We start from the raw sequence: 72,089 nt of genomic DNA, 5'->3' as shown, positions 1-72,089 counted from the left end.
TTTTAGATGACTGGCAAATAAAAACAGGGAGTTCTCCAAAACCATTGCATCATTTGAAAGAATTGCGTGAAATGAAATTGATACGACTTAAGTTTTTGGGCTCCTTTCGAGATCAGCATATCATGGCAAAGAAACCTAGAAGAAAACATTGGAGAAAATGAGGCATAAATTGGCAAATTATTAATAGTAAGTGACTGTTGATGTACAAATGTGCATCAGTTCTGAATAAATAAATGGGCATTCTATTATTTCTGCGCTTCAATGTTTTCTTCTCTTGGAGGAGGCTAGCAGTCTTAAAATCCTCACAAAAATGGCCTAGGGGAAAAAAAAGTCATTTACTCCATATGTCACAAAATTTTGTAAATAAAAATAGCACATGAGCCTGGGCTGCAGAAATACGCATCCTCATCCTTTATTTAATGAAAAGAGTACATAAGCTCAGGGTGGATAGGGACTCTTGGATATCAAAAAACCCTTGGAGTGCTTAACAAGGTTATAATTAGGCTGAGACATTTCCTATTACCTGCATCTACTTATCTTACAAGTTACAACTAAATATCTGTTCTACCATAACTGCAGCATCAAACATCAGAATGCACACAAAATGATAATTAATTAAAGAAGTAAGAGGGCCCCTTGTAACTCATCCCTTTTTAATATTAATAATGATATAGTATAAAATATTCTTCAGCAACTGATTTGCGCCTACATCAATTGTTTCCGGTGCTGAGAAAGAAGTCGAACTGTGATGTCCTTCTAGTGGTGGTAGAGGAATCACAGACCGGAGAAGATAATTTGGGAGAAGGGAATGAGCAGAACAGAGGAATAGGGAGAGATGCAGAACAGATAAAGTATGAATTCAGGTAATTCTCATTTAATAGATGAGTTACAGGGATGGCCGTTGGTCCTTTTTCTCTTACAAGTCGGATCCTCGAGACCATATACCCAGTGCACTAAATGATCTTCTTACAGCTTACTTGTCCATCGTGTCTATATGGCTGACGGGCCTTCATGGTCCGTATCCCAGTCCTCCTTGACTTGCGCCCTCCGCCGAATTGGGATCTGGTTGACCTGTGTGCCCATGGTTGAGGGCACAGGCGTGACACAAACATTGCTCCAGGGCCTCCTCAAAGCCGCCGTTTTCGACGATGTCATGCCTACAAGAAGTGGTTAGATCTTTGGCAACCTGTTGCTTCAAACACGGATTCCAGAATCATGTGCCTAGAGGTGTACTCATTGTATGGTGGGTGTTTTTCCAAGAGCTACAAAGGTCACTTCGGCTCCTAGTCCGAGTACCATCGGCATACCATGTAGAGTGGTAATCCTATTTCAAGTGGACTGAGCAAGGTACCGCAATGCAACTGGTTTTTAGCTCTTTTTCTATTCATCTCCTTAACTCTCACATTTTTGTTTTCCTCCAATATTTTAGATGTAAATAAGCTAAAGACGCAAGGGAAAATAAGGTTTCATATCACACTAACTTTCACATCCTAAAGCAGGGATATATATACACAAGACTTGTGCACATCTCTAATCTTTGTTAGCTCTGCTTATGAAGCAAATATATTGTAAGCATGGGATATGTGTTGAGAATGCCATTCACAGATCGTTTATCATGACATTTTTATCATGTGAGTAGACTGCGGAAGGATATGACCACTCTACTTGCATGTTCAGTTTCCAATCTCTTTCCACGGAAATCAAGGGAACTCACAATTAAAGATTTCTAAATGAGCCTAGCTGTGAGTGAACATCAAATGCATTTCCAAACAGGCTAATCCTGAATGATCCAAGTAACCAACCTTCAAGGAATGATGTAACAAAACTTTCCGAGAATCCAAAACATAACCCAGATCGGCTTGACATCGGCTTGATTCGGCTGCACAAAGGGGCAATGCAAAAGACAGCTGACAATGTAAATGTAAAGCACCTCTAGATCAACCACTAGCAGATCCAACGGCCATGAAGCGCCCAACGAGCAAGCCCAGCAGCCATAACAGCAAATGCTACCAGTAAGTATGTCTGCTGCAAGAAAAGTTACAGCTTACACTATGTTCACAGGAAACAATCCATTTGGCAATAGAAAATCTCCTGGTGGTTCATCACCATTTCTACTAGATGGAAACTGGTAATAAAGGTATCCAACCTGGTGTAAAGGTATCAAATCAAAGGTGTAAGAACAACATCAGGATGCAACAATCCAACATGCATTTTCATCAGAATTAAAACAACTCAAAGCGAACCCTGTAAACAACTCAAACAGTCCAACCTTATGTCCGACAAAACGTTGTATTCGTAATTGCAATGAAGATGGTACAAAAGAAGATATAGGTAGAGTGGCGCCAAATAGATACAAAAGGAAAAATTGAGCCACTGATCCAGCATTAGGATTTCTCAAAGACAAATGAGGAAGACTGTCTAAGGCAATGATTTAGCGTCTGAAGAACCGAAATCCACTAGAAAGCTAAATATGGTTTGTGAAAAATATTGGATGGATGAATGTTGTGTTGTATGTTGTATTGATCTGACCCTCATACGGGGTATATATAGAACACACGAGGGGGTAGAGGCTTGGAGTACAAGATAAATAATACATGGTTTAAACCTATTCAATCTACTCCTTATCTCTATCTTTAAACCCAAACTATATTCTAACATTCCCCTTCAGTCGTAGCGGGAGTGAAACGGACGATTGCGACTGGATTTGAAGTATCGCGCTCGCGTGTCTTCTCCGCTTCACCATCATCACTAGCATCTCTGATGGGTCAACACCTGGGGCGGTGACTGCGTCCCCTTCAGGTGCCTTCTTTGTCTCTCCACTATTCCCTCCCGCGGTCACAGCGGGACAGGCGTGGACGCTAATGACGACTTGTACGCTGTTGACTGGAGTTGTTGCCGATGAGTTGTAGACGTAACCCTGTATGTCGATGTTGAGGTAGCCGATCATGATGTAGCCGTGGTTGATGTTGTAGTCGTCGTGGATGATGAAGCCGCACAAAGCCGGAGGCGCAAAAAAAGATGCTATGACGGAGCTGCAGACGTGGACGATGCACCTTGCGGATGTCAGAGGGTGCCATCGACGATGAGTCCACCAGTTTTGCCAGGACCGGGGAAAACCCATCGAGCACACATCGGTTTTGCCAGAACCGTGTGGCCGTGTAGGGTGCGTTACTATAGTGACGCCGTGTCGATGTAGTCGTATCGTCATGTATGACATGATCGATGTCGTCATCGTGACGTGGTCATTGCCGTTGTCGAGGTCGCGTCTTGCAGAAAAATCTGTCAGAGGACGCTAGGTGTCCATCTAGTGGACGAGGCGGCGGCGGTGTGTTGTCGATGATGTTGATGAAGACCACGTTGATGAAGACCTTGGCAATGAAGTGTCGGCAATCACGTTGTAGCGGCGTGTCGATGATGATGCCGCTTGAAGACGTCCCTTGCGGCGACGATGTGTCGATGTGGTGTTGTGCCGAAGAAGTATGTTGGCTCGTAGCCAAGAGTAGTCGTACAGCTCAATGTCGGCTCGGTGAAGTAGTGGATCACTGAATCGGTGCAGTGGCACCTGGACGTGGCTGTGGCCCGTGACGAGGTTGTCGATGCAGATCGATGTCGCGCAGGTTGCCGAGTCGCCGTAGAATCCTAGTTGATGATGCTGGCGCTGTAGATGATGATGTGTATCTACGTATGCATGCCCCCAAGTGCAGCCTCGTGTGTATGTTCGTAGCGGTTGGCTTTCGCCATCCACGACCTGAACACACATACATGCATCAGTTGTGATGGAGGCGCGTTGAAGGCGACGAGGAAGCGACTGAGGTCGAGATGTGCAACTGTCGAAGGAGTCGTTCGGTGGAGAGAGGCATGTCGACGCGTGAAGGCGATGTAGATCGGATCATGGTAGTCTCCTGGAGACGCGCACTGGCCCACGGGGAGTCGGGAGGTCGGTAGTGTCCATCGTCTGCGCGGCACTACCAGAATCGCCCCCGTCGGCATAGGCCTGAGTCCCGTCGGGATAGACCTATGCCGACGGCCCCGTCGGCATAGGGCCGTCGGCAACATATGCGTCGGCACAGCCAGGGAGGCCGTCGGCATAGAAAAGCCGTCGGCATATATGATACGCCGACGGGGGCCGTATATCTATGCCGACGGCCCCGACCGTCGGCAACTATCACGCCTAACGGCGGCCGCCGTCAAGTCTGCCCAACGACTGTTCGCCATGTGGCACCCCTATGCTGACGGCCTAGCCGTCGGCATAGTTTGAAACTAAGCCGACGGCCAGGCCGTCGGCATAGTCCTTCATACAAAGCTCCCAGTAGCTGACACGTGGGCGCCTATGCCGACGGTCTAGCCGTCGGCACAGTTTTTAAACTAAGCCGACGGCTAGGCCGTCGGCATAGGTGCCACGTGTCAGCTACTGGGAGCTCACGCTAGCCCTATGCCGACGGCTAGCCGTCGGCATAGTTTGCTTTTGCTTTTTTTTCTGTTTGTTTTCAAATCAATTCAATTCAAATAACAGCACATATCAGCAGATATATATGATGGGATAGACATATAAAACACAACGGGATATCATCCGGCACCATCACAACAATATATGCATAAGCATCATCACACACAAGTCTCTAAATGAACATCATCACAACCAACATAAGCATAAGCATATAGAGAAGCACACAAGTCATCTAAATGATCATCACCACACACAAGTCATCTCAAGCATCATCACCACACACAAGGATCATCGAGCACCGCGGAGGTCGTCACCGCCAAGACGGCCGAAGCCCAGGTCGTCACTGCTAGCGGCAGCGCTACCGCCAAGACCGCCTCCGCCTCCACCTCCGCCTCCACCTCCGTGGATCGGAGTGGTCGGGCTCCGTGTCTCCGGAGTGCTGCGAAGACCACCACCAACGGTAGATCCACCTGTTCCCTGGATGTTGAAAAGACATATGCACGGGATATATGACTGTGTTGAAAGGCATGACATGCTTTGGGTGAATAGATTGGGGATGAACTAACCGGCGAGGGGCCAGCGTTCTGTGCCACAAACTCCTCAAAGCTCATCAGCACTGGTTGTGCTGGAGGGCATTGTGCTGGAGGGAACTGAGGACACCTGCCGGCCACCATATCCTGAAAAGCCTGCTGCATCTGGCTATCCCTCTGCACTTGGTGTTCATAAAGCCTCTGATGCCACGCCATGGTCTCCTGGCGTGTGTACTCCAGGTAGGCCTACGGTATGACATGATGGAACTCACAAAACTACTAAATGCGGAAAATAAAGTGAGCAATGAAGATAAGAGGGAAAATACTTACAGATTGTTGCTCCTGAAAGAGGGACTGTGTACTGGTCACTGGCTGGCTCGTGCGCTGGCTCAGGCTCGGGTCGATCTGACGAAGCTGTGTGTAGGAGATACTAGGAGTGATCACAGCATCGAGAACCGCCTCCCGACCGTGCTCCTTGGGCCCCATGCTCACCACCGCCCTGTCGTCCAGAGGCACCGCAATGGGGTCAGGTGTGTCAGGATGCAACTTCAGATACGCTTCTGAGTAGGCCTGCTTCCTCCCCGCGGTCTTCTTGCCATAGTACTGGGGCTCGCCAGGCTTGGAGTCCTTCCGCGTATGGGCGATCTCCCACGCCTGCATGTCTGAGAGCGGCCGCTTCAGTTTCTCCTCCTGCACCACCAAACATACATTAACTGCCTTGTGGAGATAGTGGTTTCGGTTTCCCTGAGCATGTACTCCCTCCGTCCCTCGGTTAGCCTTATTTTTGGTTCTCATAGCCGCCCAGGCTCCAGCCTCATCACACCAAAGATCCACCAATGCCGCCCAGGACTCGTCTTTTCCATAACACCAATTTGGACACACCTACATAATAAAAGCATAATGGCATGTAGGTGTGTCCAAATTGGTGTTATGGAAGCATACAGCATAAAGCATAATGTACCACAAGGTAATGAAAGCATAATGAAAGCATAATGAAAAATCTTTTATACTTACCGCCAAGAACTCGGGCCTCTCCAAGGTAATGCCCATCCTCCGCGCTTCTTCCTTGGTCATCTTCACACCAAGATAGTCGTGGTAGTATGTGGAGATGGCCACATAGCGCACCTCGTACTGCATCTGGCGGGCCTTCTTCTTGCATTGGCACAGCACGATCTGGTTCGCTCTAGCCCTGTGCTCCGGAAGAACTCGATAGAATTTCTACAATCATGCATGAAACAAGAATGGAAGAAGCCATGAGTTAAATCATTTTCATGAAAGTAGAATGGACTTGTTCTTCTGAAGAGAACTCACCCAGAAAGTAGTGATCACGACCTTGGCATGGGTCTCATGGTCCGCGTGGCGGGCCGCTTCTCAATGGTCCCAGCTCGTGGCCAAAACCCGATGAGTCGGCTGCCTGACTGGATCCGGACAGTACAACCCCGGCCAGTATAACTTCAGCAAGACGGTGATGAGGCCGTTGGGAATATGGACCCCTTTAGAATATATCCAGTTGCTGCAAAAGAATGAACTATTAGCATGTGACAAGCAAAATAAATAACAACCGGAATAAGCATGTGACAAGCAAAATAATGAACCACTTACTCTTTTCCCGTGGGCTCAATGAGCCACTTCTGCTCCTCAGTAGCCGGAACCTGCTTTGGTAGCTTTGCGTTACCACGCAGCCACCCCCGAAAATGTTGGAATCTCGGTTACTTCATGAACAACCCGGCCTTTCGTGAAGTTCTTCTTGTCTTCCCTGTCTGGATGGTCTGGAGGGAGGAACTGTCGATGCAGGTCAAAGGCTACATACTTGCCATCCTTACTCAGCCAAATCATTCGCAGAGCCTGCATGCACACTGGGCATGGCATCTTACCACTTGTACACCATCTGCAGAATAGAGAATAGCCGGGAAAGTCATGCATGCAATAGTGCAACCAAATTTTCATCAAGAAATTTCTCTGCAGATCCCGGTCATATGTCAACCTCGAAAACTACCAAGAATGGTGCAAAGCATCCACAAGCGGCTGCATAAACACACCCAATTGCTTCCCCGGGTAGTCAGGCCCCGGAATGATGAGCGACAAGAACATGGTCTTCCGTTGCATTAGGGAACCGGGAGGAAGATTGAGAGGAATTACAAACACAGGCCAGTAGCTGTATGGATTGGACGACATGCCATATGGATTCAACCCATCACCTGATATGGCTATTCTGACATTCCCAGCCTCGGCTGCTTCCTCGGGGTATTCTTCATCGAATGACTTCCATGCTTCCCCTCCCGATGGATGTACAATTTTTTGGATTGTACCTTATACCTTCCTTGTGCCACTTCATCATTTTGGCAGACTCCTTCGTGATGAAAAGGCGCTGCAGTCTTTTTATAAAATCAAGATACCGAAGAACCTTAACGGGGATGGTTAGCTGCATTTTCTCACCATCCTCACCGACCACCTCAATGTACCGAGATGAACCGCACTTCCTACAGTACTTGTCATCCGCATACTCATGCCTAAACAAAAGGAAATTCTTCGGGTAAACATCTATTTTCCCATAATCCATAGAGAGTGCCTTCATGATTTTCTTTGTATCGTACATGCTTTTCGGCAGTTCATGACCCTCAGGGAGGCTGTTAGCCCATACTCCCAGGAATGCTTCGAAGCATTTCTGGCTACAGCCATACTCAGCCTTGACTGCAATCAGTTGCGAGATGGCATCCAACTGAGATATTTTCACACCCGCATAAAGAGGTTTCTTCGACGAGGCCAAGACCTCCAAGAAGGCCTTTCACTAGTAGAAAAAGGGTCAAACGTGAAGCACATTAGTGCCGGTTTGATTTTGGCCCGGTACTAATGGTACCATTAGTGCCGGTTCGAACGGATTTGCATTAATGCCGGTTCGTGTTGAACCTTTAGTACCGGTTCGTGGCATGAACCGGTACTAAAGGGGTGGTGGCAGGCTGGCGTCAGGCCGGGGCCCCACGATCACCTTTAGTACCGGTTCGTGGCACGAACCAGTACTAAAGGGGTCTGACCTATAGTACCGGTTTGTGACACAAACCGGCACTATAGGGCAATTTTCAAACTCTACCCCCCCGGTGTGTCGCCATTTCAGTTCTGAAAAAATCAAAAGAAAATGATAAAAACTTCAAAAAATAAAATCCTTTGAGAGGTAGTTATATTACTACATCTACTAGTTAGGAAAATTTGAAAACTACAATTTGGACATGTTTTGCAAAAAGTGTTGGGAAAATGTAAAACGGCTATAACTTCTGCATACGATGTTGGAAAAAAACCGTATAATATATCAAAAAATTCAGCAGGAAAATCCGCATCCGATGGAGACAGCCTACGACTTGTTTGGAATTTTTTAGAATCCTCAAATTCCAAAAGGAAAAAAGATATGGTCAAATTTCAGTTTTTTTAAAATTTTTGGTTAGATCTAGTCAAACTACATATTCAAGAAGTATTAATGTTACTACATAATTATTCAAGAATATTAGCGTTACTAAATAATTATTTCAATTTTTCGAATTTTGGTCAAATCTGGTCAAACTATGGTCAAACTGTGGTCAAACTTATTCAAGAAATATTAGCGTTACTAAATAATTACTGTTTTTTTAGAATAATAGTTTCAAACTCAAACGGTGAAATGTGTGACTTCATGCTCAAGCTAAACTCCTAAGGGTTAATAGGATTGACATCTTACTATTGTCAGGAAAACAATAAGTGTAGACTCGGAAACAAAGGAGAATAGAACCCGAAAGTTAAGCGTGCTCGGGCTAGAGTAGTGAGAGGGATGGGTGACCGGTCGGGAAGTTAGATGATTTGGAATGAGTGATCCACACTTGAGCAGTTAAGAGAGGTGATTAGAGACTAAATCATCAAATAATTCAGAAAAATTAAAAATCGAAAAAAAATCAAATTTTTTTTCCAAAATTTTCAAAAAAAAATAAAAAAAAACCTTTAGTACCGGTTGGTAACACCAACCGGTACTAAAGGTCCCCCATACCAGGGCGCGAGCTCACGCCACGTGGTGGCACTTTAGCGCCGGTTCGTGCCGAACCAGTACTAAAGGGGGGCCTTTAGTGCCCACCCTTTAGTGCCGGTTATGGAACCGGCACTAAAGGCCCTTACGAACCGGCGCTAAAGCTCCGTTTTCTACTAGTGTTTGCGGTTGCCTCCGGCTCCTCCGGTTCATTCTCTGAAGGTGTCGCATTTGCATTTCTGCAACAATGACATCATCTAGCATGTCCCTGACCCCGTCGTCCTCATATCCATCGATGCGTTGTCGCATCACCTCCTCTCTACCATGGTCCTGCTCGGCTATGTTTATCGGCGGCATGTCAAAGTTTGGCATATATCCGTGCGTGCGAAGGTGCTCACTCATGTCCGTCTGATTTCTACGGTAATGTCTGGCACATCTCGCACAGGGGCATGGTGGGATAATTCTCATTGGTCGACGGAATATCTCCTTCAAATACACATCGGGTTTCGCGATCCACTCTGATGTTACTCGATTCCGACGGATAAAACCACTGTACATCCACTGATTATCTGCCATCCTCTGCTTTTTTGCAACCCACACAACATAACTAAGGATTCACTTAAATTAATCACATCAAATTTTCAGTTTCTACCGCGTTTAATCCACCTACATCTCTAATAGGTAAAGATGGGTCCTAATCCCACCCGAGGATGTGTATATTGAGTACGTTCTCCATTCTACCCCGTTCCGAGACAAAATTTCGACAGCACCTCCCCGCTGTTCTCCAGATACACGTCTCGGCAAATAGCCGAGAGAATGTGCTCCGGAGAACAACGGGGAGGCACCGCCGAAATCCTATCTCGGAACGGGGTAGAACATGGAGAACATACCCAATCTACACATCCTCGGGCTATCCATGGAAAACGCTGGACAATCCGAAAGAGCTGCGGTGATAAATATGCAATTGAATGCATATTTATCGATGCAACCCTTTCGGACGGGAGACCTAGGTTACGTGACTTGATGCGAAAATTTAATCTAGTGACATGGAAAAAAAGTGGACGAGGTCATGGTGTTGCTCACCCTCCGATGTAGTCGATCAAAGCAGAGGGACGATCGTGCACCAACACCTCCAACGTCGACAATCACTCCACGAAGATGGAACACCACAAATCCTGTTAATTACACCGAGTGGAAAAAATTTAGGTCATCACCTCACATTAAGCATTGACACTTTAAACTATAAAGAAAAATCATATTTTGTCAACTGTCAAATTTGGAAGAACTAATCATATCGCAATTTAGGTCATCACCTCACATTAAGCATTGACACATCAATCTTTTCTAGCAAGATCATCATGATGAAATAACCACTTATCATATCCCAAATTTGAAGCACATCTCACATAGCTACTTAACAACATCACAAACTGAAAATAAAATCTTCGTTAACAATTTTATAAACTAAGTGACTCAAGTTGCTTTTATAACTATGATAATTCATTTTGCCGAGATTCATCCATCTAGCAACCTAACCGTAGCAAAATAATTCGTTTTGCCGAGATTCCTCCATCCATCTAAGACACATACAACATTCATCCATCTAGCAACCTAACAACATCCAACATCCATCCATGCATCCATTCATACATCCAACAGTAGCTAAATAATGCAAAAAATGAAAAAAAAAAGAAGTGTTAGCTCACCGGGCAGAGAGGCGTCGCGGTGGTGGCGTTGGAGGCAGGGGCCGGCGGTGGAGGTGACGGGAGGGACGGGGCAGGGTTGGGCCGGCCGGAGAAGCCCGACCAACACAGCAGGGGCGCGGGCCGGCGAGAGCCGCGGCCAGCTGTGCTCGGGACCGCCGCCGGCGCCGCACAGGGTCGAGGAGGAGGCGGTGTGGTCGGGGCGGCGGGGCGTTGGAGAGGCAGGGCGGTCGGGGCGCGGGGTTGGAGAGGGCAGGCCGGGGCGGGGTCGAGGCGGCGGGCGGTTGGGCGGCGGCGGCGGCGCGGGTTGTGAGGAGGCGCGGGGTTCGGCGGTGCGAGGTTCGGCGGCGCGGCGCGGGGCTGGACCGGGGTGGAGGCGAGGCGGCGCGGGGTTCGGCGGCGGCGGCGGCGCGGGTTGTGAGGAGGTGGCGACGTGGGCGGGTGGAGGCCTAGGCGCGCGGCAGCGGCGATGCGGTTGGGAGGCGTGGGGGGTCGGGGAGAGAGGAGGAGAACAAGTGGACAGGGCGCCCCAGGGAATGGATAAGGTGAGTATACGCCGACGGCTTAGCCGTCGACATATCTCTGTATGCCATGTGTACGCCTATTCCGACGGCCAAGCCGTCGGCATAGGTATATTCTTTTTTTTCATTATTTTAAGGTGCATTTTTCCTAACACATAAATATTAAACATGTTTATTGGTTCTCACAGAAAATTTGACTGCATTCTGCCCGTCGGAGTAGATAGTTTTCGGCCCAACGTGGTTGTTTCCCCCCTCCGTGACACGGCGGCAGCGACGACCGTGAGGGGTGCACACCCCGGAGCCGCGTGTCGGGTGCCTGCGAGTACCATCACACTACCACAAGCGTAGGAGGGCCCACCGCAACACCTGGCGGCATTGCTACCCCCCCTCCGGTACCCCGTCCCGTCTAACCCTCACGGACGGCGCCGCCGCCGGCACCTGGAGGGGGGAAACGGACGCGTCGGGTCTACACGGAGGGGATGTTGCCGTGGGTCTGGCCCGGATGTTGCTCCAAATTGTTCCTATGGGCTGACCTAACACAACCGGGTGGATACGTCCACTGCTCAAAGCCCGTCCGTGCAAAGTCAAAGGGGTAGATCCCATGGTCAAACGCTAGAGGGTTAGGCGGGACGGGGGCCTTAGGGGGGTAGCAATGCCACCGGAGCATCGCACCGGGACCTCATACATGCGGGATGGTGTGGTGGCATGTCCGAAGAGGCGGCACGCTTCTCCGGGGTGTGGCCCCCCCTCACGGACGGCGCCGCCGCCGGCACCTGGAGGTTGGGAAACGGACGCGTCGGGTCTACACGGAGGGGATCTTGCCGTGGGTCTGGCCCGGATGTTGCTCCAAAGTGTTCCTATGGGCTGACCTAACACAACCGGGTGGATACGTCCACTGTTCAAAGCCGTCCGTGCAAAGTCAAAGGGGTAGATCCCGTGGTCAAACGCTACAGGATTAGGCGGGACGGGGGCCCTAGGGGGGTAGCAATGCCACCGGAGCGTCGCATCGGGACCTCATACATGCGGGATGGTGTGTTGGCATGTCCGAAGAGGCGGCACACGTCTCCGGGGTGTGCCCCCCTCACGGACGGGGCCGCCGCCGGCACCTGGAGGGGGGAAACGGACGCGTCGGGTCTACACGGAGGGGATCTTGCCGTGGGTCTGGCCCGGATGTTGCTCCAAAGTGTTCCTATGGGCTGACCTAACACAACCGGGTGGATACGTCCACTGCTCAAAGCCGTCCGTGCAAAGTCAAAGGGGTAGATCCCGTGGTCAAACGCTACAGGGTTAGGCGGGACGGGGGCCCTAGGGGGGTAGCAATGCCACCGGAGCGTCTCACCGAGTCCTCACATGCGGGATGGTGTGGTGGCATGTCCGAAGATGCGGCACGCGTCTCTGGGATGTGGCCCCCCCTCACCGACGGCGCCGCCGCCGGCACCTGGAGGTTGGGAAACGGACGCGTCGGGTCTACACGTAGGGGATCTTGCCGTGGGTCTGGCCCGGATGTTGCTCCAAAGTGTTCCTATGGGCTGACCTAACACAACCGGGTGGATACGTCCACTGCTCAAAGCCGTCCGTGCAAAGTCAAAGGGGTAGATCCCGTGGTCAAACGCTACAGGGTTAGGCGGGACGGGGGCCCTAGGGGGGTAGCAATGCCACCGGAGCGTCGCACCGAGTCCTCACATGCGGGATGGTGTGGTGGCATGTCCGAAGATGCGGCACGCGTCTCTGGGATGTGGCCCCCCCTCACCGACGGCGCCGCCGCCGGCACCTGGAGGTTGGGAAACGGACGCGTCGGGTCTACACGTAGGGGATCTTGCCGTGGGTCTGGCCCGGATGTTGCTCCAAAGTGTTCCTATGGGCTGACCTAACACAACCGGGTGGATACGTCCACTGCTCAAAGCCGTCCGTGCAAAGTCAAAGGGGTAGATCCCGTGGTCAAACGCTACAGGGTTAGGCGGGACGGGGGCCCTAGGGGGGTAGCAATGCCACCGGAGCGTCGCACCGGGACCTCATACATGCGGGATGGTGTGGTGGTATGTCCGGAGAGGCGTCACGCGTCTCCGGGGTGTGGCCCCCCCTCACGGACGGCGCCGCCGCCGGCACCTGGAGGTTGGGAAACGGACGCGTCGGGTCTACACGGAGGGGATCTTGCTGTGGGTCTGGCCCGGATGTTGCTCCAAAGTGTTCCTTTGGGCTGACCTAACACAACCGGGTGGATACGTCCACTGCTAAAAGCCCGTCCGTGCAAAGTCAAAGGGGTAGATCCCGTGGTCAAACGCTAGAAGGTTAGGCGGGACGGGGGCCCTAGGAGGTAGCAATGCCACCGGAGCGTCGCACCGGGACCTCATACATGCGGGATGGTGTGGTGGCATGTCCGAAGAGGCGGCACGCGTCTCCGGGGTGTGGCCCCCCCTCACGGACGGCGATGACACGGTAGTATACGTTCTGCGGTAACGATGCGGCGTGAGTATTTTTAAATACTCGGAGCGCGATACAATCATGAGTTTTTACACGACATGGGTACATGTGTTGTAGGACTGATGGGAATTTTTCATAATTTTTCGTGATGGAGAAGTATCTGAACAATTCCCTCTTACGCGGATTGCTCTTCGCGTATCTACGACTGTGGTCGGCGGCCTCCGGGTGCTAGCATGCCGCCAAATCCTGCATAGGCGGCCTCTCACAAGTCTGGAAGTGTTGTGGCGGGTGCAAACGCCCGGCACGCATCTCCGGGGTGTGCCCCCCCCCTCACGGACGGCGCCGCCGCCGCCGGCACCTGGAGGGGGGGGGGAAACGGACGCGTCGGGTCCACACAGAGGGGATCTTGCCGTGGGTCTGGCCCGGATGTTGCTCCAAAGTGTTCCTATGGGCTGACCTAACACAACCGGGTGGATACGTCCACTGCTCAAAGCCGTCCGTGCAAAGTCAAAGGGGTAGATCCCATGGTCAAACGCTAGAGGGTTAGGCGGGACGGGGGCCTTAGGGGGGTAGCAATGCCACCGGAGCGTCGCACCGGGACCTCATACATGCGGGATGGTGTGGTGGCATGTCCGAAGAGGCGGCACGCGTCTCCGGGGTGTGCCCCCCCCTCACGGACGGCGCCGCCGCCGGCACCTGGAGGTTGGGAAACGGACGGGTCGGGTCTACACGGAGGGGATCTTGCCGTGGGTCTGGCCCGGATGTTGCTCCAAAGTGTTCCTATGGGCTGACCTAACACAACCGGGTGGATACGTCCACTGCTCAAAGCCGTCCGTGCAAAGTCAAAGGGGTAGATCCCGTGGTCAAACGCTACAGGGTTAGGCGGGACGGGGGCCCTAGGGGGGTAGCAATGCCACCGGAGCGTCGCACCGGGACCTCATACATGCGGGATGGTGTGCTGGCATGTCCAAAGAGGCGGCACACGTCTCCGGGGTGTGCACCCCCTCACGGACGGCGCCGCCGCCGGCACCTGGAGGTGGGGAAACGGACGCGTCGGGTCTACACGGAGGGGATCTTGCCGTGGGTCTGGCCCGGATGTTGCTCCAAATTGTTCCTATGGGCTGGCCTAACACAACCGGGTGGATACGTCCACTTCTAAAAGCCCGTCCGTGCAAAGTCAAAGGGGTAGATCCCGTGGTCAAACGCTACAGGGTTAGGCGGGACGGGGGCCCTAGGGGGGTAGCAATGCCACCGGAGCGTCGCACCGGGACCTCAGACATGCGGGATGGTGTGGTGGCATGTCCGAAGAGGCGGCACGTGTCTCCGGGGTGTGCCCCCCCCTCACGGACGGCGCCGCCGCCGGCACCTGGAGGTTGGGAAATGGACGCGTCGGGTCTACACGGAGGGGATCTTGCCGTGGGTCTAGCCCGGATGTTGCTCCAAAGTGTTCCTATGGGCTGACCTGACACAACCAGGTGGATAAGTCCACTGCTCAAAGTCGTCCGTGCAAAGTCAAAGGGGTAGATCCCATGGTCAAACGCTACAGGGTTAGGCGGGACGGGGGCCCTAGGGGGGTAGCAATGCCACCGGAGCATCGCACCGGGACCTCGTACATGCGGGATGGTGTGCTGGCATGTTCGAAGAGGCGGCACACATCTCTGGGATGTGCCCCCCCCACATGGACGGCGCCGCCGGCGGCACCTAGAGGGGGGAAACGGACGCGTCGGGTCTACACGGAGGGGATCTTGCCGTGGGTCTGGCCCGGATGTTGCTCCAAAGTGTTCCTATGGGCTGACCTAACACAACCGGGTGGACACGTCCACTGCTAAAAGCCCGTCCGTGCAAAGTCAAAGGGGTAGATCCCGTGGTCAAACGCTATAGGGTTAGGCGGGACGGGGGCCCTAGGGGGGTAGCAATGCCACCGGAGCGTCGCACCGGGACCTCATACATGTGGGATGGTGTGGTGGCATGTCCGAAGAGGCGGGACGCGTCTCCGGGGTGTGGCCCCCCCTCACGGACGGCAATGACACGGTAGTATACGTTCTGCGGTAACGATGCGGCGTGGATATTATTAAATACTCGGAGGGCGATACAATCATGAGTTTTTTACACGACATGGGTACATGTGCTGTAGGACTGATGGGAATTTTTCATAATTTTTCGTGATGGAGAAGTATCTGAACAATTCCCTCTTACGCGGATTGCTCTTCGCGTATCTACGACTGTGGCCGGCGGCCTCCGGGGGCTAGCATGCCGCCAAATCTTGCGTAGGCGGCCTCTCACAAGTCTGGAAGTGTTGTGGCGGGTGCAAACGCCCGGCACGCATCTCCGGGGTGTGCCCCCCCCTCATGGACGGCGCCGCCGCCGCCGGCACCTGGAGGGGGGGGGGGAAACGGACGCGTCGGGTCCACACAGAGGGGATCTTGCCGTGGGTCTGGCCCGGATGTTGCTCCAAAGTGTTCCTATGGGCTGACCTTAGACAACCGGGTGGATACGTCTACTGCTCAAAGCCCGTCCGTGCAAAGTCAAAGGGGCAGATCCCGTGGTCAAACGCTACAGGGTTAGGCGGGACGGGGGCCCTAGGGGGGTAGCAATGCCACCGGAGCGTCGCACCGGGACCTCATAAAAGTCGCGTGCCGGGTGCCTACGCCTGCCACCATGCTTCTACAACCGTAGGAGGGCCACCGCAACACCTGGCGGCATTGTTACCCCCAGGTACCCCGTCCCGTCTAACCCTGACACAGATGACCGCCGGGTCTACCCCTTTGACTTTCGCTGGACGTAGTTTGATTGGTGGACCTTTTCACCTTGTTGTCATAGCCCAGCAATAGCTACACCCCCAACATAGTCCCGGCACAACCCACCCCAAGATTCCCTCTGCGTCGGCCCGATGTGGCCGTTTCCCCCCTCCGGGGCACGGCGGCATCGACGCCCGTGAGGGGGGAGGGGGCACACCCCGGAGCCGCGTGCCTGCGGTTGCCACCACGTTTCCACAACCGTAGGAGGGCCCACCGCAACACCTGGCGGCATTGCTACCCCCCACAGGTACCCCGTCCCGTCTAACCTCTCTGTGACACGACGGAAGAAGGCCCGTGTGGGGGGAAATCGATATATGTTTTCTGTACATTTAAGTTAATGGAATTAGTATTGGAAAAAAATAAAAATAAAAAGAGAAAATACAAAAAAATATAAAAATATTATTAGAAATCTATGCCTACGACAAAGCCGTCGGCATAGCTACGGCCACGGAACGGTAGAGCCCTGGATCGATGACGTGGCGTAGGGCAGGGATCAATGACGTGGCAAAAACCATGGGCCAGGCCTATGCCGATGGCCTAGCCGTCGGCATAGAAATGCCACCCGATGGGACCGGCGAACGACACGGATCGATGACGTGGCGGCGCGGCGGATCGATGACGTCGGCCGAGCTATGCCGACGGCCACCGTTAGCCCGTCGGCGTAGCCTGACGACATTAAACTGTCGTCGCCGCCCGGGTAGACGGGCCCACGCGATATGCCGACGGCCTTCTCTATACCGACGGCCCCCGTCGGTATATTCGGAGAAACGCCGACGGCTTATCTATGCCGACGGCCCCCGTCGGCATAGATGGTTATACGCCGACGGCCTTTCTACGCCGACGGCTTTAGTTGGGCCGTCGGGGTATGCCCATGTATGCCGACGGGGGCCGTTGGCATAGATATGGCCGTCGGCAAAACAAGTTTTTTCTGGTAGTGCGGGCTGCAGAGGGAGGACCGTGGTCCTGCTGCGTGCTGCGGCGGAAAGAGTGCGTATCGATCGTCCGGGAGATGTCGAGCTGATGCGCTCGTCCCGCCTGAAGTCGTGGGTGGCTTGAAGTGAAGGGGGTCGTCGCTCCTGGCTGGCCCTCTTGGCCTGCGTGTACGCGCCGATATGGCCCGTGCGTGTTAAAGCCGACCGAGTGCGTGGGCCGCCTGCCCGCCACCCGCCGGCGAGACCTTGCTTGCGTTCGTAGATCGGATCTGGCACCGTCCCGGAGTCGATCTGCTTACACTACAAAAAAAAGACACATCCGTGACATTTTGAGCCGAACGAAATTTTTTTGTCATACATATAACACTTCTATGACGATAATTGTGACAAAACCCGGTATCATCATAGATGTGGTGGGCTCCTACTTCTATGACAAAAAATCATGACAGAAAATGGGCTTTTCGCCCTGGGCGGGCCGGAGACGCAGCTGCATAACATTCTTTGGGCCGTCCATGACGGAAAAAACCGTGGTAGAAGCGAGGGGGAGGAAAATTTCGGGGAGTTCCCGGTTATGGTGGGAGGTCGGGGGCCAAGCGATGCGCGTTTTCTCGTACACGTACGCGCGTGTGTGCGAGGCGTTGGCTCTAACTGAACCCGAGCGAGGCATTGGGCTCTAACTGAACCCGAGCGATTGCACTGCAGGCTACGCGCTACTGAACCTGAGGGATCGGCCGATGGCTATTAACTGAACCCGATCGAGCGATTCCTTCGCTACTGCTGCTAACTGAAGTCGATCGATGCTGCCTCTGGATGAACAGTGAGCGTTGTGGGGGGGGTGTTGGGGAACGTAGCAGAAATTCAAAATTTTCTACGCATCACCAAGATCAATCTATGGAGTAATCTAGCAATGAGGGGAAGGAGAGTGCATCTACATACCCTTGTAGATCGCTAAGCGGAAGCGTTCAAGTGAACGGGGTTGATGGAGTCGTACCCGTCGTGATCCAAATCACCGATGATCCTAGTGCCAAATGGACGACACCTCCCTGTTCAACACACGTACAACCCGGTGACGTCTCTGAAGGAAATATGCCCTAGAGGCAATAATAAAGTTATTATTTATTTCCTTATTTCATGATAAATGTTTATTATTCATGCTAGAATTGTATTAACCGGAAACATAATACATGTGTGAATACATAGACAAACAGAGTGTCACTAGTATGCCTCTACTTGACTAGCTCGTTAATCGAAGATGGTTATGTTTCCTAACCATGAACAAAAGAGTTGTTATTTGATTAACGGGATCACATCATTAGAAGAATGATGTGATTGACATGACCCATTCCATTAGCTTAGCACCCGATCGTTTAGTATGTTGCTATTGCTTTCTTCATGACTTATACATGTTCCTATGACTATGAGATTATGCAACTCCCGTTTGCCGGAGGAACACTTTGTGTGCTACCAAACGTCACAACGTAACTGGGTGATTATAAAGGAGCTCTACAGGTGTCTCCAAAGGTACATGTTGGGTTGGCGTATTTCGAGATTAGGATTTGTCACTCAGATTGTCGGAGAGGTATCTCTGGGCCCTCTCGGTAATGCACATCACATAAGCCTTGCAAGCATTGCAACTAATGAGTTAGTTGTGAAATGATGTATTACGGAACGAGTAAAGAGACTTGCCGGTAACGATATTGAACTAGGTATTAAGATACCGACGATCGAATCTCGGGCAAGTAACATACCGATGACAAAGGGAACAACGTATGTTGTTATGCGGTCTGACCGATAAAGATCTTCGTAGAATATGTAGGAGCCAATATGAGCATCCAGGTTCCGCTATTGGTTATTGACCGGAGACATGTCTCAGTCATGTCTACATTGTTCTCGAACCCGTAGGGTCCGCACGCTTAAGGTTACGATGACAGGTTTATTATGAGTTTATGCATTTTGATGTACCGAAGGTTGTTCGGAGTCCCGGATGTGATCACGGACATGATGAGGAGTCTCGAAATGGTCGAGACATAAAGATTGATATATTGGAAGCCTATGTTTGGATATCGGAAGTGTTCCGGATGAAATCAGGATTTTACCGGAGTACCGGGAGGTTACCGGAACCCCCCGGAAGCTATATGGGCCATAGTGGGCCTTAGTGGAAAAGAGAAGAGGCAGCCCAAGATGGGCCGCGCGCCCCTCCCCTCCCTTGGTCCGAATAGGACAAGGAGAGGGGCCCGGCCACCCTCTCCCTTCCCCCCCCCTCCGCGAATCATATTCCAACTAGGATTGGGGGGGGGGGAATCCTACTCCCAGAGGGAGTAGGACTCCTCCTAGCGCGCCTCTCCTAGGCCAGCCGCACCCCCCCCCCTTGATCCTTTATATACGGAGGCAGGGGAACCCCAGAGAAACACAAGTTGATCCACGTGATCTTATTCTTAGCCGTGTGCGGCGCCCCCAGCCACCATAGTCCTCGATAATATTGCAGCGGTGCTTAGGCGAAGCCCTGCGGCAGTAGTACATCAAGATCGTCACCACGCCGTCGTGCTGACGGAACTCTTCCCCGACACTTTGCTGGATCGGAGTCCGGGGATCGTCAGCGAGCTGAACGTGTGCTAAAACTCGGAGGTGCCGTAGTTTCGGTGCTTGATCGGTCGGGCCGTGAAGACGTACGACTACATCAACCAAACGCTTCCGTTGTCGATCTACAAGGGTACGTAGATCACACTCTCCCCTCGTTGCTATGCATCACCATGATCTTGCGTGTGCGTAGGAATTTTTTTGAAATTACTACGTTCCCCAACAGTGGCATCCAAGCCTAGGTTTTACGTGTTGATGTTATATGCACGAGTAGAACACAAGTGAGTTGTGGGCGATATAAGTCATACTGCTTACCAGCATGTCATACTTTGGTTCGGCGGTATTGTTGGATGAAGCGGCCCGGACCGACATTACGCGTACGCTTACGCGAGACCGGTTCTCCCGACGTGCTTTGCACAAAGGTGGCTAGCGGGTGACAGTTTCTCCAACTTTAGTTGAACCGAGTGTGGCTACGCCCGGTCCTTGCGAAGGTTAAAACAGCACCAACTTGACAAACTATCATTGTGGTTTTTTGATGCGTAGGTAAGAACGGTTCTTGCTCAGCCAGTAGCAGCCACGTAAAACTTGCAACAACAAAGTAGAGGATGTCTAACTTGTTTTTGCAGGGCATGTTGTGATGTGATATGGTCAAGACATGATGAGATATAAGTTGTTGTATAAGATGATCATGTTTTGTTGAAGTTATCGGCAACTGGCAAAATCCTTATGGTTGTCTCTCTATTGCATAAGATGCAAGCGTCCAATAATTGCTTTACTTTATCGCTATGCGATAGCAATAGTTGCAAGAGCAATAATTGGCGAGACGACTATGTGATGACACATTGATATAGATCAAGATGATGGAGATCATGGTGTCATGCCGGTGACGATGGAAATCATGACGATGCTTTGGAGATGGAGATCGAAGGCACAAGATGATGATGGCCATATCATGTCACATATTTTGATTGCATGTGATGTTTATCTTTTATGCATCTTATCTTGCTTTGATTGACGGTAGCATTATAAGATGATCTCTCACTAATTATCAAGAAGTGTTCTCCCTGAGTATGCACCGTTGCGAAAGTTCTTCGTGCTGAGACACCACGTGATGATCGGGTGTGATAGGCTCTACGTTCAAATACAATGGGTGCAAAACAGTTGCACACGCAGAATACTCAGGTTATACTTGACGAGCCAAGCATATACAGATATGGCCTTGGAACACGGAGACCGAAAGGTCGAGCGTGAATCATATAGCAGATATGATCAACATAGCGATGTTCACCAATGAAACTACTCCATCTCACGTGATGATCGGACATGGTTTAGTTGATTTGGATCACGTAATCACTTAGAGGATTAGAGGGATGTCTATCTAAGTGGGAGTTCTTAAGTAATATGATTAATTGAACTTTAATTTATCATGAACTTAGTCCTGGTAGTATTAGCATATCTATGTTGTAGATCAATAGCTCGCGTTGTTGTTTTCATATGTTTATTTTGATATGTTCCTAGAGAAAATTGTGTTGAAAGATGTTAGTAGCAATGATGCGGATTGGATCCGTGATCTGAGGTTTGTCCTCATTGCTGCACAGAAGAATTATGTCCTTGATGCACCGCTAGGTGACGGACCTATTGCAGGAGCAGATGCAGACGTTATGAACGTTTGGCTAGCTCAATATGATGACTACTTGATAGTTTAGTGCACCATGCTTAACGTCTTAGAATCGGGACTTCAAAGACGTTTTGAACGTCATGGACCATATGAGATGTTCCACGAGTTGAAGTTAATATTTCAAGCAAATACCCGAGTTGAGAGATATGAAGTCTCCAACAAGTTCTATAGCTAAAAAGATGGTGGAGAATCGCTCAACTAGTGAGCATGTGCTCAGATTGTCTGAGTACTACAATCGCTTGAATCAAGTGGGAGTTAATCTTCCAGATAAGATAGTGATTGACAGAATTCTCTAGTCACCATCACCAAGTTAGTAGAACTTCGTGATGAACTATGGTATGCAAGGGATAACGGAAACGATTCCCAAGCTCTTCGTAATGCGGAAATTGACGAAGGTAGAAATTGAGAAAAACATCAAGTGTTGATGGTAGACAAGACCACTAGTTTCAAGAAAAGGGCAGAGGGAAGAAGGGGAACTTCAAGAAGAACAACAAGCAAGTTGCTGCTCAAGTGAAGAAGCCCAAGTCTGGTCCTAAGCCTAAGACTAAGTGTTTCTACTGCAAAGGGACTGGTCACTGGAAGCGGAACTACCCCAAGTGATTGGTAGATAAGCAGGATGGCAAAGTGAACATAAGTATATTTGATATACATGTTATTGATGTGTACTTTACTAGTGTTTATAGCAACCCCTCAGTATTTGATACTAGTTCAGTTGCTAAGATTAGTAACTCGAAACGGGAGTTGCAGAATAAACAGAGACTAGTTAAGGATGAAGTGACGATGTGTGTTGGAAGTGGTTCCAAGATTGATATGATCATCATCGCACACTCCCTATAATTTTGGGATTAGTGTTGAACCTGAATAAGTGTTATTTGGTATTTGCGTTAAGCATGAATATGATTTGATCATGTTTATTGTAATACGGTTATTCATTTAAGTAAGAGAATAAATTGTTGTTCTGTTTACATGAATAAAACCTTATATGGTTACACACCCAATGAAAATAGTTCGTTGGATCTCGATCGTAGTGATACACATAATCATAATATTGAAACCAAAAGATGCAAAGTTAATAATGATAGTGCAACTTATTTGTGGCACTACCGTTTAGGTCATATTGGTGTAAAGCGCATGAAGAAACTCCATGCTGATGGGCTTTTGGAATCACTTGATTATGAATCAGTTGATGCTTGCGAACCATGCCTCATGGGCAAGATGACTAAGACTCTGTTCTTCGGAACAATGGAGCGAGAAACAGATTTGTTGGAAATCATACATACTGATGTAGTGGTCCGATGAATATTGAGGCTCGCAACAAGTATCATTATTTTCTGATCTTCACAGATGATTTGAGCAGATATGACTATATCTACTTGATGAAACATAAGTCTGAAACATTTGAAAAGTTCAAAGAATTTCAGAGTGAAGTGAAAAATCATCGTAACAAGAAAATAAAGTTTCTACGATCTGATTGTAGAGAAGAGTATTTGAGTTACGAGTTTGGCCTTCAGTTAAAAACAATGTGAAATAGTTTCACTACTCACACCACCTGGAACACCACAATGTAATGGTGTGTCCGAACGTCATAACCGTACTTTATTAGATATGGTGCGATGTATGATGTTTCTTACCGATCTACCACTATCATTTTGGGGTTATGCATTAGAGACAAATGCATTCACGTTAAAAGGGCACCATCTAAATCTGTTGAGACGACACCGTATGAACTATGGTTTGGCAAGAAACCAAAGTTGTCGTTTCTTAAAGTTTGGGGTTGCGATGCTTATATGAAAAAGTTTCATCCTGATAAGCTCAAACTTAAATCGGAGAAGTGCATCTTCATAGGATACCCAAAAGAAAATGTTGGGTACACTTTCTATCATAGATCCGAAGGCAAGATATTCGTTGCTTAGAATGGATCCTTTCCAGAGAAGGAGTTTCTCTCGAAAGAAGTGAGTGGGAGGAAAGTAGAACTTGATAAGGTAATTGTACCTTCTCCCTTATTGGAAAGTAGTTCATCACAGAAATCTGTTCCTGTGGCTACTACACCAATTAGTGAGGAAGCTAATGATGATGATCATGTAACTTCAGATCAAGTTACTACCGAATCTCGTAGGTAAACCAGAGTGAGATCCGCACTAGAGTGGTACGGTAATCCTGTTCTGGAGGTCATGCTACTTGACCATGACGAACCTACAAACTATGAAGAAGCGATGGTGAGCCCAGATTCCGCAAAATGGCTTGAGGCCATGAAATCTGAGATGGGATCCATGTATGAGAACAAAGTATGGACTTTGGTTGACTTTCCCGATGATCGGCAAGCAATTGAGAATAAATGGATCTTCAAGAGGAAGACAAACGCTGATAGTAGTGTTACTATCTACAAAGCTAGAATTGTCGCAAAAGGTTTTCGACAAGTTCAAGGTGTTGACTACGATGAGAGTTTCTCACTTGTATCTATGCTTAAGTCTGTCCGAATCATGTTAGCAATTGCCGCATTTTATGAAATCTGGCAAATGGATAAACAAAACTGCATTCCTTAATAGATTTATTGAAGAAGAGTTGTATATGATACAACCAGAAGGTTTTGTCAATCCTAAAGGTGCTAACAAAATATGCAAGCTCCAGCGATCCATCTATGGACTGGTACAAGCATCTCGGAGTTGGAATATACGCTTTGATAAGTTGATCAAAGCATATAGTTTTATACAGACTTGTGATGAAGCCTGTATTTACAAGAAAGTGAGTGGGAGCACTACAACATTTCTGATAAGTATATGTGAATGACATATTGTTGATCGGAAATAATGTAGAATTATTCTGCAAAGCATAAAGGAGTGTTTGAAAGGAATTTTTCAAAGAAAGACCTCGGTAAAGTTGCTTACATATTGAGCATCAAGATCTATAGAGATAGATCAAGACGCTTGATAAGTTTTTTCAATGAGTACATACCTTGACAAGATTTTGAATTAGTTCAAAAATGGAACAGTCAAAAAAAGAGTTCTTGGCTGTGTTACAAGGTATGAAATTGAGTAAGACTCAAAGCCCGACCACGGCAGAAGATAGAAAGAAGAATGAAAGTCATTCCCTATGCCTCAGACATAGGTTCTATAAAGTATGCCATGCTGTGTACCAGATCTATTGTATACCCTACACTGTGTTAAGCAAGGGAGTACAATAGTGATCTAAGAGTAGATTACTGGACAGTGGTCAAAATTATCCTTAGTGGAATAAGGAAATATTTCTCAATTATGGAGGTGACAAAAAGGTTCGTTGTAAAAAGTTACGTCGATGCAAGTTTTGACACAGATCTGGATGACTCTAAGTCTCGATCTAGATACATATTGAAAGTGGGAGCAATTAGCTAGAGTAGCTCCATGCAGAGCATTGTAGACATAGAATTTGCAAAATACTTACAGGTGATAGACCTGTTGACTAATATTATCTCACAAGCAAAACATGATCACACCTTACTACTCTTTGGGTGTTAATCACATAAACGATGTGAACTAGATTATTGACTCTAGTAAACCCTTTGGGTATAGGTCACATGACGATGTGAACTATGGGTGTTAATCACATGGTGATGTGAACTATTAGTGTTGAATCACATGGTGATGTGAACTAGATTATTGACTCTAGTGCAAGTGGGAGACTGAAGGAAATATGCCCTAGAGGCAATAATAAAGTTATTATCTATTTCCTTATTTCATGATAAATGTTTATTATTCATGCTAGAATTGTATTAACCGGAAACATAATACATGTGTGAATACATAGACAAACAGAGTGTCACTAGTATGCCTCTACTTGACTAGCTCGTTAATCGAAGATGGTTATGTTTCCTAACCATGAACAAAAGAGTTGTTATTTGATTAACGGGATCACATCATTAGAAGAATGATGTGATTGACATGACCCATTCCATTAGCTTAGCACCCGATCGTTTAGTATGTTGCTATTGCTTTCTTCATGACTTATACATGTTCCTATGACTATGAGATTATGCAACTCCCGTTTGCCGGAGGAACACTTTGTGTGCTACCAAACGTCACAACGTAACTGGGTGATTATAAAGGAGCTCTACAGGTGTCTCCAAAGGTACATGTTGGGTTGGCGTATTTCGAGATTAGGATTTGTCACTCAGATTGTCGGAGAGGTATCTCTGGGCCCTCTCGGTAATGCACATCACATAAGCCTTGCAAGCATTGCAACTAATGAGTTAGTTGTGAAATGATGTATTACGGAACGAGTAAAGAGACTTGCCGGTAACGATATTGAACTAGGTATTAAGATACCGACGATCGAATCTCGGGCAAGTAACATACCGATGACAAAGGGAACAACGTATGTTGTTATGCGGTCTGACCGATAAAGATCTTCGTAGAATATGTAGGAGCCAATATGAGCATCCAGGTTCCGCTATTGGTTATTGACCGGAGACATGTCTCAGTCATGTCTACATTGTTCTCGAACCCGTAGGGTCCGCACGCTTAAGGTTACGATGACAGGTTTATTATGAGTTTATGCATTTTGATGTACCGAAGGTTGTTCGGAGTCCCGGATGTGATCACGGACATGACGAGGAGTCTCGAAATGGTCGAGACATAAAGATTGATATATTGGAAGCCTATGTTTGGATATCGGAAGTGTTCCGGATGAAATCGGGATTTTACCGGAGTACCGGGAGGTTACCGGAACCCCCCGGAAGCTATATGGGCCATAGTGGGCCTTAGTGGAAAAGAGAAGAGGCAGCCCAAGATGGGCCGCGCGCCCCTCCCCTCCCTTGGTCCGAATAGGACAAGGAGAGGGGGCCGGCCACCCTCTCTCTTTTCCCCCCTCCGTGAATCCTATTCCAACTAGGATTGGGGGGGGGGGGAATCCTACTCCCAGAGGGAGTAGGACTCCTCCTAGCGCGCCTCTCCTAGGCCGGCCGCACCCCCCCTTGATCCTTTATATACGGAGGCAGGGGAACCCCAGAGAAACACAAGTTGATCCACGTGATCTTATTCTTAGCCGTGTGCGGCGCCCCCAGCCACCATAGTCCTCGATAATATTGTAGCGGTGCTTAGGCGAAGCCCTGTGGCAGTAGTACATCAAGATCGTCACCACGCCGTCGTGCTGACGGAACTCTTCCCCGACACTTTGCTGGATCGGAGTCCGGGGATCGTCATCGAGCTGAATGTGTCCTAAAACTCGGAGGTGCCGTAGTTTCGGTGCTTGATCGGTCGGGCCGTGAAGACGTACGACTACATCAACCAAACGCTTCCGTTGTCGATCTACAAGGGTACGTAGATCACACTCTCCCCTCATTGCTATGCATCACCATGATCTTGCGTGTGCGTAGGAAATTTTTTGAAATTACTACGTTCCCCAATAGTCTCCTACGCCTTGATCCAGCAAGGGGAGAAGGAGAGGTTGGGGAAGACTCCTTCCAGCAGCAGCACAACGGCGTGGTGGTGGTGGAGGAGCACGGGACTCTAGCAGGGCTTCGCCAAGCACTGCAAGAGACGAGGAGGGAGAGGGGTAGGGCTGTGCCAAGAAGGAGATGTTCTCGTGTGTATGGCAGCCCAAAACCTCAAGTATATATAGGGGGAGGGGAGGGGCTGCGACCCCACCTAGGTTTCCACCCCTAGGGGTGGCGGCCAGCCCTAGATCCCATCTAGGGGGGGCGTCCAAGGGGGGAGAGAGGGGGGCGGACCACTAGGTGGGCCTTAGTCCCATCTGAGCCTAGGGTTTGCCCCCTTCCACTCTCCCTTGCGCCTTGGGCCTTGGTGGGGGGGGGGCGCACCAGCCCACCTGCGGCTGGTCCCCTCCCACACTTGGCCCATGCAGCCCTCCGGGGCTGGTGGCCCCACTTGGTGGACCACCGGGACCCTCCCGGTGGTCCCGGTACATTACCGATAAAACCCGAAACTTTTCCGGCGACCAAAACAGGACTTCCCATATTCTTTACCTCCGGACCATTCCGGAACTCCTTGTGATGTCCGGGATCTCATCCGGGACTCTGAACAACATTCGGTAACCACGTATATCTATTCCCTATAACCCTAGCATCATCGAACCTTAAGTGTGTAGACCCTACGGGTTCGGGAACCATGCAGACATGACCGAGATAACTCTCCGGTCAATAACCAACAGCGGGATCTGGATACCCATGTTGGCTCCCACATGTTCCACGATGATCTCATCGGATGAACCACGATGTCAAGGATTCAATCAATCCCGTATGCAATTCCCTTTGTCCATCGGTACGATACTTGCCCGAGATTCGATCGTCGGTATCCCGATACCTTGTTCTATCTCGTTACCGGCAAGTCTCTTTACTCGTTCCGTAACACATCATCCTGTGATCAACTCCTTGGTCACATTGTGCACATTATGATGATGTCCTACCGAGTGGGCCCAGAGATACCTCTCCGTTTACATGGAGTGACAAATCCCAGTCTCGATTCGTGCCAACCCAACAGACACTTTTGGAGATACCTGTAGTGTACCTTTATAGCCACCCAGTTACGTTGTGACATTTGGCACACCCAAAGCACTCCTACGGTATCCGGGAGTTGCACAATCTCATGGTCTAAGGAAATGATACTTGACATTAGAAAAGCTTTAGCATACGAACTACACGATCTTTGTGCTAGGCTTAGGATTGGGTCTTGTCCATCACATCATTCTCCTAATGATGTGATCCCGTTATCAACGACATCCAATGTCCATGGTCAGGAAACCGTAACCATCTATTGATCAACGAGCTAGTCAACTAGAGGCTTACTAGGGACGTGGTGTTGTCTATGTATCCACACATGTATCTGAGTTTCCTATCAATACAATTCTAGCATGGATAATAAACGATTATCATGAACAAGGAAATATAGTAATAACCAATTTATTATTGCCTCTAGGGCATATTTCCAACAGTCTCCCACTTGCACTAGAGTCAATAATCTAGTTCACATCGCCATGTGATTAACACTCACAGGTCACATCGCCATGTGACCAACATCCAAGAGTCTACTAGACTCAATGATCTAGTTCACATCACTATGTGATAAACACTCAAAGAGTTCTGGGTTTGATCATGTTATGCTTGTGAGAGAGGTTGTAGTCAACGGGTCTTGCCATATTCAGATCCCTATGTATTTCGCAAAACTTTATATCGTAGATGCTGCTACCACGTTCCACTTGGAGCTATTCCAAATTATTGCTCCATTTTACGTATCTGGTATCTCTACTCAGAGCTATCCGGATAGGTGTTAAGCTTGCATCGACGTAACTCTTTATGTCGAACTCTTTATCACCTCCATAACCGAGAAACATTTCCTTATTCCTCTAAGGATAATTTTGACCACTATCTGGTGATCTACTCCTAGGTCACCTTTGTACCCTCTTGCCAGACATGTGGCAAGGCACACATCTGGTGCGGTACTCAGCATGGCATACCGTACAGAGCCTATGACAAAAGCATAGGGGACGACCTTCGTCCTTCCTCTTTCTTCTGCCGTGGTCAATTTTCGAGTCTTACTCAACTTCACACCTTACAATTCAGGTAAGAACCCCTTCTTTGACTGATCTATTTTGAACTCCTTCAAAAACATGTCAAGGTGTGCGTTCTTTGAAAGTATCACCAGGCGTCTTGATCTAATTCTATAGATCCTGATGCCCAATATGCAAGCAGCTTTATCCAGGTCTTCCTTTGAAAATCGCTCTTCAAACAACCGTTTATGCATTCCAGAAATCCTACATCATTTTGGATCAACAATATGTCATCCACATATACTTATCAGAAATGTTGTAGCGCTCCCACTCACTTTCTTGTAAATACAAGTTTCTAGCAAACATTGTATAAACCTAAAAGCTTTGATCACTCCATCAAAACATATATTCCGATTCCGAGATGCTTGCTCTAGTCCATAGAAGGATTGCTGGAGCCAGCATACCTTTTAGCATCCTTAGGATCGACAAAACCTTTTATTGTATCACATACAACTTTTCTTACGAAAACTTGGTAAGAAAACTTGTTTTGACATCCATCTGTAAGATTTCATAATCGAAAAATACAGCTAATGCTAACATGATTCTGACGGACTTAAGCATCGCTACGGGTGAGAAATTCTCATCGTAGTCAACTCCTTGAACTTGTGAAAAGACTCTTTCCCACAAGTCGAGCTTCATAGATGGTAACATTACCGCCCACGTCCGTCTTCTTCTTAAAGATCCATTTATCTCAATGGCTTGCCGATCATCGGGCAAGTCCACCAAAGTCCATACTTTGTTCTGATATATGGATCCTATCTCGGATTTCATGGCTTCTAACCATTTGTCGGAATACGGGCCCACCATCGCTTCTCCATAGCTCGTAGGTTCATTGTTGTCTAACAACATGATATCTAAGACAGGATCACCGTACCACTCAGGAGTAGTACATATCCTTGTCGACCTATGAGGTTCGATAGCAACTTGATCCGAAGCTTCATGATCACTGTCATTAACTTCCTCTTCAACAGAAGTAGGTGCCACAGAAAACATCTTTCTGTGTTGCATCACTCTCTGGTTAAAGTAAAGGTTCGACAACCTCATCAAGTTCTATCTTCCTCCCACTCAATTCTTTCGAGAGAAACTCCTTCTCGAGAAAGGACCCGTTCTTAGCGACAAACAATTTGCCCTCGGATCTGAGAAAGAAGGTATACCCAACTGTCACCTTTGGGTATCCTATGAACATGTGTTTGTCTGCTTTGGGTTCGAGCTTCTCCGGCTGAAGCCTTAAGCATCGCAGCCCCAAACATTAAGAAATGACAACTTTGGTTTCTTGCCAAACCAACGTTCATACGACGTCATTTCAACGGACTTAGATGGTGTCCTATCTAAAGTGAATGCAGCTGTCTCTAACGCATAACCTCAAAATGAAAACGGTAGATTGGTACGAGACATCATAGATCGCACCATATCTCATAGGGTTCGATTACGACGTCCGGACACACCATTACCTTGTGGTGTTCCAGGTGGCTTCAACTGTGAAACAATTCCACAATGTCTTAAGTGATTGCCAAACTCATAACTTAAAAATCACCTTTTGATCAGATCGTAGGAACATGATCTTATTGTTATGATGATTCTTAACTTCACTCTGTAATCGCTTGAACTATTCAAACATTTCGGACTTGTGCTTCATTGAGTAAATATACCTATATCTACTCAAATCGTCAGTGAAGATGAGAAAATAGCGATATCCACCGCATGCTTCAATTCTCGTTGGATCACACGCATCAGCATGCATGATTTCCAACAAGTCACTTGCCCGTTTCATTGTACCTGAAAACGGGGTCTTAGTCATCCTGCCCATGAGGCATGGCTCGCATGTGTCAAGCGATTCAAAATCAAGTGACTCCAAACATCCATCGATATGGAGTTTCTTCATGCATCTTATGCCAATATGACCTAAGCGGCAGTGCCACAAGAAAGTGGTACTATCATTATTAACTATACATCTTTTGGCGTGAACATGTGTATTACCACGACTGAGATTCAATGAACCATTCACATAGGGTGCATGACCATGAAAAGTATCATTCATGTAAACAGAATAACCATTATTCTCTAACTTAAATGAATGATCGTATTGCAATGAACATGATCTAATCATATTCATGCTCAACGTAGACACCTGATAACATTTATCTAGGTTCAATACTAATCCCGAAGGCAGATGGAGTGTGCGATGGTGATCTCATCAATTTTGGAAACACTTCCAACACACATCGTCACCTCGCCCTTAGCCAGTCTCCGTTTAGTCCGTAGCTTTAGCTTCAAGTCACCAATAATAGCAACTGAACCGATATCCAATCCCCAGGTGCTACCAGGAATACTAGTAAGGTACACATTAATAACACGTATATACTTTGTTGAAGTTGCCAACCTTCTTATCTACCATGCATTTGGGGTAATCCCGCTACCAGTGACCGTTCCCCTTACAATAGAAGCACTTAGTCTCGGGTTTGGGTTCAACCTTGGGTTCCTTCACTGGAGCGGCAACTGGTTTGCCATCCATGAATTTTCCCTTCTAGCCCTTGCCCTTCTTGAAACCAATGGTGTTGTTAAACCATCAACACTTGATGCTGCTTCTTTGATTTCTACCTTTTGCGGTCTTAAGCACCGCGAACAGCTCCGGGATCAACTCTATCCCTTGCATGTCATAGTTCATCACGAAGATCTAGTAGCTTAGTGATAGTGGCTAGAGAACTCTATCAATCACTATCTTATCTGGAAGTTTAACTCCCACTTGATTTAAGTGATTGTAGCACCCAGACATTCTGAGCACATGCTCACTAGCTGAGCTATTCTCCTCCATCTTGTTGGCAAAAGAACTTGTCAGAGGTCTCACACCTCTCAACACGGGCATGAGCCTGAAATCCCAATTTCAGCTCTTGGAACATCTCATATGTTCTATGGCGTTCAAAATGTCATTGGAATCCCGATTCTAAGCCGTAAAGTATGGTGCACTAAACTATCAAGTAGTCATCAGGATGTGTCTGTCAGGTGTTCACAACATCCACAGACGACGTTGTAGGGGTTTGCACATCGAGCGGTGCATCAAAGACGTAAGCCTTCTATGCAGCAGTGAGGACACTCCTCGGACAACGGACCTAGTCCGCATCATTGCTTACAATATCTTTCAACTTAATCTTTCTCTAGGAACGTATTGAAACAGGGAGCTACAACGTGAGCTATTTATCTACAACATATTTGCAAAGATAATTTAGACTATGTTTATGATAATTGAGTTCAATTAATGAACTCTCACTCAGATAGACATCCCTGTAGTCATCTAAGTGAAACATGATCCGAGTCAACTAGGCCGTGTCCGATCATCACGTGAGACGGACTAGTCAACATCGGTGAACATCTTCATGTTGATCGTATCTTCTATACGACTCATGCTCGACCTTTCGGTCTTCCGTGTTCCGAGGCCATGTCTGTACATGCTAGGCTCGTCAAGTCAACCTATGTGTTTCGCATGTGTCCCGAGGCCATGTCTGTACATGCTAGGCTCGACAACACCCGTTGTATTCGAACGTTAGAATCTATCACACCCGATCATCACGTGGTGCTTCGAAACAACGAACCTTCGCAATGGTGCACAGTTAGGGGAAACACTTTTATTGAAATTATTACGAGGGATTATCTTATTTAAGATACCGTCGTTCTAAGCAAATAAGATGTAAAACATGATAAACATCACATGCAATCAAATAGTGACATGATATGGCCAATATCATTTTGCTCCTTTTGATCTCCATCTTCGGGGGTCCATGATCATCATTGTCACCGGCATGAAACCATGATCTCCATCATCGTGTCTTCTTGAAGTTGTCACGTCATCTATTACTTCTACTACTATGGCTAACGCTTTAGCAATAAAGTAAAGTAATTACACGACGTTTATGTTGACACGCAGGTCATAAATAAATAAAGACAACTCCTATGGCTCCTGCCGGTTGTCATACTCATCGACATGCAAGTCGTGATTCCTATTACAAGAACATGATCAATCTCATACATCACATATATCATTCATCACATCCTTTTGGCCATATCACATCACAAGGCATATGCTGTAAAAACAAGTTAAACGTCCTCTAATTGTTGTTGCAAGTTTTTACGTGGCTGCTATAGGTTTCTAGCAAGAACGTTTCTTACCTACGCGAAAACCACAACATGATATGCCAATTTCTATTTACCCTTCATAAGGACCCTTTTCATCGAATCCGATCCGACTAAAGTGGGAGAGACAGACACCCGCTAGCCACCTTATGCAACTAGTGCATGTCAGTCGGTGGAACCAGTCTCACGTAAGAGTACGTGTAAGGTCGGTCCGGGCCGCTTCATCCCACGATGCCGCCGAATCAAGATAAGACTAGTAACGGCAAGATAATTGACAATATCAACGCCCACAACTACTTTGTGTTCTACTCGTGCATAGTAACTACGCATAGACCTAGCTCATGATGCCACTGTTGGGGAACGTAGCAGAAATTCAAAATTTTCTACACATCACCAAGATCAATCTATGGAGTAATCTAGCAACGAGGGGAAGGAGAGTGCATCTACATACCCTTGTAGATCGCTAAGCGGAAGCGTTCAAGTGAACGGGGTTGATGCAGTCGTACTCGTCGTGATCCAAATCACCGATGATCCTAGTGCCAAACGGACGGCACCTCCGTGTTCAACACACGTACATCCCGGTGACGTCTCCTACGCCTTGATCCAGCAAGGGGAGAAGGAGAGGTTGGGGAAGACTCCATCCAGCAGCAGCACGACGGCGTGGTGGTGGTGGAGGAGCGCGGGACACTGCAAGAGACGAGGAGGGAGAGGGGTAAGGCTGTGCCAAGAAGGAGATGTTCTCGTGTGTATGGCAGCCCAAAACCTCAAGTATATATAGGGGGAGGGGAGGGGCTGCTCCCCCACCTAGGTTTCCACCCCTAGGGGTGGCGGCCAGCCCTAGATCCCATCTAGGGGGGCGGCCAAGGGGGGAGAGAGGGGGGCGCACCACTAGGTGGGCCTTAGGCCCATCTGAGCCTAGGGTTTGCCCCCTTCCACTCTCCCTTGCGCCTTGGGCCTTGGTGGGGGGGCGCACCAGCCCACCTGCGGCTGGTCCCCTCCCACACTTGGCCCATGCAGCCCTCCGGGGCTGGTGGCCCCACTTGGTGGACCGTCGGGACCCTCCCGGTGGTCCCGGTACATTACCGATAAAACCCGAAACTTTTCCGGTGACTAAAACAGGACTTCTCATATATAAATCTTTACCTCCGGACCATTCCGGAACTCCTCGTGACGTCCGGGATCTCATCCGGGACTCTGAACAACATTCGGTAACCACGTATATCTATTCCCTATAACCCTAGCGTCATCGAACCTTAAGTGTGTAGACCCTACGGGTTCGGGAACCATGCAGACATGACCGAGATAACTCTCCGGTCAATAACCAACAGCGGGATCTGGATACCCATGTTGGCTCCCACATGTTCCATGATGATCTCATCGGATGAACCACGATGTCAAGGATTCAATCAATCCCGTATGAAATTCCCTTTGTCCATCGGTACGATACTTGCCCGAGATTCGATCGTCGGTATCCCGATACCTTGTTCTATCTCGTTACCGGCAAGTCTCTTTACTCGTTCCGTAACACATCATCCCGTGATCAACTCCTTGGTCACATTGTGCACATTATGATGATGTCCTACCGAGTGGGCCCAGAGATACCTCTCCGTTTACATGGAGTGACAAATCCCAGTCTCGATTCGTGCCAACCCAACAGACACTTTCGGAGATACCTGTAGTGTACCTTTATAGCCACCCAGTTACGTTGTGACATTTGGCACACCCAAAGCACTCCTACGGTATCCGGGAGTTGCACAATCTCATGGTCTAAGGAAATGATACTTGACATTAGAAAAGCTTTAGCATACGAACTACACGATCTTTGTGCTAGGCTTAGGATTGGGTCTTGTCCATCACATCATTCTCCTAATGATGTGATCCCGTTATCAACAACATCCAATGTCCATGGTCAGGAAACCGTAACCATCTATTGATCAACGAGCTAGTCAACTAGAGGCTTACTAGGGACATGGTGTTGTCTATGTATCCACACATGTATCTGAGTTTCCTATCAATACAATTCTAGCATGGATAATAAACGATTATCATGAACAAGGAAATATAATATAACCAATTTATTATTGCCTCTAGGGCATATTTCCAACAGGGGGGGGGCGGTTGGGTGAACAGTTCCCGGTGGGGTGGATGAACAGGACCCCGTGGTGTTGCCTCTGGATGAACAGGACCCCGATCGATCGAGCCGGTTGGGGCTGGATGAACAGGACCCCGTGAAGGGCTGGATGAACAGGACCACCCCGTGGAGGGCAGGATGAACAGTAGACGGTGGAGGGCAGGATGAACAGTAGCCCGTGGAGGGGTGGTTGAACAGGAGCCCGTGGAGAGGGGTGGTTGAACAGTAGCCGGTGGAGTAGCGCGCGGTAGAGGCTGGATGAAGAGGAGCCCGTGGATGAACAGTCGCAGGTGGAGGCTAGAGGAGGTCGACGGTGGATGAACAGTAGCTTGTGGAGGCTGGAGGGGGTTGACGGTGGAGATGAACAATATCCCGTGGAGTCCCGTTTTGCGGTACGCCACACCCTTCCCGATGAATAGGACCCCCGTTTCGACCGTAGCGCTCCAACACAAGTCCGTTTCCTCCATTTTGCGGTACGCCACACCCCTCCCAATCAACAGGACCCCGTTTCGACCGTACGAGGTCCGTTTCCTCCGTTGTGCGGTACGCCAGGCCTCGTTTCCATCGCCTCTTCCGTCCAAGTCCTCCCGATGAACACGACCACGCATTCCGTTCCGACCCAGCCGCGTTGCCTCCCGATGAACACGACACATTCCGTTGCCTCCCCATGAACACGACGACGACGCTATTTCTCCGTTTCGACCCAGCCATGTCAACGAGCCCTCGCCGTACGTATGCGCGAGTAGGCGTTCGAGACCCCACCCGTATGTACACATACGTGACCGTATTTTCTTTCTTGCACCCTGGTCGTTGTACATACGTGTACATGCTACGTGCGCGCCTCTACTACGACACGTGCGCGCCTCTATATCGACCAGTATGTACGTACACGTTCGCGACCAGAATGACAACGCTACGTACGCTTCGACCAGGTGGGTCCCGACTGCCAGACACTTCCTTGCCTGCGAAGATGTAGCTGGTGGGTCCCAACAGTCAGGGGGCGAATCGTTTTTTTTGCCGGACCCACTTCCTTGCGTGCGAAGATGTAGCTGGTGGGTCCCAGCAGTCGGGGGACTGGTGGGTCCCAGCAGTCAGGGGGGCGAATCGTTTTGGTTTTTTTTGCCCAAACGCACTTCCTTGCGTGCGAAGATGTAGCTGGTGGGTCCCAGTAGTCAGGGGGGCGAATCTTTTTTTTTGCCCGGAAGCACTTCCTTGCGTGCGAAGGTGTAGCTGGTGGGTCCCAGCAGTCAGGGGGAAAACATTTTTTTCGCGAAATACGGTGGCCCGTCCGGTGGGTCCCTGCTGTCAGGTGGAGGAATCATTATTTTCCGCGTAATAAGGAGGCACTTCGTTGCTGCCACCGTGGACCCAGCTGTCAGCCTCTCCACGTACAGTCCAAGTCCGATGGAAGTCGTTCCTTGACCACGTTGACCACGCCGCGCCGAGAGCACCAAGGCGGTGGACGACGGCGAGGCCTAGGAAGGGGACGACATGGAGGCAGGGAAGACTCGGCAGTTGTTTCCCACGCGGAGGGGAGTACGACTGTACAAGGGTTTACTGGTTCGTCTGCCGTCGCCGGAGAATAACAGCAGGTGTGGATGAGTAGAGGGATGGCTAGGCCAGCGATGGGAGTACGGTCGGGAGGAGGGAGCAGGCAGTCCCGCCGGCGCTTGTTTGAGCGGCTAGAGCAAAAGGAGCTGGGATTGAGGAAGCACGACGGCCGTTGGATGGACATCCAACAGTCAGTGCTTGTGCGTCAACCTTTTTTAGAAAAGCCTCAAATCTATGGAAAACAGCATACAACCCATCTGCCATTATTTGTAATAATTTACAGCCCATTTGTTAATTCTTAAGGTTTTTTTTTGGAGCCCATATTCTTTTTGTTAACATTACAGCCCATATTGTGGCAACGGTTAAAAAATTGTACGAAATTTTTGCATATTTCGGTGCGGTCCGAACTGTTTTTAATCCCGAAATTTCGAGTCACATTCAAACTAATTTTAAAAATAAATGTATATCAATATAAAATTCAACAAATTCTCCACGCATAAAAATTAATGTCATTTAAAATCTTGAAATGAAAAAAAAGATATTTGAAAACTAATTGCCGGTTTGATGTGTTTTAAAAATGTACAACCCATTTCTCATTACTGATGTGCCATTTTCTCGACCAGCCGAATGAAAGCTCTCCTCGTCTTGAAAGATTTGAAGCCCAACAGGCCTGACAAAGCGACTTACTTGGCAAATCACAAAAAAAACTGGGCTGTGGCCGTGGACCCAGCTGTCAGCCTCTCCACGTACAGTACTCTTCCGATGGAAATCGTTCCTTGACCACGTTGACCACGCCGTGCGGAGAGCACCACGGCGGTGGACGACGGCGAGGCCTAGGAAGGGGACGACGCGGCAGTGGAAGCCTATGCGGAGAGGACTACGAGGGTTCACTGGTTTGGCTGCGGTGTGAGGCTGCCGTCACCGCAGGGCCTGGCCGGCGGTGGGAATAGTAGGGGGCGGTGAGGCCTCTGCGGCAGCACAGCCGGCCACGGGAGGCAGGAGCATGCGGCACGACCCGCTCTGCTTTGGGCGGCTGGAGCAAGAAGACCAGAGGTTGAAGAAGCACTACAGCCGTTGGATGGACATCGTACGGTCACTGGAGGTAGAATTGTTCATATTGACTAAGTTGACAAAGCCCTTCGTCCCCGTCAACTTAGTAGGCCCAAAAGTCAGCCTCCCAGCAAGGTGGGTCCCAGCTAGCCGGGGGAGTATTCATTTTTTTATGCGTAATAAGGAGGCACTTCCGGTGGGTCCGAGCTGACAGCGGGGGGAACGTTTTTTTCGCGAAATACGGTGGCCCGTCCGGTGGGTCCCAGCAATCAGGGGGAAACGATTTTTTTCGCAAAATAATGGTGGCCCGTCCGGTGGGTCCCCCCTGTCAGGTGGAGGAATAATTATTTTCCGCGTAATAAGGAGGCACTTCCTTGCGGCTGCCGTGGACCCGGCTGTCAGCCTCTCCACATACAGTACTCTTCCGATGGAAGTCGGTCGTTGACCACATTGACCACGCCGCGCCGAAAGCACCACGGCGGTGGACGACGGCGAGGCCTAGGAAGAGGACGACGCGGAGCCGTGTAAGACGCGGCAGTGGATGCCCACGCGGAGAGAAGTACGAGCGTTCACTGATTCAGCTGCGATGAGAGGACATGCCATTGTGTGTCATGACTGTCCATGCTTAGATCAGGAGCAGTACATTGTCAGTTTATGTACAGTAGAGTTGGTAGGATGGGTGGAGTGGGTCTCTGCTATGTAATAAGCTGAACTTTGCATTGGTTGCAAGCAGCACACCGAGCATTCGTTGCTGAAAAAGAGAAAACAGAAGAAGGGCATTTGTTGCCTGGAACCACAACTCATGCGTGCCTCCTCTGTTTTTCCTCCTTGCTCTGCTTCTCCTTTAGTTTCAACAAACACTTCGTGTGCGTGTGTGTAACCATAGAGAGAAGAGAGATCAAGGGGCCTGTGAGCAACACGGCCAAGTCGCAGCTCAGCTTATTTCTGCTAACTGAAGAAAAACATGCTACTGACCAAACTGACGGAAAGAAAGCAAACACCTAAAACTGACGAAACTGAAACTTGCTTCAGCAGCTGCTAACTGACAAGGTCATCACCGTGACCCCTTCTGGAATCCCAAGAGCTGGTGTCGATGTGGACTGCAGCATCATTGGCATGTTGTCCAGTGGCATAGAGACTAGCGCCGGCTAGACAAGGGAAGTGGTAGGGAAGATGGATTCATGCCGCTAGATATGATGAACGAAGGAGGTATTAGGCATGAGTGGATACATTTATTTGTTTTTCTCCAATATTTTAGATAGAGTGAAGCTAGATAAAGAGGGAAGCAAATGTGAAAACATATCACATTCCCCTTGACGTCCTAAGGCAGTGAAGCTTATATAGGACTTCTATACATCTCTTCTCTTTGTTAGCTCTTTGTAAGAAAAAATAAATAGTTTGTGAGCATGCGATATGTGTTCAGTCAGTCACTCAGGAACTGTTTGTCATGTATTTTTAATCGCATGTAATTGGATCGTGTGATCAACCAATGTATGCATGTTTACTTTATGATCCCTTGTCGAAAACTAAGTAATTACTGAAAAAGGGTTTCCCCTACTTTGTATTCCAAAACAAACCACCAAAGTACACATTGCAATGCTGGGGCGAGCAGCACAACAAGCCCAAAAAAAAAGAAGAAGAAAAAAAAATGCCAACAACGGCAGCTCGACAAAGCGCGGATGACCCGTGACCGCTGCGCCCTCCGGAAACAAACCACCACAGCCCGAGGCTCTGAACTACCGCGAACTAAGCAGCACCTTCAAGAAGGGATGCGACGCCGACGACGCTGCAGTCCGGACAAGTCCTAGGGTTTCCCCCAGTACGCGGAGGGAGGTGGGGGATAGCTACTCCCGACGGCCTCCAGGAAGGGATAGTGGCACCCGCCGGTGTCACCGCATTGGAGCGGGACGAACCGGCAAGGATTTCTCCCGCACGTCAAACCCCACCAACCAATCGGAGCCGACCAGCCAAACCACCGTCCAACTATGCGCCACGACGGCTGCACCGCCACCAACACCGTCTCGCTGCGAACACCACCACGAGGCCAAGAAGAGCGGAGAGAAGATCTGAGCGACGGGAGCAGCAGCATCAAGGCTGAGCGGGAGGGAACCACCTCCACCGCCATCGTGCGGGAGGCCCGCGCCTCCGGCACCGTCGCGGTAGCCGTCAGGACACGGCAGCAGGGCATACCAGGACACCCCCGGCCCGGCCAGGCCCGAAACGGGCCCGCTAAGCCCCGTCGGCCACGCTGCAGCAAGCTGGCGTCAACGCCGCCAGCCCCCGCCGATCATCGCTGCTCGCCACCGCCTCCAGCCCCCGCCGAAGGGCCCAGATCTGGGCCGGGCGGGCGCCGCCAGCCCGCGCCGCCGCGCAGCCCCGCCGCCAACGGCGCCGTCACCGCCCAGAGCTCGCCCCCGCCGCCGCGCAGGACCGCCGCCGCCTGAGGACACCGCCTGGAGCCGCTCCGTCCCGCGCCGGAGAAACCCTAGATGGGGAAGGGCTGGGGGCCGCCGCCACCAACGCCGCCCGAGCCAGGCCCGAGGCGGGTGCCGGCGACGGCGGCGGGGAGGAGGAGGAGGGAGGGGGACGCGCGCGGGGACAGAGGGAAGGCGCGGCCGGCCACCCGCGGGGGCGGCGCGGTCGCGGACCAGAGAGAGGGGGAGAGAGTCACTGGATGCCTTTCCTCCCGTAATTGCTTTTTCGAAAACTAAGTAATAAAGGGAAATATTGTGTTTGGGAGTGAACTCACATTAAAGTAACGATGAGAAGTTGTGAATGTGCAAGTAGTTGAACGTCCATTGCATTTTGAAACAGTACTCTTGAATGATCTAAAGAAACCACTGTTTCATGTAGTATTATATAAGTTAGTTCAGGTCATGCCAACCATCAGTTAACTAGGAAGTTAGAGCAGGGAGTAGTCCCCACCTACGCATCATGGGAAATGTGTGAAATGGGTTGGAACGGACTCATTTTAGCTACTTTCAAGGCACTGCTAATTTTAGTTGTGAAGAGAGGTAGCATGACAATTGACATCGCAGTGCCGATTATAGTTGTCGGTCTACTGCTAAATGCCTTAGTTCTCCCCTTTCTTTTACACCCCTGTAAGCAGGCCAGGTATTGATCAAGTAAGGAGTTTGCCATTTCTTTCATCATACAAGGACACTGCAAAATCTTTTTACATTTTACTCTGCTTGCATACAAGTGAACAAAGGCTTCAATTTTGAAGACTAAATATAGAACAATGTATTCATTTAAGAAAAAGGGTTCCCCCGCTTTGTATTACAAAGCAACCAACTTTGATACAACCAACGATAGGTGCTGGGGCGGAAGCATCACATTCACGCCCAAAAGAAACGAAAGAGAAAACAAAAAAGAAACAAATGCAAATAGCGACGGAAAACGATGAAGACCCACAATCGCTGCGCCCACTGGAGAATTCCACCACCCTCCAAGCACTTCAGACCGCCGCATACCAAGCAACACCTTCAAGAAGGATCGCGACGCCGACGACGCTGCTGCCCGGACAAGTCCTAGGGTTTCCCCCAGGAAGGTACGGCGGCGCCCACAGACGTCACCGCGTTTGTGTCGGACAAGCCGACAAGGATTTCTCCCGACCATCAACCACCCACGACTCCAGACGATCCATCGTGCGCCACCAAACACGCCGCCCACCAACATGCGCCACCACGGCCGTGCAGTCCCCATCGTCGTCTCCCCGTGGCAAACGAAGCGAGACCGGCGGGAACAGAGAAGGCAACTTGGAACAAGGGGCGACAGCAACTGCAACCACGCGGGAGGGGACAACCTCCACCGCCCGTGGCGGGAACCGGCCGGACGTAGCAACAGGGGCAAACCAGGCAACCGCGACCAAATCGACCGGGGGAAAGGGGAGGTGGAGAAGTGGCCCATGGCCACGACCGGCGTTGTGCCGGCTCCAGCTCCCCCGCAAAACCATGTTTCGCCCTGCGCTGAAGGCCCAGATAGGCCCGGCCGAGCCCGAGACGGGCTAGTGAAGCCCACGTCGCCGTGCTGCCGTACACTAGCCGCCGTCGCCGCCACCCCCGCACGAGTCGCCCTGCTGTCCGCCGGTGACGCCACAGAGGAGCTCCGGCTAGGCCCGCCCAGACCCAGATGGGGCCCAAAAGGGCCCAAATTTGGGCCGGGAGGGCACCGCCGCCAGCCACCGCGACGCCCCGCCGCCAAGCAGCGACGCCACCTCGCCACCCGACACCGTGCCACCCAAGGTGGCACGCCGCCGCCGGATCCACTGCCGCCGAAGTACGCCGTCGCTAGCCGCCCGAGCCGTGGCGTTGCGCGGGGGGAAAGGACGGGGCCGCCGCCGGTGGCACCACACGAGCAAGGACCGGTGGTCCAGGGCAGCGGCGGCGGGAGGGGGAGAAGGGGAGGGGAGGCGCTGGGGAGGGCTGGGAGGAAGCCCCCGGTCGCCCCGCTCGGGGGGGGGGGGGGTGACGCGAGGGTATGGTGGAAGGAGGGGGGAGGGGGGAAGGGAGGGGGTCAGGGGAGGGGAGGGCTAGCGGCGGCGAGCGCCGGCCGCGGCCACGGCTACCCGCAAGAAGGGAGCCGGCGGCGGCGCGGGTGGAACCCTAGGGAGGGGGAGCCGCGCGGATGTATTCATTCAGAGAACTGAAGTTGTAAAAACTGAATCAGTTGCATGCCTAAAGGGCAATGCTATTGGTATGTAAAGTTTTTAGTTCAATCTAATAATGGTTAGCTAAAATTATGGGGTAGTTACAATCCAAAATAAACTAGTATGTAGAGTTTCTATAAGACCTTTAAGTAATAATAGGATTTCCGATGCCTAAATATAGGAAAGTCAACACTTGGGTAAGTTGATAAGTGTAACTACAATGGTCGAAATCCATTTTTTCTCGCAATTCAACCATATCTTTTCACCATGTTGGTATAATATCGCAGGCTTTAAAAAAAGTTCGTAACAGTTGAAAACATTTCTTGGATATGAAAAAAAGTTCACGGATTATAAAACAAATATCACAAATTTGAGAAAATGTTCACGAATTTAAAATGTTCACAATTTAAAAATAGTTCATGATTTGTTTTAAAAATAGAATGGAAAAAAGAAAATGAAAGAGAAAAAAAAAGAAAACAGAAGAGAAATCACAGTTTATTCCTTGATGTTAAGTTTAAATCTCCCTGGTATTGAAGCAGACAAAATCATCACTGTTTTAAAAAGAATGTGGACAAGTTAAAGGCCAGTGTCTCCACTATGCACCAATGTGAGTCTATCAGCTTCTGCTAAACATGACCATATGGAGTTGACAAACGTGATGCTTTTTCCCAACATTCACTTAACATGGAAAAGCATATAGGAATGTAAAAGCCGTGTCTTGTGATCATGGCCACTGCTGCATTGGTCATAACAAACAACAGATCTCAAACAGCAACATTTCACTGCTAATTAAAACAGCTCAAACAGATCACAAACTAATTGCTCACTGCATCTTCAGTTTCTTGTTCGCCTTCACCGGCTAGCCAAACCTTCCTCGTCCAGCGACACCAAAAACCACTTTCCATCGCCTGATCACACGGACGGGATAACACCTGCACAACAACGCATACGTGAGAAACAGGGGTCTCGGTGGCGATGGTCGCTTCCCATGGCGACAGCGACGGACTTTGTGGAGCATTACAGACAGTGGTACAGAAGCAGAGCACTGACCGGCTACAGAGGTACTCCCTCCGTTCCGAATTACTTGTCTCAAAAATGGATGTATCTAGAACTAAAATATGTCTAGATACATCCATTTTTTCTACAAGTAATTCAGAACGGAGGGAGTAACAAACACTAAAAATATAGAACAAAAGAAATCTGTAGATGAAGAGTTGATGGTTTGCATGCAGGAACACAACTGAGATCAGCAGCTCATCCCATCTCAGCTGTCAAAATTACTGCAGCAGGTCAATTGTATCTGAACAAGTTATCAATAAAAACCTGGGAATGACACTGAAACTAGATATATATACCTAGCTCACAAACATGAGTACGTATGCATCACAACCTGTAACAAACCTGCGAATGAAGCTAGCTACCAGCAGAGCAGGAGGTGCTTGTTTGAGCCTAATTCCTAAGTAACATGAATCTCGGGTGAAGGGCATTACCAATAATAATGCTAGTCTATAAAAGCAGAGAAGTGCCTGATTGACTACAGGAGGCACTAAGAGACACAGACACTAAGAGAAAGTAAATCCTTGAGAAGAAGAGCACGCAAACCATCAAACGGAGCTGCACCAAAAGTAATCAAGGGAAAGGACACAAAGTCTTACATAATACTCCCTCCGTCCAGAAATAGCGGTCACTCAAACGGATGTATCTGAACATCCATCCATTGCATCTTCATTGAAGTGCATACTGAGCGGCTCATCCATCCAAGTCCTCCTCCGTCGTAAGCAGCCACCAGGTTATTCAGATATCTACAACACTATACTGGCTACAGAGAACACTGGAAAGAGGAATGGGAAGCCTAAAATGCTGCTGGCATAGATATCTGCAACACTATACCAAAGGACCAGCAGCAAACTAAATCCAGAGCAGATCATCTAGGCCGGCCTGGGATGTGAGTCAGCGATCCAGCTCGACTCTGACGCCGAGCAATCACCCTACACCGCAGTCGGCAGGCACCACAATTCTCGATCTAGAGCAACCGTAGCACGGTTCAGTTGCAGAAGCAGTCCAAGCCATTCATTCCGGTAGCTAGCATAGGAGAGCAGCCATCAGGGAGGCTAGTAGTCCAGTATATATTTCTTGGTTAAAAGAAAAAAAAATATGTAACAACTGAACTCGTACTTACGAATTAATTCCACCAAAGCAGAGACCGAAGAGAGCCAACTTGATCTGTACAAGTATTGAACAAAAAAGAATCACATTACGAATAGCACGTGTTCTGAACACGTTAAAAAGGTCAACAGTAGTAAGTCTTCTAAACTAAATAAGCGATGCTGAAACTGAAACTGAAATTCATTCCTCCACAGGCAAACATACAGTTTTGCAGCAGAGCAGGGCAATTAAACTGTCGATCTTGATAAGTTTCTCAACTGCACATACAGGGCCATCGCATTCAACAAGTGCTGGCCTGACTGATACCTGCTGCTGCCGCTTAACCATCTTACATGCGAGGAAACTGCTGCATGATCCAGAGATGATGACATCCATCCTGCAACTTAAGTTTTATATGTCTATAAAACTCGCGTCAAGCAAGCAGGGCCAGAAAGTTCAAACACCACCTGAGCCTTTCCCAGCTTGTACTTGATCTGGAAATGGTCTGAAACTAGATATATATAGCTCACATTACAAGTACCCCAGCTTCTACTAAACCTACCAAGTATCTGAACCTTGAACAAGATAATTAAAGGTCAGAGTTTAACAGAGCAGATAACAATCATGACATAAATTGGTACAATTTCTGGAGCAAAAAATATAAAATAAACTACCATGCCCTTTGTACTTTGTTTCTTCCCTGTGTTTCCTCGCTTGACTGGACAACAGCAAACCAGATCAAGATGAGATGGTCTCGGCATAGGATGTTGATTCAGAGATGCTCCACTCGACGCCAAGCAGCAGCAGCAGCCGCCCTACACCGCAGACCCCGGCAGTTCTCGACCGAGAGCGGACTGCGGCATGACGGTTCAGTTGTAGAAGCAATCACAGGCCATTCCCCTAGCAGAGCAGAGCAAGAATCAGGGATCAGGCCTGTCATTGAATAGAAGCTGAATGACCTTCAGCTCCGGCAGGCCTGCCTCCGCTCACGGACTAGCCTCGGTATTTCCTTCCATGTCTTCGGTTTCAATGGTTTGAATTCCGTTACTGCACACATCACAAGCGATGTCAGAAAAAAAACTTGTACAAACTAATGTGTTATATCATAATGTATAGCATGATGGCAATTGGAGAAGAAACTTTTGCAAACGTGTTGACCATTATGTACAAGGGATGGAATGGATGACTGCATCTGTTTGTTAAATGTGGCAAAGATAGAAGGACGTGCAGCAAGCATACCTTTATAGCAGGCATCTAGAAATTTGTGGTCGATGGTGCCCAGTTGCTGGTGCAGGCATCTAGGGAGCTTCTTTATAGCAGGGCAGCCTGTGATCTCAAGAGACCAGAGAGACCTGTATACTTGCGGCTCATTCGGCAGGGATGCCAGGGTACTGCATCTTTCAAGATCAAGGATTTCCAGCGATGGGGGGTGCTCTCCTGACAGACACTCCAGCGATGTCAGCCCACTGTTGCCAATAATGCGCAGTCTCTTGAGGGGTGCAGGCAGACCGAGAGTCCCACCCAACATGCCAACACAGTCCCGTATTATTAGAAATTTGAGATGGGGAGGAAGTAAATGCTCTCTTGCAGCTGTTGCTGTTGCTGCTGGTGGCTCTGGCATGATAGGACTTCTGCTTCTAGAGGTAGTGGCTTCTGGTTTCTGTAGCCCACCCAGCTGGCATGATAGGACTTGAATACTACTGCAGCCATCAATTTCTAAGGTCTTTAAGGACAGAGGAAGATTTAGAACCTCTTGTAAGCTTCCACATTCAGTTAAACATAGCTCTTCTTGGCATGGACAAAAGTGATTCATGGGTGAGGATGGCAACTCTGATACAGCTGCAGGCATGATTGCCTCACTGCTAGAAGACCCTTGGACTAACTCTGACATGCCCTGCTGCTTGCTGAATATGAACTCAAGCTTAATGCACCCACTAATATTCATTTTCTTGAGAGATGTCGGGACGTTGAACATCTCTACTAAACTTGGGCAGTTTTCTAAGCAAAGAGACTCCAGAACTCTCAGGTGCTGACTCCTTTCGGATGCCAATGTCTCAAGAGGAGCTTGTGCATATCCAGTCAGATTTTCGCAGTTTCTAATCACTAATCTCCTCAAGGATACCAAGCTTTGGAACACATTCTCTGGCCAGTGGACGAGCACATCACATCTATCAATTTCCAACTATTCAAGATGTACAAAGTAATCACATGGTTCTAATGCACCTGATCCAAAGAACAAGTTGCAGTACCTTAGCTTCATAACTTCAAGAGGGGATTTCGGGTTCCATTTCTCCTTGCTGTCCACCGGTACAATTGAAGTGAACTCAACCTCTGATGTTGTTTCTGTGTTTTCTAGCTTCAGTATCAGATTGGTCAATGAAGGCAAATATCTATCTACAAAATCTGAGATCTCTTGCTTTCCATCTTTAATTTCCAAGACACTGAGTTTTGGTGCTTCGGGTAAATCTATCATCTTGGGGCACTTCTGAGCTGATAGTTTCTCAAGTTGAGGAAACAATGTCCCTTCGACTGCATCCCATCTCTCAAACCTCTTTAAGCCTTCCATTTTGAGCACTTTTACGGCAGGAAACGCTGAGCGTACCAATCTATAACCACCTCCACTACATGGTTCTAGAAGCAATGGTGCTTCAGGTAACGCTGTCAGCTTTGGGCATTTCTCAATTGATAGTTCCTCCAGACAAGGAAACAATATGTGTTCTCCTTGAGTCTCTAATACTGCAGCCCATCTCTGAAAGCTCTCCAACTCTTCCATTTTGAGTACCTTCAGGGCAGGAAACGCTGAGCGTACCAATGTATAACCACCTTCACCACAGGGTCCTTGCAGCAATGGTGCTTCAGGTAATGCTACCAACTTTCCACAATTACTAATAAACAACTTCTCAAGCACAGGAAATATTGTCTGTTCTTCTTGCCTCTCATCTATTTCCCACCATCTCTCAAAACCCAACAAATGTTCTAGCATAAGCACCTTCAGTTTTGGAAAAGTGATGATTGAATTGCACCTGAACAAAACTTGCAATCTTTCACAATGAAAAAGATGGATCTCAACCACGTTTTGCAACATACCCATGCACTCTCCGCCATAGGAATATATCTTCAGAACCTGCAGCCCACCATGAGGTTCGAACTTGTCGAGCACCTTGTTGTCGCCAACCTTAGTCCATCTTAATCTCAGTTCACTGAGATCCTTCTTGTTTCCAAGATTCGCCACTTTTGCCTCTGCTTCTTTAACATTCCCTACCCGGTGTAGCTCTAGCTGACCACCAAGGTTTAAATGCTGCAGCTCTACAACATCACTGCAATCAGGGCCAGGAACTCCTGCTACAAAAACTGTGAGTGTCTGCAGCTTAGTGAGATTATCAAGTCCTGGAAGCATGCTCTTCAACCCCGGACATCCATGAGTGTAGAGGTGGCAGAGGGAAGTCATATACTTCATTTGCATTGGAAGTCGATCAAGATAATAACAGTAGGAAAGGTCCAGCACTTGCAGGTTATATAGAACTAGAAGAACACCCGTGCGTTGCAACGGGGCCACATTAACTTTAAGAGTTCAATATTACGACATTGGCGACCTTTTTTACCATCAAATCCTCACACACACTCTCTCCCTCCCTCTTCCTCACTCTATCTCCCCCTCTCCCTCTCTAACACACACATATCCATCTTATTGGGTACGGGACCATAATCCATCTATTTCACACACACACGCTAGTGCATAACAATATGGATTATGTGTATTATTATTGCCACCAAAACTGAGGGGATTAATTTCATATAAATCGGCCAGCCACAGCTCCAAGAATACGCGGAGGAGGTGGCCCGGGTCAGCGTCGGCGCCGTCCGGCGCGGGCCACGGGCCCGCTTCCAAGTGCACGTGCAATGCACGTCTTCACAAATATTATAACCAGATATGAGAAATCACATACTAACACGATGTTGCAATCAATTTGTAATTAAAGAAGCCAAAAGTCTTTTTTCTTAAACCAGAATTCCTTATGCTTGAGTTTAAACAAACCCCACAATAACATGATCAATTTTTTTTGCTCTACTTATCACCTAATTAAGCAAATGCATGAGTTATGAAGCGGATAAGAAATCATGTTAACTTGGAACTAAAATTCCAACAAAAGAGTGAGGAACAAACCTTTTTATCATTGCTCTGAAGTCTGAACCTCCCCCTATTTGTTAGTGAAATGTGAGTATGCTTGGAAGATAATAATTTCTTATGCAACATATGCTTTTACATCTGAAAGAGCTATAAAATATGTTGACCTACCTATGTGCACTTCCTAAATCAAGCGGATAAAATTATTTCTATCGGCAATATAAAATACTAAACATTAGAAAGAAAGGGACAATGTCCACTAACCACGCAAATATTCTGACCATGGGATATTTAGGCTGGCGTATATGGGAAATCAAAGCTAAAAATGACTCGATGAGTTAGGGATACATCAATAAATATTGTAAAAAGTGATAAAAACAAATCTGCAGCAACTCGCGACCCCACGAACTCGTATTCACAATGAGCAAGTTAGTGAGGCCGCCACGGTAGGCTAGCACCAAGGGACAAGGGCAACAACCGCCTTCCCATCCAACCTACTGATTCTGCTGGCGCTACTTTCATCCTAAGCGCATGAGTACCGCTAGTGTGTTGCCACGTACGGAGAAACTACGAACTGAAATTTTCATCCAAATCATGAAAATTTTTAATGTTCCTCTCCTCTCCCATCCCTCGTGTGAACATACCCAATTCGTGGTTGGCTCGCTACATTCAGCGTAGCTCTGATGTGCATTGCCCTCGCTCTTGATTAGTTGCCGCAGTGCCACGCATATACGCCAACAAGCTGGGGAAACAAATGCAAATGTTACACCGAGTCAAAATCAACCATCCCACAATCGTAACAATAGAAAAGATAATAACCAAAATTTAATAGAAGAACTACTGCTTGGCTCCCAGATCCATCTCGATAGCCCTTGATCTGGCTGCTGAGCTTCTCCTAGCCGCCTCAACATCACGTCATTACCAAACATGTAGTGGATGCCTAGTGGGACAAGGATTAAGAAATAACATGAGGTGAAACATACGATGGTTGTCAATTCCATAAGACGATCCAAGTAATTTGACAAAACAGATCGGGAGCATCTTGTATAATCTCAAAAAAGCAACTAAAAATATGAGAAATGAATTGATGAAAATCAGCCCCTGCTCTCATTCATGCTCGCTTTTGTAATGGGAAGCAAGAAATGGGGATACCGGGAGAAGAAAGGATCACATGGACGGCAAGCCTCCACCACCGGCAAGTGGGGTTGCTTCACATCCAATCTCCACGGCTGCCGCCTCCATGGGGACGAACTCCCATGTTCACAACTGGGCTCCCAATCGGCCGCTGCCTCGCCGACCTTGACGACGAAGTAGTCCCTCCCTTCGATCCCATTCGCAACGGAGGCAACACCCATCCCAGCGGACGGGTTCGCGGTGAGATCCCTACTGGATTGTGGTCGCGCCTCCCCAAACCTCACCACGGGACACATGAGAGGGCACCGTTGCCATGGTCAAACTTGGATGGGGAAAGGAGGCGACATAGCAGCAACGGCGCCTTCGTCGGGATTGGTGGCGACGGCGGCGGCGAGCGAGCGGGAGGACGGCGGCGGCGAGAGAGTAGGAGGGTGGTGGCGGCAGTCCATCGGCCGCCGTGACGTGAGAGGAGGATGGGGATGGGGCCGCGATCTGGACGTATGGAGTGGTCGAGAGGAGGGGAAGCAGGTGGCTGGGTTTTTCCATCGTGCGGGGTTTGGGGGAGGTCAAACGAGAGGGTTTTTTTCGTGCGGGAGGCAGAGCAACGAGAGCGGATATAGGGAGACGGGACGCGGTCGGTTGGCAGGAAAAGGAAAGCTATGCATTTTTTTAGGCAGTAGAGATGATTAATGATAAGAAAGGGAAAATCACATCAATATAAGGAAATATCCCATCAATACTTGATTGATTGCGATTTATTTTTTATATGGTAACTAATCTGATCATCAATACTTGATTGATTGCGATTTATTTTTTATGAATGAGAGCAGGGGCTGATTTGTTTCCTTAAAGTATGATGCGTCTTTAAAATCTTTTATTTGTTTCCTTAAAATCTATTATTTGTTTCCTAAAGAAATTTGCAATAATGGGAGGTATTGGTTGATTTGGATAAGTTAGTAAAGTTAGATCCGTGATTGTGTGTACGTTTGGAAAGTGCTGATTTGCAAGGAAAGTGCTGAGGGGTAAATAAACCGGTGAATAAGAAACCAGCATCGAAAAAAATCTACGACGGTTAACCTACGAAAAAAACCGGACGAAAGTGATGGGACGAAAATTGACCGGCGGAGACTACCAACTGCTCCATTAGGAGTAGAGATACATAGATCGAGGGGAGCCTCGCTGGCTGTTTTTTTGCTACGTGCGGGGAAGGGACGAGAAAACCGTCGAAAAAAACCAGCAAAAAAAACCGGACGAAAATGGTGGGACGAAAATAAAACACGGAACGCGACCTACCAACTGAGACATTAGGAGTAGAGATACTTATATCCTCAGGAAGTGCTTTCATACGACTTTCTGAGAGATCAAGGTACCTCAGGTGATGCAGATACTTTGGTTTGAGTAGAAATGATTCAGTTATCAGACATAGCTTCAAGGCATGCAAAGAGCTATATTTTGATAGATGCTTCAATGAGCTTCGAATAGGACTATCGCATATCAGTGTTTGAATGGCAGGGGACTTTTTCTCCAAAGAATCATTCAAAATACCTTGTGTTTCTTCACATGATAAGAACAAATGCCGAGCGGTATCTGACAGCCACTCGATTTGACTTGGTTCCTTAATTGCAACGACACATTCCTTTCCCATAACAGACATTGTAGTATCATGCATAAGATCATGAATTTTACATGTTCTGGAATAATACCCGCTGGAGTCCTTACTTTCCTCTAGGTCCAGAAAGAATGACCTTGAGACCAGCTCATTGAAAATATGTTTTCCAAAGGTTTCAAGACTATCTTCCTCCTGTTTTGGGATAAAACCATTTGCGATCCATAGTTGGATAAGCTTCTCCACATTAATCTTGTAATCCTTCGGAAATATGGCACGGAAAGCAAAGCACTGCTTCATGTGTGCTGGCAAATCATTGTAGCTAAGCTTGAGAATTGGCAAAATTCCAGTTTCCTCGGTGCAAATATTGCTTCTAGATGATACAGCCTTCCATTCTTCCACGCTGGTCTTGGTACGAAGGACAGAGCCCAGTGCAGTTGCAGCTAAAGGAGAGCCACGGCATCTCTTCACAATCTCACCAACCATCTCGAGTAGCTCGCGGGAGGCTTTTCATTCTCTGAACTGAATGCTCTATCCACAATAATTTCCTTTATGAAGTTATCCTTCAAAACATTGAGATTGTAGGTTCTATCTGCACCCATAATTTTAGCAACTTGTTTATCACGGGCTGTTGTCAACACTGCACTACCACTGCCACCGTGATGAAGACAGACCTTCAGCCTTTCCCACTTGTGGACCTCTCTATTCCAGACATCATCCAGTACAAGGAGATACCTCTGCCCGCTGACCAGTTTTTGAAGTCTATCCAATGGTGGTTTGTCTATATCATCATTCTTCTTGGGAGTTCACATCAAAACTATCAGAGACACAGACCCAAAGCAGCAACTGGAAATGCTTCTAAACTTCAGGTTCATTGTATATAAGCTGTGCTAATGTAGTCTTGCCAAGGCCCCCCATTCCAACAATGGGAACTACTGCGAGATCTGCATTGCTAGCTTGACCAAGTAGTATGTCAACGATATTATTCTTATCTTCGTGTCTGGATCTGTTGGCAATTTCTTGTGGGTCGATGATGACATAATCTGCCTGCCTCCACTCCTTGGACACTGGTGTCTGCCTCAACTGACTGGACACCAACAATGTTTGCCCCAACCCAAAGTCATGCATCTCTGCAATGAGAACATTTATATCCTCCAGGATCTTGCAAAGCTTGGTACCCATTCTGTGACCGAACGCAACACGGTTGTGAGTAGGGAAGAGTTTTATCACATCAAAGCCAAGCTCTTTGTAGTGTCCCTTTTTCCTTGCTTCACGACGGAGCGCTTCATACTTGAACTCATCAAAGACTTCATTTGCCTCATAGGCCACAGCCAAGCTCTTTGTAGTGTCCCTTCTTCCTTGCTTCACGACGGAGCGCTTCATACTTGAACTCATCAAAGACTTCATTTGCCTCATAGGCCACCGTCTTGAGCTCGTGGAGCCAGGCTTTAGCTCCTTCTCTGTGTGCTGTGGCCTGCTCCTCGGCGTCAGCGATGACGTCCAGGATGATGGGAAGCCTGCGTTTGAGAATCCCGTGTTGCTTCTCCATTCCCTCCATCACATTGTACTGGTCGAGGAGGTAGCTGGACGCCTTGTCCATGAGCGTGGCCACCAGTGGGCGAATCGCCATGGTGACCACCAGCCCTGCCATTGGAACCCTGACGCACAACACAGGCGCACTGCAGAATTAACTGAAGAAGAAGACAATGGTGTGAGCAAGACATGTGTACATGATTGGGGTCTGTTCTTGAACGAGTCACACGAAAAATCCATTCATGCTCGATCGAATCACAAGCAAAATCCAATCCAATTTTGCTTACGAACCAAAGGTAAAAAAAAAATCCAATCTTGGAGACATAGTTACCTGATTCGTCGGAACAGCGTACGAACAGGGCGCCTTCACGAGCCTGACCAGGTCGTCCACACCAGCAGGTGGACGCCGAGTAGTTCTGGCGCTGTAGCGGCGGCGGCAGCAGCAGCAGCCCAGAGCCTGGTTGGCACCGGCGACGACGGAGGGAAGCTGTGGGAGTTGTGAGAAATTTGGGAGATCTGGAAGCAGCGAAGGTTGGGAATGGGTGGGAATAGTATTCTGGAGAGCATTCAGGAGACATCTTGATGGGGAATTTCAGAGGAGATGTGCCGTCGCTGTGGATTCGATTCTTCTTTTGGAAAAGACTATGCTGTGGGGATTGCCTGTTGGCAAAGAAATCAGTCTTCTTCGCGACAGAGGAGACGTGTTGTTGGAAAAAGAGGATGCCGATGGATGAGTGGAGGGCTTTATTGCTCCACGCACTCACATGTGGGCTTCCAAGTGAACTGTATTCCCTCCTTCCGGGTTTGTTTAGCAGCTAACGAAAAACCACAGATTTCATATGCCTGCAAGAAGAGTAGAGTTCTTGAGCTCTCCAATATACAATGCTTGTATACAGCCTGAGATCTGTTCTCGAACCAATCACATTAACAATATCTAATCTTGCCATTAGCGACCGGACAAAGCCTGCGCGTGCGTCAGCGGCGGCGGGGCTCCCTTCCTCCTCGCGAGGCTCCTGGGCGGCGCGGGACGGCCGGCCCTCACGGCGGCGCTCGGCTCGGCGGCAGGTCGGGTCGCCGGCGGATCGGCGGGGCTCCCCTTTGGTGGTGCTGCGGTGATGGCGGCGGCATGGTCTGCGTGGGGCGGCGAGGCGCGGGCTCCTCCTCCTCCCGATCTGATGGCGCCGCGGTGGCGCCGACGCTCGGGCGTGCGGCGGGGTCCGCGAGGGTGGTCGGCGCGCGACGTCTCCCTCCCCGATCTAATGGCTCCATGGTGGCGCCAGTGCTCGGGCGGCGGTTGGTGTCGACAAGCGGTGGCGGGCGCTGGGATCTCGGTGGCGCTCCGGCGTGTGCAGGCGGCGGCGGTCCCTGTGCGTGGTCGGCAGCTTCGTCTCTGACCCGGACGGCGCGGGGGATGGCGGCGGCCCGGCGTGGCCGGCGATCTGGATGCGGTGGTGCCGGTGGCTCGCTGATCTGCCGGTACTCCAGGGTCTGCCTGGTGGTGCTGGTGGTGACGCGGCCCGTGCACGAGAGTTGGATTCCTTCGAACTGATCTGGGTGAAAACTTGCCTTCGGCTTCTGCTAAGGCCGGCGGTGGCGGCGCTATCTGCGTCGTTCCCTTCTTGAAGGCATCGCCGTGGAGAAGTTCAAGGCCACTCTCTGCTACCTCCGGGGGAAACCCTAGATCGGTTGATCGGATGACGGCGGCGCTCTGGTGTCGTTCCTCCCTTGGGGGCGTCATTTTTGGAGGTACACACGTGATCGAGGGACCAGAGGACGGATTTTTTGGTGGAGCGGTGCTTCATCCTACACACTGATGGCGACGGATCTTGACGGCGTGGCGCAGTGCGGATTCGGAGTTCGCTGTGGGAGGATGGACTCGCGCAGGAGGACGGCGCTGTCGGGCGTCGTGGTGGCGTCGATGGCAGAGAGACCTGGTACGGTACATGCAACAATACAGCTCTGAAGATGGATTTGTGGCAGGTGGCTGCGGCGGCCTCATACCCGGCACGCGTCCTGGTTGAGGAGTGCGTCGGACTGGTAGGTGCCCCATACCCGACAGACGTCCTGGTTGGGACCTCAGGTCTTAGATGTTTAGGTTTGGCTGCGATGTCTGTTTGGTATTAGACTCAGACTATCTGCACCCCTTCATCAATTGGATAGGTGTAGCGACAGTTGTTGCTTAGACGGTGGCTTTAGTCTTGCTGTTGTATGGCTTTGTAAGGTTTTGTGATAATAATTAATAAAGTGGCTGTACGCATCGTCCAAATGCAGAGGCTGGCGGTCATCCTCCTTTTCTAAAAAAAAATTAGCGATGCAGGCTTCAGTAAATTATATTCAAATGGCCACGCCGAGGCGCCGACAGCCATCTGAGACAGCATGCACCGCCATGGACGGAAGGATAGCAGTGGTGGTGGTAAGTTCGGGAGACTCGCTGCACCACTGACAGCAGCCGCAGCACGAGGCGGACCGGCCGGCCTTGGAGGAAGGGTGGCGGCGGTGACCTCGGGGGAGGAGATGCACACCCGGCACCCGCAGAGTGTGGGTGGGCTGGGCTTATGATTCGGGGGCCTCAGCAAATAGAGCCCCGTGACACTTATTATGTTGGGCTTACTCGCTCTAAACTGATTTCTCAAAAAAAAAACTCGCTCTAAACTAAACTCTATATTCACTCGTGCTTTTTTTTAAATGAACTCTTCTATAGTCATGTTGTGAGTACACTGCAGGTTACAACTTGGGCAACCTGAGAGTTACTGAGACCGGTGAATAGTGGTGACTGTTCATCGGGCTATGCTGCGTCAATCCTTTGCTCCTTCCATTGGTGGTTCGCCAAGGTCGAAAGCAATCCTAGAGTCATCTTGCTGCTGCGAAGGAAGGGATGTCAACCAATGCGTCATTCTCCACTTGGATGACCTTCCCATGCCCAGAGGACTTGACTCTAGTGGTTCTACCGACCAACCCCTTCTTGTGGGGTAAACTTTCCCGTTAACCTGCTTTCAATCTATGTTGTTCTTCTGTGGGCTCCATTTGTTCGAAGCCCCACATGATTTCATTTTGTGCCTCCTCAATGACAACACGACTCAGCTTTGTGGAGTCCGTTATGTACAAGCATTGGGCCAACTATATTTCATGTACATCCTGATGATCTTCTTCATATTCAAGCGCCTCTTTGTCATTCCCTACTTCCGGCTCTTCATCGAAAGGGTTTTCCGCTTCTTCATATGTTGCCCCTCGATGTTGGAAACAATATCCTCCTCGTCCTCACAGTGTCTTGTCCACCATATATAAGCAGGCATGAAATCATGTTTGAACAAGTATATCTTCACATTGCTATTAAATCGATGGATCAAAACTATGTTTTGCAATTCTTACGTGGACATAATAACTCTATTTACCCTTTTGATTCATATATTCCATCGCCGTCTTGAAGAATTCATTTATAGTTTGATCCGTGCAATCATTCGATAGATCGAGCTGCCAACAAGCGGTATAAGACAAAATATAACCAATGAGGTCATAGCAAATTTTGGCTTGCCCATCACTAAAATGGAACATATTGAGTGCTAGAAATTTGATGAAACAAAAATTTGATGAAACATTTCTTAACGAAGTTAGTTCTCCCACCTAGAGAGACTAAGATGACCGGACTAGTCGTTGATTCATCAAGGTGAGAGAGGCCAGGAGTAGTGGAGTACTATTGTAGGTCGTGGGCATGTGGGGAGACTAATCTGGAGAGAGGATTTGGAGGAAGGAAGTGGTAGCTATAGGTGAGAGCGAAGCAGCTTTTACAAGGCATGAACTGAAAATGGCACCACTAATTACGATTGTATATAACCATTTCTGCGCTAGTGAATACATTTATTAGATTTCACAAGCGCATTGTTGTAGCAGCTCCCGTATACGAGTTCCCTTATAATTAGTCTGGCATATGTAGACCACCTGCCAGTTGCTATTCTCTCATCCCCCTCCCCCCCCCCCCCCCCCCCCTCGCGCGCGTCCACGAAAAATGCCGGCGGAGCTTTGGCCACCAGCAACACAGCGGGCGAGGCCCAATGCAGCCGCGGCGATCGTCAGATGTGGCAATGGCGTGCGAAGCTGTGAAGTGTCACGCGGGCCAACAATATTTCTTTTATAGGGGCAAACAGGGTGTTTTCAGGTGATCACCTAAAATATATTCGGTATAAAGAAGTTGTTGGTGCGTGTTCTATATTCGGCAACTTTTCCTAAAACTGGTAGTTTTAGGAGAAATGGACATTGTTGAAGATGCTTTTATATAGGGAAAATGTTTTGATTTCTTGCAAAGTTTCATCACAGAATGAAATTCATGGGCGACGTGGCAAAGGAAACAAATACAATGCTTCACAATAGTTATTCTCAAAAACAGTTTGGAGTGCTAATTTTATTTTATTTTTCTGACAAATTCCATGAATGTAATTTCATGATGAAACTTTGCAAGCATTCATAACTTTTGTCAATGTTTGCCAAAAATTTCAGATTGTTTTGAATTTATTTTCTATTTCCCGGATTTCAGTATTCATATACCGAGGTCATATGAGCTGGAGCTGAGGATATTTAGTAGTCATTTTGATAAGAATGTTGTGTGATTGGTTTTTTGAAAACAAGTTTTAGTTGGAATTTTAGGAAAACCGGTATTACTAACATACATTTTGAGTAACTTCCTTTTTTTTGTACAGAGCTTCTCAAATATCATTTGACCACAAAACTTTGCACGCACCTACAACTTTTGTTAGTAATCATTCTCAAAGTTTTATATTTTTTCGAAAATGTTTTGCTATGTTTTCTTGCATGGGTGTACTGAGCTGGGTTGTAGAAAAATCACTCTCATAGGCTTTGAGAAAAACAAGTTTGGGTTCGAGGAGTCAGAAACGCCGTGGTGTCGATGAAGCCTTCCGAGAACATGAACCCGTCCGCCAAATCCATGCAATTCACAGTCATTGATCGGTTCACAACTCTCCATTGGAATCCAAACTGCGCTACAAGTACCGATCAGGTTAGACACTCAGAGGTGTTGACCGAGATCGATACGATGAGAACATTGTGCTCCACGACCTAGAGGGAGACGGCCAGACGGCCAACACCATGTCATGGAGGACCACGAGGTCCGGCAGGCGCCGCCGCTCCCGCTGCCATCCGTCGCCATCGGGGCTAGCTGCTACCGTCTGTCGCCGTCCATCGTCCTCCGGGCTCATGACGTTGCATGTCCAGAGCCGACACCCGACGCTCGGCTGGAGCCTCACGCCATGCATGCGCTAGCAGTTCTACCTGTCCTGTACACCGGTCTCGTCTTTGATTTGTTTGCTTGTCCGCCTAAGTTTAGCCGTACTATGGTCGGTTGCGACTTGCGACAAATAGATTCCAAAACCAACACAAATCCAATCCTAGTTGGAGCCGAATTCAACTACGTACTCCTATCAGCGCGTACGTATACGTGCGCCTATACAAATACAAGAGCAAGCACGTCCGTCCATAGGAAAACCAATCGATCGAGTCCTCCCGGCCACATCAACATCGACAGAAACTTCCACGCCGCTGTCTCGTCGTGAGGGAGAGCGCAACAACACCGTCCGCCATCGCCATGGAGGATAGCCAGAGCATCCAGACGTCGTTGGAGAATTCCTTGGCCGACATGCTGCCGTCGATGGAAAAACTAAGGGCCGATCTCAAGAGAGCAAACACGTACTTCTGCGTGCCGGACAAGCTCGACGCCTGGGCTGCTGCGTGCTTCGGGTTGGGGACGGAGCCCGACGCCGCGGCATGCACCAGCGCGCAGGCGGCGCTGCTCTAGTGCATATCAGATCTATCCACCTCCTACCAGGAGGAACCGCAGACGCGCGGGAACTCCAGTTGATTGATTCATCCATGTCGCACGGCCTCGTTATATAGCTTACTTAATTAGGGCGCTTTGTCTGGTTTCACTATGCATACTATCTTAGGTAGATTATTTGTTTCGAGTTTTTATGATGTACTACGTAGTAACTACGTTGAGATTCGTGTTATTTGTATCGGTACTCTTGTAAGCAGTTTCGCAGAATAATAAATATTCAGACTATTTATATCAAATTTTCAAAAATATAATAGGAATATCTTCCCACGGTGTATATTTTAAATAGTGAGTGAAGGTAGAGTTAGCAGTTAAATTCATGTTGCTTTGCCTAAATAAACGTCTACAGGTATTCAGAAGACTTCGTACTTGATTGGTGAAAAAACCCTCTGCCCCGCGTGGCTCCCTCCAGGGCGACTCGGAGAGTTCAACCTAGCGTAGACGCCCGAGCCTCCAATCCAGACCGCCCTACACGTCACCACCCAAGAGGCCGGCAGTGCACTACATGGTAGCCGATGAAGTTGGCGGTGAGGATCTGGTTGCCTCGTGCTTGGACGGGGGCCCTTGATCCAGGGGCGAAATTGGGCCTGGGGCAACTGGGGCTATAGCCCCAGGCGTGGCCCATCTAGCACATGTACCTCTATTGGTATTTTTCTTCAGAATTTAGTGTTATAGTGGCCCAGCCCCAGGCCTGCTAACCCAGCCCCAAGCTTCAGCAGCGATGGACGTGCACTTTCTAAGCCCACTAATCTCTCCGTCCACATGCGGTTGCCATCCCAATCGCTAAACGAAAAAGAACAGCCCAGCGATACATTCAACTCGCCTAATCGAAGAAAATCTCGCCCGATCGGAAACAAACCCTGAATCACAGCTTCCCCTCGTCAAGGCGGCTCCGCGCTCATCGCAGAGCAGCTCCTGCCGCGCGCCGGCGCCTAACGATCTGCTTGACTACCCCTTGTTCTGTAATTCTCAGCTGCCCACTACCAAACCAGGTTATTATCCAACGGTTTTTCTATTCCTTGTATAGTTTTTTCTTAGTAAATCTGTTCCTAGTTTATACAATGCCTGAACAGATAGTTTCTACCATGTATCTTATTTTTGCTAGATCCTAGTTCTTCTGTATCATAGTTTGGTATTGTTAAATTTTACAATAAAGTCAATTTTATTTTGTTAAATTGTACAACTTCATTCAATTTTCTTGGAAATTAGAATCCAAGACGAAGAGGACTCGGACATAGTACATACTGTCCTACTACACTTACGTCAAAAAAAAAACTGTCCTACTACACACTTGGTGATAATGGTATATCATGTTCTTATTTTCAATTGGATAAAATTAATCAAGTCTTCATTAATTTATTACCAGCTTGTGCAATGCTGCGCTTTGTTAAACTATTTACATGTATTTATGAATTTTCTCTTGTTTTAATCACGGATTTTATATTTCCTACAAAATGTAAATATGTGGCATATTTCTGACATGCATTGTTACATGTGGTACACTAGTCTTGGCTGTTTTTCTTGTAACCACTTAGTTTTAGCCCTAGGCTTTAGAAAATCCTGGTTCCGCCTCTGCCTTGATCCGTGGTGCTAGCCTTGGCTGGTGGATCGACGTCGGCTCTGCAGCGGTCGGCACTTGTTTGGTGCTCGCAGTCCTCCTCAGCCAGGAGTGGCGAGGTGGTGATAGGTGGCTCCTTTGCAGCGGGTCTCCTCAGTGGAGTTGTTTCACTATGGATAGTTTTTATGATGTAACTATGTAGCAATGAAAATCCATTTCCGCACCCCGAGCTCATCTGCACCTATGTCGACGAAAAAAATCAAAACAAATACTAGAAAAATTAAAAAAATTCTAATTTTCTTGTGCAGTAGAAAATTTGATGCGTGAGGTTCGCTCCAATTTTCAAATCATCTGGACATTTTAGGAGCTCTCAGCAAAAGAGACAAATTGAGAGTCTGTAAAAATGTTTACTGTTCATGTAATGTTTTGGTCCGATTTGTCTTTTTTGCTGAGAGCTGCTCAAATGTCCAAATGACTTGAAATTTAGAGCGGGCCTCACGCATCAAATTCTCTACGGCACAATTTTTTTTGGAATTTTTTGAATCTTTTTGAATTTTTAATGAATTCTTTTGTAATCGGGTGCAGATGAGCCTGGGCACCAAAACGCCCTACTAATGTAGCAACTACTTTCATATTAGTGTTATTTGTTTCGAACAGTTGTCTTGCACTTGTAAGCAGTTGCAGTAACTAAACCATACAATAATTGTTCAGACCTTTTTATAAAATTTAAAAAATTATAATTGGGATTTCTTCCTGCAGGGTATTTTTAAATAGTGAGTGGAGTAGAGTTAGCAGTTGAATTCCTGTTGCTTTGCCTAAAAAAAGTCCACATGAATTCAAAAGATTTTGTAGGTGTTTGTTGAAAACCCTAGCGCTGCCCCCTGTGCCCCCAATCCCGGCTCTCCTCCCTATTGCTACCCAAGGGACTGCCAGTGCACCGCACGATAGCTGAGGAAGTTGGATGTGAGGATCTGGCTGCCTTGTTTTTGGACGCCCCTGGATCCGTGGCGGCGGCCTCGGCTGATGGATCAACCAGAAGGGTGCACTGGTAGAAAAAGGGCCTATAGTCCCGGTTCGTAAGGGCCTTTAGTCCCGGTTCCGGAACCGGGACTAAAGTGTCGGTACTAATACCTCCCCCTTTTAGTCCCGGTTCAATCCAGAACAGGGACTAAAGGCCCGCCACGTGGGCAGTGCGCAGAGCCCAGTCAGGAGACCCTTTGGTCCCGGTTGGTGGCACCAACCGGGACCAATAGGCATGCACGCGTCAGCACTTCTGTGGCTGGGGTTTTTGTTTTTTTTTGAAAGGGGGGGGGTTGGGGGTTTTGGGGGGTTAATTTAGGTGTTTCATATATTGTGTTAGCTAGTTATAATTAATAGAGAGAAGTGTCCTCTGTTATGTCCGTGCTTGGTCGACGCTATGTACTATACATACGTATATAGAGAGGACTAGACACGCTAGCTAGCTAGTAAGCAAACGAAGGAAACAGAAGATCGTCATGAACATATATGCATATATACAGAGAGAAGTGATATCAACCACCTCTCCTTCTCCGAGAGATTGGTCGAACAACAAGTTCTCGTATATCTATCTGACACTACCGGCTACATATATACAATAATTATCTCTTACAAATATAATCATACGGACTCAGGGTCCACATAGAATTATCCGTCTTCAGGGATCACGTGGTCAAGAAAGAATGCCGCCAATTCCTCTTGAATTCCTCGCATGCGAGCCGGTGCTAGGAGTTCATCCCGCTTCCGAAACATCTAATTTAAAGAAGGGGGTCAATACATATATATATATGAATGAATGAAACTCAACACAAATGATGGTAATAAAATAAAATTGTGAATGTTGTTATTTACGTACTTCATATTGTTCGTTAGTGTAGCCCCGCTCACAGGTCGTGTGGCGGATGGACTCGCAAACATAGTATCCACAGAAATCATTTCCTTGTTCCTGCCACAACCACTTTACAAGAAATAGAGGTTAATCAAACTGATAAGCAAGAATGCCAAATGGTATTGATGAAACTAGCGCTTGAATGACTAGTAGATGCGCTTAAAATGCTACTATAGCTAGTACTTACTTTCGGGTGTCTAAATTGCAGCTCCTTCGGCAGTCCCGGAGCTTTTCTGGTGAATTTTCTCCAAACCCTGCCGGACAAAGAAAAGAATTACTTGATATATCAGAAAATGAACAAAGTTGCTGATATGGTGGATAATGATCGATTTAACTTACTTCTCGAGTATTTGAGTCATGTCTGCATAGTCCTTGGGATCTTTTCGTCTTGAGTCTAAGACGGTTACTAGTCCCTGCTCAAGCTTAATATGTAGGAGAATATAGTGGAAACTGCACACGCATGCATAACTCATCAATTACATTACTATAACCTTGACTAATATATAAGGGAAACCGAATACGCACAAGACAGTAACACTCACTTGAAGTTGTAAGGAAAGAGTATTATATCTTTGTTTTGATTTATTATCAACGATTCAAGCATGCTGCCCTCGGTTTCTGCGGCATGAAATTTAACCTGAGTTGCATCTATGAGATATGTGTTAATGAACCCAATATCACCGACTTGTCTTTTCTTCAATTCGATGATCTTCAATCTGCATAATATAGTGAGGATGATTATAAATACATGTAATGAAAGAGCTAAGCTATATAGAGAAACTTAATGACAGAAGTAGTACTACTTACAGACAGTAGCAGGCGACCATTGTTTTATCGAGGGCCAATTGATTGAAAAACTGATAGAACTCCTCAAATGGAACAGGAAACAGATCAATTCCAACGAGGTCATGCTCCTTTTTAACTTTCACATACAAAGTACTCCTCCCCCCAGAGTCTCTGCAGATTTTCAAGTACCAATCATGCAATCTTTGCATCATCGTTGATAGAGATCTTTCATCTTTGACGAGAGGCTTCCCGTAGTCGTATCTTTGTATCTGCATCTCCATGGGTTCATAATGTACTTCGTCGGGCAGGTAATCTGCAAGATTGCTATAACCGGGCACCATCCTCGGATCATTATCGACGTTGTGGCTAGGCACCTTGAGCGGGGTGCACGATTGCTTCGCTTGTTCGCCGAGCTGGGCAATTTGTTTCCCAGCTCGTTGTTCTTTCAGCCTTTGATCACTGACAGTACTTCCCGACCGCTCCGCTTCGGCAAATTCCTTTCCAATAATGCGGTCATAGTTTCCTTTCGGCGGATCAGACTTCGGTGGTTTTGTCAGGGCAGCCAGAGTGCGCTTCACTTTCACCCGATCTACCTTCTCCTCCGGAGGTGGATGTTTCTTTGCTTTCACCCCTTCAAAGAATTTCTTCACTTCTTCTCGCGCGATCTCGGCGTTCTCCTCCTGGGTCCTCTCGTATGGTAACTTCTCTGGAGTCTTCAGAGAAGGACCGAATCTGTATGTCCTCCCGCCTCTGGTTGTACTGCTAGACGCCGACCGAGCAGACGTAGCGGTTGTCTTCTTTACTTGCTTAAGAGGCGGAGGAGAAGGACTACGACGCGCCGGAGCAGCTGGAGCGGCGGCAGGTCTCTTCCGCCCTTGCTGACGAGGCGGAGAAGGAGGAGGCTGGCTGCTCGGGCGCGTCGGCGTAGGCGGAGAAGGAGGCGGAGTGCCGCCATGTGCCGGAGAAGGAGCCGGCCGAGGGCCCTGATCTTCACTCGCCGGAGGAGGAGGCGGTGGAGGCGGAGTGCCCTGACTCGCCGGAGGAGGAGGAGGAGGCGGTGGCGTCCAGTTCGGAAGGTTGATGAGCTCCTTCCGCCATAGGCATGGAGTCTTCAGAGCAGACCCCAGCCGAGTCTCCCCTTCACCGGTAGGGTGGTCAAGCTGGAGGTCCTCAAATCCCTCCGTTATCTCATCCACCATCACCCTAGCATATCCTTCTGGAATCGGCCGGCAGTGAAAAGTTGCGCCGGGTTCAGTAGGAAAAACAGAGCCAACAGCCGCCTTGACCTTCAAATTCATCCATTGCGTCATAAGGTGGCAATTTTGAGACTCCGTTATAGCATCCACGGGATAGCTGGCAGGAGCCGTCAAGGCATGCTCCGGCTGAAGCAGCTCGGTGGAAGCCACGCTGCTTCTGCGCTGAGATGGCGGGGTAGCTTCGGGGGAGGCTTTGGTAGTACGTTTGCTGCGATTTGCTTCTCGTTCCTCTATCGCGTCTACCCTTGCTTTCAGCGCCTGCATTTGGGTCTGCTGCACTTTTTTCCTCCTCTCATGGGATTTGTAACCGCCTGCGTCCGGAAACCCAACCTTCCACGGAATGGAGCCTGGCGTGCCTCGTGTCCGTCCAGGGTGCTCAGGATTCCCGAGGGCCATTGTGAGCTCATCGTTCTCTCTGTCTGGAAAGAACGTCCCTTCATGCGCTGCTTCAATATACTGCTTAAGCTTACTGACTGGTATGTCCATTTGATCGTTCGTCCAAATGCACTTCCCTGTTACAGGGTCCAGTGTTCCGCCAGCCCCGAAGAACCAAGTCCGGCAACGGTCTGGCCAGTTAATTGTCTCTGGTTCGATCCCTTTATGAACCAGATCATTCCCAGTCTTGGACCACTTAGGCCGGGATACGAGGTAGCCACCTGACCTCGTGCGATGGTGAAGCTTCTTCTTCACAGCATTTTGCTTGTTTGTCGCCGATATCTTCTTACTCTTTTCCGATGTCTTGTGGGCCACAAATGCGGGCCAGTGATCTCTGAGATTCTCATATCTGCCCTTGAATTCTGGTGTCTCATTATTTTCGACAAACTTATTCAGCTCTTTCTTCGACCTCGTGAATAGTTCTGCCATCCTCTTCAGAGCAAAAGACTTGATTAATTTCTCTTTAACTGGGTTCTCTGGATTATCCTCAGGCGGTAGGGTGAAATTTGACTTCAGCTCAGTCCAAAGATCATTTTTCTGCATATCATTGATGTAAGAGACCTCAGGGTCTTCTGTAGCCGGCTTAAACCATTGCTGGATGCTTATCGGGATCTTGTCCCTAACCAGAACCCCGCACTGAGCAACAAATGCGCTCTTTGTCCGGAGGGGTTCAATAGGTTGGCCGTCGGGCGCGATTGCTATGATCTCAAACTTTTCATCCGAGCTCAACTTTTTCTTCGGGCCTCGTCTCTTTACCGAAGTTGTGCTCGATCCGGAGGGCTAGAAAAAAGAACAAAGACTTAATTAATATGTGTACATACCAAAACAATGAATGCATCAATCAGCTAGTCAGCATAGGCTTAACTAATATATATACCTGGCCGGACTCGGTTCGGTCACCGGAGCCGTCATCACGGTCTCCTTCTTGCACCGGCATTGGGTCACCGGAGCCGTCCTCATGTTCTTCTTCTTGCACCGGCATTAGGTCACCGTAGCTAGCTTGTTCACCCTCTCCTTCCAGACCATCGGTTTCGTTGAGAAACAACGAGATGACATCACTTCCTTCTGCGATTATGTCCCTCAACAACGCTTCTTTTGTTACTTCGTCTAGGGCAGTGTCCATAGTTTCTACAAATAATTACAACATGGCAATTATTATTCAAACATGACAGATGGATATATTAGTGCCAAACGTAGAACTAGCTACCTAATCATAGTGAGCTATCGGGAGGGGGTATATATCAACAACGACGACACAACATCTATGTCCGTCGACGACCCTCGTTCCCGATAAAAAAAGAGGAAGAAGAAGAAAAATAAGAGGAGAAGAAAGAATAGAGGAGAAGAACCCTCGACCCCTAGACGACCCTCTTCTTCCTCTCATGTTCGAGAGGATCGCCAAGGGGTCGGGAGGTTGCCTAGTGTCAAAGGATTCAACAAAACCATGTCTTCATCATTAGGTGAAAGTAACATGTGCATGATGGTACGAAGCTCTTCAAAGTTGTTCTGGAACGGAGTCCCAGATAGGATAATTTGCTTTTTGGTACAAAGTTCAGAAAGAGCCTTCTGAATATCGCTATTTGGAAGGCCTTTGCTGAATTCGTACCAAAAAGCGGATTATTCTATCCGGGACTCCATTCCAAAACAACTTTGCAGAACTTCGTACCAACATGCCCTGGTTACTTCCGGCTAATGATGAAGGCATGGATTTCTTCAATACTTTGACACTAGGAAACCTCTCTCGACCCCTCGGCGATCCTCGACCCCTCGAACCCTCGACGACCCTGGAACCCTCGACCCCTAGATGACCCTCTTCTTCCTCTCATTTTCGAGAGGATCGCCGAGGGGTCGGGAGGTTGCGTAGTGTCAAAGGATTCAACAAAACCATGTCTTCATCATTAGGCGAAAGTAACATGTGCATGATGGTACGAAGCTCTTCAAAGTTGTTCTGGAACGGAGTCCCAGATAGGATAATTCGCTTTTTGGTACAAAGTTCAGCAAGAGCCTTCCGAATATCGCTATTTGGAAGGCCTTTGCTGAATTCGTACCAAAAAGCGGATTATTCTATCCGGGACTCCATTCCAAAACAACTTTGCAGAACTTCGTACCAACATGCCCTGGTTACTTCCGGCTAATGATGAAGGCATGGATTTCTTCAATACTTTGACACTAGGAAACCTCTCTCTACTTCCGGCTAATAAGAATAAGAAGAAGAAGAAGAATAATAAGAAGAAGAAGAAGAAAAGAAGAAAAAAAGAGGAGAAGAAGAAAGGAATAGTGGATAAAAGAGAAAATAGAATATATTCTATTTTCTCTTCTTCTCCATTATTCCTTTCTTCTTCTCCTCTTCTTTTTCTTCTTTTTTCTTCTTCTTATTTATTTCTCCTCTTCTTTTCGGTAGAGGAAACCCTAAATAGCTAGCAAGTATCGTGGGTGTGAGATACATGTGGCCTTCGGTGTCGGACACTACATCCACGCCCCACAAGTGACGTGGGCGTCGAAGCCCGCGCCACTTGTGGAATGTGGGTGTAGTGTCCGACACCGACGGTACATGTATCTCACACCGACGATACTTTCTATTTAGGGTTTCTCCTCTACCGCTCGGTGACCCTCTCGACGACCCTCGTTCCCGATAAAATAAAGAGGAAGAAGAAGAAGAAAAAAGAAGAGAAGAAAGAATAGAGGAGAAGACTTCCTCTTCTTCCTCTCCTCTTCTTCTCCCTCTTCTTCCCCTTCTTCTTCGCCTCTCTCATGAATGTCCGACGTTCTCGACCCCCCCCACGTGTCGAAGAAAAAGAAGAAGAAAAAAAATAGGAGAAGAAGAAAGGAATAGAGGAGAAAAGAGAAAATAGAATATATATTCTATTTTTCTCTTCTTCTCCTCTATTCCTTTCTTCTTCTCCTCTTCTTTTTCTTCTTTTTTTCTTCTTCTTATTTATTTCTCCCCGTCTTCCTCTCCCCTCTCGGCGACCCTAGACCCCCTCTCGACCCTCGACCCCTAGGCGACCGTCGACCCCTCTTTTTTTTCTTCCTCTTCTTTTTTATCCTCTTCTTCCTCTACCGCTCGGCGACCCTCGACGACCCTCGTTCCCGATAAAAAAAAGAGGAAGAAGAAGAAAAAAAAGAGGAGAAGAAAGAATAGAGGAGATCTTCTCCTCTATTCTTTCTTCTCCTCTTTTTTCTTTTCTTATTCCTCTTCTTTTTTTATCCTCTTCCTCCTCTCATGTTCGACGACCCTCGACCCCTCGGCGACCCTAGACCCCCTCTCGACCCCCTCTTCTTCTCCCTCTTCTTCCCCTTCTTCCCCGCCTAAAATGACCTAAAATGAAAATAACCTAAAATTCACTAAAGTTATCGATGACCCTCTCGACACACCCACGAATAAGAAAATATATCATCTTCTTCATATCCTCTTCCTTTCATATTCACATAGCCACATACACATACATAGCCACATACATATAGAACTTTTCTGAACATATATATATAGCCACATTCATATAGAACTTTTCTGAACATATATAGATGATTTTCTAAAAAAAAGTAACTTTTGCATATATGAACAAAGAGCAGCGGCGGCAATGGGTGGCATCGTCGGCGACGGGGATGGGAAAGGGGGGAGCTCACTGGGGGCGGGCGGCGACGGGGAGAGGAGGCCAGCGACGGGAAAGGAGCTACGGCGGGCTCAGGGATGCCGGCGACGGGGACGGCGTGCGCGGGACGATGGGGAGACGGGGACGGCCGCGGGCTCGGGGCGGCACACGGCGACGGGGACGATCGAGGAGGCGGGGCTCGGGGCAGGGCGGACGGCAGCAAGCTTGGGGCGGGGTGGCACACGGCGACGGGGACGGCCGCGGGCTCGGGGCGGCACACGGCGGCGACGGGGACGATCGAGTAGGCGGGGCTCGGGGCAGGGCGGACGACGGCGACGAGGAGGACGATCGAGGAGGCAGGGCTCGGGGCGCGGCGACGGCGACGGCGATGGGGCAGGGCGCAGCGACGGCGACGAGGAGGACGAGCAGCCTGGCGGCGTCGGCGATGGGGAATGGAGCAGTTGGCGAAAATTTCGCAAGGGTTGTATATATAGCCAGAGCAATGGTCCCGGTTTGTGGCACAAACCGTGACCAATGCCCCCCTTTGGTCCCGGTTGGTGCCACCAACCGGGACCAAAGGCCAATTTTCAGCAGCCCAAAGGGCGGGAAGCGGCGGCCTTTGGTCCCGGTTGGTGGCACCAACCGGGACTAAAGGGGGGCATTGGTCACGGTTGGTGCCACGAACCGGGACCAATGCCCCCTTTAGTCCCGGTTGGTGCCACCAACCGGGACCAATGCCCTTGTGCTGCCAGCGCCCAAAAGTTTAGTCCCACATCGCTAGCTGAAGGGCGCCGGCACTGGTTTATAAGCCCTGCTGTGCCTCCCCATTCGAGTTCCTCTCTAATGCAGGCTTTCGGGCCTAAACTTGCTACTGCCTGTGGGCCTATTGGGCCTCTGCGGGCCTGAATCCTGGCCCATGTAGGGTTTCTAGTCGTATTCAGGCCGTGGAGGCCCAGTAGGAGGCATTTTTTTTGGTTTTTTCTTTTTTATTTCTACATTTTTTTGGTTTTTTATTTTTTTATTTCTACTTAAAACTAAATACTTATAGTTTTTAGTGATTTCTTTTTGCTTTTAGGTCACAAAAATTATAAACTTTCTGTTAGTGCCATTAGTTTTAAATTTTGAATAGTTTAAATTTGAATTTTTAAAAATTTGTGTGAATCACTAGTTTATGAATAACTTTACTATAAAAATAGATTTTTTTTATTTTTTATTTATACTTACAACTAAATACTTATAGTTTTTTAGTGATTTCTTTTTGCTTTTAGGTCACAAAAATTATAAACTTTCTGTTAGTGCCATTAGTTTTAAAATTTTGAATAGTTTAAATTGGAATTTTATAAAATTTGTGTGAATCACTAGTTTATGAATAACTTACTATAAAAATAGAATTTTTTTTCTTCTTTGCTATTTATTTTTTATTTATACTTACAATTAAATACTTATAGTTTGATTTTAGGTCAAAAAAATTATATTCTTTTTGCTATTGAAGAATATTATAGTTTTATTTTAGTTGATCATAACATAATATTTTAATTGATTGTTTTTATTTTCATAAAAGTTTTGTAGTTCATTCTGTTTGCTATTAATTCATTCTTTGAGCTAAATGACTCTGAAATTGGAAAGCATTTCAAAATGAACTCTGAAGAGGTTGAAAGTTGGCATGATATCATCATGTCACCCACATAGCATGTTCCAAAAAGTAGAGAGGGTTACGACAAAAACTTGATGCACTTCGTGTACAAAATGGACAATCACTTTCGAAGTATCAAAGTTTCGAACCATAAGACATGAAAGCATTTCAAATGAACTCTGAAAAAGTTGAAAGTTGGGATGGTATTATAATTTCACCCACATAGCATTTGCTTATTGCGGGAGAAAGTCTTCACTTTTTCTTCGCTTGTGTCATTTGCTTATTGCGCCGTAACCATGGATAATCTTCATTGTTTATCAGGATGCTTGGGTCAGCCTTGACATTGAAGGGAGGAATTTCATGAAACTTTTCATAATCTTCAGACATGTCTGTCTTGCCGTCCACTCCCAGGATGTCCCTTTTTCCTGAAAGAACTATGTGGCGCTTTGGCTCATCGTATGATGTATTCGCTTCCTGATCTTTTCTTTTTCTCGGTTTGGTAGACATGTCCTTCACATAGATAACCTGTGCCCCATCATTGGCTAGGACGAACGATTCGTCAGTGTACCCAAGATTTTTCAGATCCACTATTGTCATTCCGTACTGTGGGTCTACCTGTACCCCACCGCCTAACAGATTGACCCATTTGCAGTTAAACAAAGGGACCTTAAAATCAGGTCCGTAGTCAAGTTCCCATATGTCCACTATGTAACCATAATATGTGTCCTTTCCGCTCTCGGTTGCTGCATCAAAGCGGACACCGCTGTTTTGGTTGGTGCTCTTTTGATCTTGGGCGATCGTGTAAAATGTATTCCCATTTATCTCGTATCCTTTGTAAGTCAATACAGTCAAAGATGGTCCCCTGAACAACAAGTACAACTCATCACAAACAGTGTTGTCACCTCTGAGACGTGTTTCCAACCAACTGCTGAAAGTCCTGATGTGTTCACATGTAATCCAGTCGTCGCACTGCTCCGGGTGTTTGGAGCGCAGACTGTTCTTGTGTTCATCGACATACGGGGTCACCAAGGTAGAGTTCTGTAGAACTGTGTAGTGTGCTTGAGACCAAGAATATCCGTCCCTGCATATTATTGAGTCTCTTCCCAGAGTGCCTTTTCCAGTCAGTCTCCCCTCATACCGCGATTTAGGGAGACCTATCTTGTTAAGGCCAGGAATGAAGTCAACACAAAACCCGATAACATCCTCTGTTTGATGGACCATGGAGATGCTTCCTTCTGGCCTAGCGCGGTTACGGACATATTTCTTTAGGACTCCCATGAACCTCTCAAAGGGGAACATATTGTGTAGAAATACGAGCCCCAGGATGACAATCTCGTCGACTAGATGAACTAGGACGTGCGTCATGATATTGAAGAAGGATGGTGGGAACACCAGCTCGAAACTGACAAGACATTGCGCCACATCACTCCTTAGCCTTGGTATGATTTCTGGATCGATCACCTTCTGAGAGATTGCATTGAGGAATGCACATAGCTTCACAATGGCTAATCGAACGTTTTCCGGTAGAAGCCCCCTCAATGCAACCGGAAGTAGTTGTGTCATAATCACGTGGCAGTCATGAGACTTTAGGTTCTGAAACTTTTTCTCTGGCATATTTATTATTCCCTTTATATTCGACGAGAAGCCAGTCGTGACCTTCATACTGAGCAGGCATTCAAAGAAGATTTCTTTCTCTTCTTTCGTAAGAGCGTAGCTGACAGGACCTTTATACTGCTTCGGAGGCATGCCGTCTTTTTCGTGCAAACGTTGCAGGTCCTCTCGTGCCTCAGGTGTATCTTTTGTCTTCCCATACACGCCCAAGAAGCCTAGCAGGTTCACGCAAAGGTTCTTCGTCACGTGCATCACGTCGATTGAGGAGCGGACCTCTAGGTCTTTCCAGTAGGGT

General features: G+C 48.3%; 2 protein-coding genes and 1 pseudogene across 3 annotated transcripts; all 3 read right to left on the bottom strand.

The window, feature by feature from the left end:
- Nucleotides 1-43,238: 43,238 nt before the first annotated feature.
- On the bottom strand, nucleotides 43,239-48,081 carry LOC147988253 (uncharacterized). The gene is made up of 4 exons (XM_087543686.1): nucleotides 46,018-48,081; nucleotides 44,813-45,825; nucleotides 44,289-44,715; nucleotides 43,239-43,565 (listed from the first exon to the last, which is right to left on the bottom strand). Exons 1-2 carry the CDS (start codon nucleotides 46,751-46,753, stop codon nucleotides 45,740-45,742), a joined length of 822 nt encoding a protein of 273 aa, XP_087399812.1. The 5' UTR covers nucleotides 46,754-48,081; the 3' UTR covers nucleotides 43,239-43,565; nucleotides 44,289-44,715; nucleotides 44,813-45,739.
- On the bottom strand, nucleotides 46,961-48,241 carry LOC147988252 (disease resistance protein RGA2-like). Its single transcript, XM_087534357.1, has one exon. The coding sequence runs from the start codon at nucleotides 48,239-48,241 to the stop codon at nucleotides 46,961-46,963; it is 1,281 nt and encodes a 426-aa protein (XP_087390483.1).
- A 45-nt stretch (nucleotides 48,242-48,286) lies between these two features.
- Nucleotides 48,287-53,707, bottom strand: LOC147988251 (putative disease resistance protein RGA3; annotated as a pseudogene). The gene is made up of 5 exons (XR_015616175.1): nucleotides 53,509-53,707; nucleotides 53,056-53,335; nucleotides 51,584-52,961; nucleotides 49,746-49,844; nucleotides 48,287-49,646 (listed from the first exon to the last, which is right to left on the bottom strand). The product of XR_015616175.1 is annotated as a putative disease resistance protein RGA3 (transcript).
- Between the last annotated feature and the right edge of the window lie 18,382 nt (nucleotides 53,708-72,089).

The sequence above is a fragment of the Triticum urartu genome, chromosome 1A (assembly GCF_056163025.1).
Source record: "Triticum urartu cultivar PI428250 chromosome 1A, HENAU_Tu73, whole genome shotgun sequence".
Lineage (NCBI taxonomy): Eukaryota > Viridiplantae > Streptophyta > Magnoliopsida > Poales > Poaceae > Triticum > Triticum urartu.
The sequence above is the reverse complement of the archived record's forward strand: the minus strand, read 5'-3'. Positions and strand labels throughout refer to the sequence as shown.

Coding starts and splice junctions, on each gene's coding strand:
- LOC147988252 (XM_087534357.1), bottom strand. CDS start 48,241: ATGCAAATGAAGTATATGACTTCCCTCTGCCACCTCTACACTCATGGA.
- LOC147988253 (XM_087543686.1), bottom strand. CDS start 46,753: ATGTTCAACGTCCCGACATCTCTCAAGAAAATGAATATTAGTGGGTGC. Junction 45,826..46,017: donor TCTAGATGCCTGCTATAAAG/GTATGCTTGCTG, acceptor TGATGTGTGCAG/TAACGGAATTCAAACCATTG.